Below are 72089 nucleotides of genomic sequence, written 5' to 3' on the forward strand. Positions count from 1 at the left end.
GCGGCTCGTCTCTCACTCAACATTCTCTGCATAACCGGGTTTCCCACGGCCATCACGTCTAGCAAATCCTCAAGAGAGTCTAAACGAACCTGCTGGCTATCCATTCGAGCCTTCATCTGAGTAGTCTCTTCATCCCGTCTCGAAGTGTATGACGAAGTTGCCTGGCAACTTCGTCAACAGAGCCTATACCGACTATACGTCCCTTCTTTTTAGGAGCCACCTATAAAATCAAAACATATATTAATATAGTTAATTATGTTAAACTATTTAAAATAATGTAAACAAAAATTTTAAGTTGTACCTCTTCGAAGATTCTGTCGACCTCTTCGGTGGACAATGTGACTGGTAATCCATCGGGAGACTCCTGGGTTAGTTGCGTCTCCCGTTCTTCAATCCGACCAGCCACTGTTTGGAAGAGTTTCTCAGATGCAGGATCCACAAAAACTCCGTCGGATGTGGCGTGAGTCATCTTGAATAGGTCAGACAGAGAAAGTAAGACTCCCGTCTTCTCGAACTACAAAAAAAAATTAAATTAAATATTATAAATTATATTAATTGAATATTTTAAAATATATATTTAAAACAAAACTTACAGCTTCTAGACGGACTCCTGCATGAGGTTTTTGTCTGGTTCTGTGAAGCATGGGCAAATGACCATCTTTATCCTTCGTCATTCGAGAAGCCGAGCACGAATTGGCCTTTTTGATCGAAGAGGGGTGCTCCCAATAGGCGATGAGGCCATCCCACACATCCGTCGTGAGCTCAGTGGGCTTTCCCTCATACCCGTAGATCTCCCACTTGTCCTTCCAATCAGAGACTGTGTCGCAGAGGCGTATCTTTGCCTTTGCAACGAATTCCGCCTTCACCCTCTCGGTGATTCCGAAAGACCAATGCCACTTTTGCTGAAACATAAAATTTTTAAAAAAATTACAATTAATAATAAATATTAAAAATATATATATATATTTAAAAGTGAAAATTTAATTAAATTTAAAAATCTTACCGCAAAACATTTAAACCACGTGATCTTAACGTGATTTGGTGTCTTGCTCCAGTTCGGGTATGCCCCGTCATAGTAACCCTTAATCGTCGCCGAAACGCTCCGGCTAACACGGTTGTTAGCCCCAAACCTGAAAAAAAACAATTTAACCGTTAGAAAATAAAAATTAATTAAATTTTAAAGTAATAAAAATTAATAACTTACCAATAAGTTCCTCGGGGTCTATCGGGGTCTAGAACATCCAAACCCTCCCGTACAGGCTGGGCAAGCAAATCCTCCACCGTATATCTCGCGAAGGGAGCATATGAAGGCACACGCAAATCCGGATGAACGGCACCTTCTGGGACAGGCTCAGGTGCAGCCGCTGGAGGAGGAGGTGGAGGCATCTGCGGTGGAAGAGGGGGACTCGAAAAAACTCTCTGAGAAGTCTGAGAGTCTGGAACTGCATCGGAAGACGATAGACCGGAAGAAGATGTACCAGAACCATCGCCAAACAACTGGGCATAAGTAGGTGCTGCTGGTTTCCTTCTAGGAGCCATCTAAAAAAAATTTAAATAAATTTAATCAATTATGACGACATAATAAAAAAATTATTCCGTTACCTAACTAATCACCTAAACTATAGTATTCCGTCATCTAACTAATCACCTAAACTAATTATCTAAATAATCACCTAAACTAATTACCTAACTAATTAATAACCTAAACTAACTTAAAAAAAAAAAAGGAGGAAAGAGAATGTACCTTAGAGGGAGAGAAGAGGAGTTTGGGAGAAATGAACGAGGCAGCCTCGTCTCGGCGTCTCAATATATAGAAAAGGATTCGTCGTAAACGCGACGTAATATTACGACGAAGTTACCAGGCCCGCGTTTTTTCATTTATGACGAAGTTACCAGGCCCGCGTTTTTCGATTTACGACAAAATTACGTCGAAACGTCGGTTTACGACGAATTTACCAGGCCCGCGTTTACGACGAAGTTACCAGGCCCGCGTTTTTCTATTTACGACGAAATTACGTGGAATAGATAACCATTTACGACGATTTTACAACGCGTAACCCTAAACACCGAGAATGAAATCCCTAAACCCCAAAGTCACATATCATCTAACATCATATCTCTTCTCTACTACTTTGTGCTCTTTCTCCAACTTAAACTCTAAAACCCTAAAACTCCAAATAATCTTTTTAAAACTAACACAAATACATATTATATAAAACAACATTTGTTACACATACATTAGGATGGTAAAAAAACAATATTTCTTTAAACATACGTTACAATAGAGAAATACAACATCAGAGACTGATATTCCGTGTTTTTAACGGTTTTAAACTCGTTTTGGAGCAATTAAATGGTCGGTTTTAATTAATGTTTTGGTCTATTTGATGCGTTTTGGTGTTCTTAAGTGTAATATGCAGGTTACTAGATAGCTTGCAAGAAAAGAACGCATTCGGGATTTATTCAGAAGCAAGATGGACCGAACAATGGACCGAATGAGAAGTATTGATCGCACAGGACATAGATCGACCGATCCATTGTCTGTGGATCGACCGATCCAGAGCTAAGAAGAAAAGCCGTGAATTGTAGCGACATGCGTAGCGACCAAAACTTGTCGCTACGATTTCATGCACTAGATCGACCGATCCGGTCAATGTGGATCGACCGATCCCACGCTCTACGGGCTCCACACGCACCAACGAGCTTTTCACTCCTTTTTACCCACTCCCCTCAATAATGGAAAAGAGAACTCTCGACTTTTGGGACTCAGAAAAGACCAGAGACGACCAAGAAGGAGATTTACAAGTTCTTGAGAGAGATTTGAGAGTTTTGTAACTTGTTTTGTGTGATTTGTGAAGATTTGTAAAGGAGTTCATCTCAAAACCATTTGGAGAAGATCTTCTGAACCTTTACTCTGTTTTAATACAATCTTATCATGTTTTCTTCATCAAAATCGTGTTGTTCTTGCTTAGTTATGTGTGAGTAGTCATCTAGTTGGGTTTAGGGGTTCTCATAGGGGATTTCTTGATGTTTTGATTCATAAAACGTGTGTAGACTAAGGGATTACGTTTTGGTTCTTCATCTAATGGATTTCTTACTGCTTGAACTGAATTGATCACTTAGTTCATGATATCAGATTGTTTGATGCACCGAAAGTGATTGTTTGAACTTCCGAAAATACTTTAGATGAGCAAAGTGTCCTTAACCCTCGGAAGTTGATGTTATTGCGCTTTGTGAACATATTGAACCTGTTCTTAATGCTTGTTTAGAAATTGAAACTCAGCGGAAGTTAGTGTGGAGATTTCTATAACATAGAGAATTAGCGCTACGGAAGTAGGTTAATTCTAATATCGTGTTTGAGTTCTAGACGGTTCTTAATATATCCCTGTGTCTGCCATTAATTGTATCTTGATTAAAAAGAAATCCCTGAGAATTCCCAATGCCCAACGTTTGTTTTAAAATAGTTTTCAAATCGTTTAAATCATCTTTTTACAGCTTGTTTATGTTTTGTGACACTAAAGAAAATTAAATAAAAAACATCAAAAATATATCTTCGTTCGCTGTAGCTATTAACTTGTCTGCAACTCTACGTGTGATCATCGGTCCCTGTGGATTCGATCCCGCATTACTACTGCGTACTTTACTGTGCACTTGCAGTTAGATAATCGGGTTAAAACTCGACACATCAAGTTTTTGGCGCCGTTGCCGGGGACCATTTGGTCACCCTAGAGTTAATGATCAGTTTAAGACTATAGCATTTTTATTTTGTCTAATGTTTCTGTCTTTCTCTTTCTGTTTGTGTTTTCAGGTGAATGAGCGGATTTCATACTAGAAGCAAAGGATCATCGAATTTAATACCTTTGGAGTTAGAGCTCGGCCGCCTAGAGAGACAAGTGAAAAAGAAAAGACTTGAGTCCGCTGAAGAGGTTGAAATGGCTGAACACCAAGAAGACCAGTTTCAGGACAACCCGCAAAATCCAATTCCTGTAGATGAACGAGAAGGCAACAATGCTGGTGATAATCAGCAGGCTGGTGTAGCTGCAAGACAACAGGCTGGAGACTATGGCATGCCTAGGATGACGCTTGCACATTATGATACACCAGATGCATTCTATGCCGATCGTTCTGGGATTCGCCCACCTCCCATTGAGAGAAGAGACTTTGAGATCAAGACTGGTCTCATTAATTTGGTGGAGAAAAATCCGTTTCATGGAAACCCGTCTGAGGACCCGATGTATCACTTGGAGCATTTTGAGCGAGTCTGTGACACCAGCAGACATAATGGAGTTCCTCAAGGCGCTTTGAAATGCAGGTTGTTCCCGTTTTCCTTAGCTGATAAAGCTATCAGATGGTTAAAGTCCATCCCTCCAGGATCTCTTACTACATGGGAAGAGACAAGAGCTGCTTTTCTACAGCATTTCTTCACCAAGTCAAGGTCCACATATCTGAGAAGCAGAATTGGAAGCTTTCAGCAGCTTGATTCAGAAAGCTTTCATGAGGCTTGGGAGCGTTTCAAGGAGTACACACAGGACTGCCCTCACCATGGTTACACTGATGTGAGCTTGCTGAACATTTTCTATAATGGAGTTCATGAAGAGAGTCAAGATGCCATGGACACAGCAAGTAATGGTGATTTCATGACCAAGACTGTTGAAGAAGCTTACACCTTGCTGAACAACCTGTCATCCAGCAAAGCAAACCGCAAGTCAAGGTTTGACACCAGCCAGAAGGGTGTTGGTTATGAATCCAAGAAGATAGATGAGCTGAATGCCAAGATTGAGATGCTTCTCAAGAGAGATCAGAAATCTGTGAAATTTGTGGAGGAGCAAGGCTATCGTTCCTCACAAGAAACTGTTGGTGATGATTCAGATGATATGCAAGCTGATGTGAACTACATTGGTGGTCAAGGAAACTACAACAGAGGCTACAATCAGAACCTTGGATGGAGTCAAAATCAGCAAAATAATCTGTCTTACCGGAGCAACAATGTGGAGAATCCACAACATCAGTCCTACCCTCAGGCAGGAAACAGGCAGAACCAGAATCAGAACCAGAGTGTGTTCAACCAAGGATATCAGAACAGAAATCAATATCAGGGGAACAACTCGGGCAACTCAGGATTTCAGCAAAGGCAGCAGTACAACAACTACCAGAATCAAGGGAATGCCTCTTCGTCACAGTCTTCTCAGGATAACGAAATTAAGAAGATGCTGCAAATGGTGCTAGAAGGTCAGAAGAATAGCACTGCAGAGATAAACACCAAGGTGGATAACATGTATGGAGAGCTTAATGGGAAGTTTGAAGCTTTGAACACCCATTTGAAAGTTTTGGAAAAGCAAGTTGCTCAAACCGCCTCCAGCAGCAGAACAGCACCTGGATTTCTACCAGGGAAGTCAGAGACGAATCCCAAGGAGTTTGTGAATGCTGTAACACTTAGGAGTGGAAAAACGATTGAGGGATCGAATAAGAAAAAGATCGACCGATCTCAGGAACAGATCGACCGATCCAAGGGGACGGAGATCGACCGATCCGGTCCATGTGGATCGACCGATCCCGTGTCAACGAAGCCAAATTCCTCTGAACCTGAAGAGGTGTATGTGGCGCCTCCTGCTTATGTTCCTAAGGCTCCATACCCATCCAGACCAAGGCAGAAGATCAAAGAACGTGAGTACGAGAAGCTAAAGAACCTTGTTGGGGAGTTACATGTGAGATTGCCATTCGTTGAAGCGGTGAAGATGGTACCTTCTCTTAAAAGGTACATGAAGGAGATTCTTACCGATAAGATGAGCCTAGAGCGTGGTGTGTTGATGCTCAATGAGGAATGTAGCGCAGTTCTACAAAATGTCATGCCTAAAAAGCGTGAAGATCCCGGAGCATTTGTTCTACCATGCCGCATTGGATCACTTACCTTTGAGAGGAGTCTCTGCGATCTGGGTTCAGGAGTGAGCCTAATGCCTTTCTCTGTCTCTGAGAGGCTAGGCATGACGAACTACAAACCTACAAGGATCTCCTTGGTCCTTGCTGACCGATCAGTGCGAAGACCAGTCGGTGTACTAGAAAACATCCCTGTTGGTGTTGGAAAGGGATATGTGCTTACCGATTTTGTAGTTCTGGAGCTGGAAGAGGAACCTAAAGATCCTCTCATTTTGGGCAGACCGTTTTTAGCTACTGCTGGAGCCATGATTGATGTACAGAATGGGCATATAGACTTACGTCTAGGAGACATGGCGATGAGATACAATGTGGAGAAGGTGCTGAAAAATCCGACTATTGATGGACAGACTTTCTGGGTTGATACATTGACTGAACTGGTGGAGGAAATGGATGAAGAGTTGCACACTGATGATCCTCTACAAGTCGCATTGACCCAAAGGGAGAGTGAGTTCGGGTTCATGAACCAAGAAGTGGTTGGATTTTCTGAGATTTTGGATTCAGCCTCACCGATTGAGAAGCATGTCGCCTATGTCAGCCTTGAAGACTCAGGCACCGATAAAACCGTCAAACCGTCATCCTCCCAACCAGATTGGAGTGAGGAGAATGCTCCAAAGGTGGAACTTAAAGCCCTCCCAGCTGGGCTGAGGTATGCATTCTTGGGACCGAATTCCACATATCCTGTTATTATTTGTGCTAACCTGAATAATGTGGAGACCGCTTTGCTTCTTTCAAAATTGCGAAAGTATAGAAAAGCATTGGGGTACTCTTTGGATGATATTACAGGTATTTCTCCAGATCTTTGCATGCACAAGATTCACTTGGAGGATGAGTCAAAGACGTCCATAGAGCACCAGCGAAGACTGAATCCCAAACTGATGGAAGTTGTGAAAAAGGAGATTCTAAAGCTGTTGAGTGCAGGGGTGATCTACCCAATTTCAGACAGCACTTGGGTGAGCCCGGTTCATGTGGTTCCTAAGAAGGGTGGCATCACTGTCATCACAAATGAGAAGGCTGAGCTGATTCCTACCAGAACAGTCACAGGGCATAGGATGTGCATTGACTACAGGAAGCTAAACTCAGCCACAAGGAAGGACCACTTCCCACTTCCTTTCATTGACCAGATGCTGGAAAGACTAGCCAACCACCCCTACTACTGTTTTCTCGATGGCTACTCCGGGTTCTTTCAGATACCCATTCATCCAGAGGACCAAGAGAAGACAACATTCACCTGTCCATACGGTACTTTTGCCTACAGGAGAATGCCCTTCGGATTGTGCAATGCTCCTGCCACTTTCCAGAGATGCATGATGTCGATCTTTACTGATCTTATTGAGGACATTATGGAGGTTTTTATGGACGATTTCTCAGTCTACGGTTCTTCATTTACCGACTGCCTTGCTAATCTGTGCAAGGTGCTGGAAAGATGTGAGGAGAAGAACTTGGTGCTAAATTGGGAGAAGTGCCATTTCATGGTGAAAGATGGCATTGTTTTGGGTCACAGGATATCAGAGCAGGGTATCGAGGTTGACAAAGCAAAGATTGAAGTTATGACCAGCCTACAGCCTCCTAGGACAGTGAGGGATATTCGGAGTTTTCTGGGACATGCCGGTTTCTACAGGAGGTTTATCAAAGACTTCTCTATGATAGCGAGGCCACTCACCCGTCTGCTGTGCAAAGAAGCGAAGTTTGTTTTTGATGCTGACTGCCTCGCTGCGTTTCAGATTCTCAAGAAGTCTCTAGTCAGTGCTCCCATTGTGCAGCCACCAGATTGGGACTTGCCATTTGAAATAATGTGTGACGCAAGTGATTACGCGATTGGAGCTGTTTTGGGGCAGAGAAAAGACAAGAAACTCCATGTGATCTATTATGCCAGCCGAACGCTTGATGATGCTCAAATCAAGTATGCTACCACTGAGAAGGAGTTGCTGGCAGTAGTTTATGCTTTCGAGAAGTTCAGGTCCTATTTGGTGGGCTCGAAAGTAATTGTGCACACAGATCATGCAGCCTTGAAGTACCTGATGACGAAAAAAGATGCTAAACCGAGACTCTTAAGGTGGATCTTACTGCTACAGGAGTTTGATATTGAGATCAGAGACAAGAGAGGAGCAGAAAATGGAGTGGCAGATCATCTTTCCCGAATGAGAGTGGAAGCTGAAACACCACTGGATGATACATTACCCGAGGAGAATGTCTATGTGATCACCTTGCTGGAGGATGAGTATTTGGATCAGGCTGATTGCTGTGTCATGAGACAAATTCAGGATGATCTCCCATGGTTTGCAGACTTTGCAAACTACCTATGTGCTGGAATTGAACCACCGAACCTGAAGGGGTATGAGAGGAAGAAGTTCATGAGAGATGTGAACCACTACTACTGGGATGATCCCTTCCTCTACAAGAGATGCTCAGATGGTTTATTCAGGAGATGTGTTCTGGAGAATGAGATGCAAGGGATTCTTTTCCACTGCCACAGTTCAGAATACGCAGGCCATTTTGCAACATTCAAGACGGTTTCTAAGGTCCTGCAGGCTGGTTACTGGTGGCCTACACTTTTCAGAGACGCCCATGAGTTTGTCTCAAAGTGTGATGCATGTCAGCGGAAGGGCAACATCAGTAAGAGAAATGAGATGCCCCAAAATTTCATCCTTGAAGTTGAAGTTTTTGATGTATGGGGAATTGATTTTATGGGCCCTTTCCCATCTTCTTATGGAAATGAGTACATCCTGGTTGCGGTTGATTATGTCTCCAAGTGGGTGGAAGCAGTAGCCAGCAAGACAAATGACTCTAGTGTTGTCAAGAAAATGTTCAAGACAGTCATTTTTCCAAGATTCGGGATCCCGAGAGTGGTTATTAGTGATGGAGGCTCTCACTTCATCAACAAGACGTTCGATAAACTGCTGAAGAAACATGGAGTAAAGCATAAGGTAGCTACACCTTATCATCCTCAGACAAGTGGGCAGGTTGAAATATCGAACCGAGAAATCAAGGGGATTTTGGAGAAGGCTGTAGGCAAAACAAGGAAAGACTGGGCTGTGAAGCTTGATGACGCCTTATGGGCGTATAGAACCGCCTACAAGACTCCCTTGGGCACCACTCCTTTTAATCTGGTCTATGGAAAGTCTTGTCACCTACCTGTGGAATTGGAGTACAGTGGTTTTTGGGCAACGAAGTTGATGAACTTCGACATTAAAACCGCTGCAGAAAGGAGGATGGTTCAGTTGAACGAGCTGGACGAGATTCGGTTGAACGCCTATGAGAACACCAAAATCTACAAGGAAAGAACTAAGGCGTGGCATGACAGAAAGATAATCCCGAGAGACTTCGCTGCTGGAGACAAAGTCCTTCTGTTCAACTCTAGACTCAAGCTATTTCCTGGAAAGCTTAAGTCTCGTTGGTCCGGACCTTTCACCATCACAGAGGTTAGACCTTATGGAGCTGTTGTCTTGGAAGAGAATGGGAGGAAGTTCACAGTCAATGGGCAGAGGCTAAAACCTTACTTCACAGATGCAAAACCCGAAGAAGGAACCAACATTCCTTTATCGGAACCTGATCTCGCCTAAGGACAACAAAATAGTCAGGCTCGCGACTTTAAACAAGCGCTGAGTGGGAGGCAACCCACATGGTTTGATTTTCTTTCTCTTTTGTGATTATGTTTTCTTGTGTGAATTGATTTTTGGTTGTGTTTTTAGATGATTTTCAGGCATGTATCACGATCAGGCAGAGATCGATCGATCCTAAAGAAACATAACGGTCGATCTCAGGATAAGATCGGTCGATCCATACGCGTAGGATCGGTCGATCTAAGGTAAGTATTGTCCGGTTTGATTTCACTTAATTTAAACCGGAAAACACCCACAAAACACCCAACTCGCTAAAATATCAATCAAAACACATATCATTTCATCTTCCTCTCCTCTCAAACTCTCTCAAACCTCTCAAGAACACCAAATTCGATTTCCATCATCTCTCATCCGATTTTTGTAATTCTTGGTGCTAAACTCATTAGTTTTTCAAGCTCTATCCGTTTCTACCATCAGTTTTCATCAAGACACAGGTATGACTCTTTAATTTTGGAATCTAAAATCGCCCTAGGGTTTGATGTTGGGGAATCTCCGAATTCTAAATGGAATGGCATCTAGGATGGTTTATTTGTGATGATTATACTCATGGGTTACCTTGATTGCCAATTTCGTGGGTTGAATTGAGATTTTAGAGAAATAATTTCCAATGGTCATAATGTTGATAAAAGTTCAAATTAAAACTGAAATTCTAATTGTTTGAATGAAATGCTTGAATATTCATGATGATTAACACTTTGCAGCATGATTTCTTTAAGCAATTATGAATTTGGAACTGAAAAATAAAAATTTTAATTTTGGAGTTTAATTGAAAAACGAAAATTGGAATGGAGTGTGATGTGTTATCTTGAGTTTTGAGAAGAGATGTGTGCTAAATTTTTACATGTTTAGGGGATTGATCAGAATTGATTTTATAAGAGTGTTTTTCTATTTGTCTCTTACTTGGGTTTTGATGAATTAATTTTGCAGATAATGCCTAAGAGACAGAAGAAGCAGGGTGAGCGTGGGAGTTCCTCGGTACAGACTGCTAGGCTCAGCACAAAGGGCAATTTCCGAAAGACGGATAGGTCTCATCCTGCGAATCGAGAGATAACCCAGCAGTGGGATATACATGATGATGATTTCTACGAGCAGATGAGGGGAGTGGAAATATGTCCGTCGCGCTTCGCTCACAGAGACACTACAGATGCATTGGGGATAACCGAGGATATTGAAGCCTTGTTCGAGAAGATTGGCCTGGGGACATCTTCGATCTTCACTGTGATTGCTATGCTGATTTGACCAGGCAGTTCCTCGCATCAGCCCGCCTCTACCATCCTGACGAGGACAACCCGGTAGCTGATAAGGCAATGTTCTCCTTCATTGTGAACAGGCAGTTCCACTCCATGACCATCTTTCAGCTGTGCGACGTCTTTGGGTTCGGGAAAGGACGTCAATCTTGTGTTCCTGACTTCCCGGAACACAATGATTTCTGGAAATTCATCGCTTCAGGAAACTTCATCTCTCGAGAGGCCAAGCAAGCTAGAATTCGTAGCCCTGTTCTGCGATATGCAGTGAGAGTGATCAGCAGTGTTATCTATGGAAAGACAGAACCCGCTGCAGTGACAAAAGATGAGCTAGCTCTTCTGTTCATCGGGGCTGGACACCTATGGCCTCAGGGCGCAGACATTACCTATGTTAGCGGGAAGGACATAAACATAGGAGCTGTGATCGCGGAGAAGCTTGCGTACTTCAAAGTTTCAGACACGAAGAGATGTGGGTTTGGAGCGGTTATCACACGGATCTTAAGGCAATGTGGAGTGTTTCTTCCACCTTTGACAGAGTGGTGGATAAGAAGGGGATGCATCAGAACTTTTTCGACATGAGAGCACTCATTAGCAGCCACTACCTCACCGGCCCTTGGCGAGGTAGCATCGACAAGTCAGCCCCTCATATCTACCAGTTCCATGACCCACAAGGGAGAGAGCAATTTGTCAAACTACCCTATACCGCCATCACCGAGCTGACTGATCCAGGTGCTCTCATATTTCTACCACCGCCTGCATTTCTCTGCGCCAGACCCGCGACACTGAAGAAGAAAGGAGTCGCATCATCATCGACACACCAGCAGGCACCACATGATGATATAGAGGAGGAGCCTGAAGATGAGGAAAGTCTTTTCCCCACGGATTTCACTCCGTATATGCTGCCACCAGCACCTCCCGCTACTGCATCCGCTGCTGAGATCAACGCTTGGTCCATCAAGAGCCATCAAACCAACAACTCCATACTGCTGAAGATGTGGAAGGGAATCTGCAACATTAAGAAGGGATGCGCATCACAGCCAGCTGTTTCTGGAGATAGCGATGACGACTCAGGCGCTCACGACACCGCTGCTGGACCTGAGGCAGCGGAGGACTCTGATGATGATGGAGCATTGGAGAGGCGCTCGAAGAGGCGCACTGACCGCAACGCCTGATCGGTAATCTCTCTTGGAATTATTTTCACACCGAGACGGTGTGAAGTAAGTCTGGGGGAGGATGCTACTTATGTACCATATTGCTATTATTTCTTTTATTTTCTTAGTTTATCGGATTTGCTTGTGTTTTAAAAACTCTCTACGTATTTTTATCAGACCCTGTGATGATTATTAGACTATTTCCTTGTGTGTTGTGCATTACATTTCATATTGGCCATTTTTCAGGACTGTTAGCGCAGACAAACCGAGGAACCACTTGACCAAACAACCTCTCCTTAAATCTTTTATCAAGTCTCGGTGAATTGTAATCGACTCAACTATTTTTGACCATTAATGAATTTAATTTCTTTTGACCAGGAATCAACATCAGGAAACGGTACACCATATACACATTCAGGATTTTCTTTACCACATTTTACCACTCTTTAATAATCCTGAATGGCCAGACTCATCAATAGTTTGGTACCACACCTACACCTTACCCTTTTATTTCATCTCCATGCATTCTTACACACTGATCATATGTGCATACATGTGCAAAAACAATGGAGAGATTAGGGTAGACATGGTTCATCCGACTGCTTAGGTAGGATCGGAACATTTAGGTGGTTAGACACGGACCTGTGTGTCTAGAGGTGTAAATAGAAAAATTGGGTGTTGTAAGTGTGTGATTGCATCGCAGTGTATATATTCGATTTCGGTTTGTATAAGTTTTCGTTAAAAAAAAAAAAAAAAAAAAAAAAAAAAAGAGTTCATGTTTATATCTCATTCAGTAGATTTGATTTAGACATTTTATTTTTATTTTGTGTACCAGAGATGATGCGTTGTTTAAATTTGGGGTTAGAGTTTGAGATTTGATGGGTTTTGATCATTTGAGACTTGAGCAGTTCGAAAACGTGGTTATCAATATACTCGGTTTCTCCAGCGATTTTGCATAATGTTTTGCATTTTTTTGTTATCGCTGATACCCACAAACACTTGAGCCTCACCTAATTAAACACTAAAACAGCCTCCCAAACACCGAGCCCGTTATACCTGATGGAGATATCTTTGGTGGAAAGGTCACGCCCTTTTTAATGAATGTAAAGAGTTGATTACTTGAAACTGAGACTTGCAGGTCTGAAATATGGAAAGGTTTGCGCGGTCTTGGTGGGGATTTGGAATGAATGCCTTGACAGTCTCTGATTTAAGTGGTTAGCGAAATCACAAGGTAAGGTCTACTGAGGGTTAGTGAGCTCCCAAATTTTAATCCTCTTTACTTGAGGACAAGCAAAGATTCAAGTCTAGGGGAGTTGATATTCCGTGTTTTTAACGGTTTTAAACTCGTTTTGGAGCAATTAAATGGTCGGTTTTAATTAATGTTTTGGTCTATTTGATGCGTTTTGGTGTTCTTAAGTGTAATATGCAGGTTACTAGATAGCTTGCAAGAAAAGAACGCATTCGGGATTTATTCAGAAGCAAGATGGACCGAACAATGGACCGAATGAGAAGTATTGATCGCACAGGACATAGATCGACCGATCCATTGTCTGTGGATCGACCGATCCAGAGCTAAGAAGAAAAGCCGTGAATTGTAGCGACATGCGTAGCGACCAGAACTTGTCGCTACGGTTTCATGCACTAGATCGACCGATCCGGTCAATGTGGATCGACCGATCCCACGCTCTACGGGCTCCACACGCACCAACGAGCTTTTCACTCCTTTTTACCCACTCCCCTCAATAATGGAAAAGAGAACTCGACTTTTGGGACACAGAAAAGACCAGAGACGACCAAGAAGGAGATTTACAAGTTCTTGAGAGAGATTTGAGAGTTTTGTAACTTGTTTTGTGTGATTTGTGAAGATTTGTAAAGGAGTTCATCTCAAAACCATTTGGAGAAGATCTTCTGAACCTTTACTCTGTTTTAATACAATCTTATCATGTTTTCTTCATCAAAATCGTGTTGTTCTTGCTTAGTTATGTGTGAGTAGTCATCTAGTTGGGTTTAGGGGTTCTCATAGGGGATTTCTTGATGTTTTGATTCATAAAACGTGTGTAGACTAAGGGATTACGTTTTGGTTCTTCATCTAATGGATTTCTTACTGCTTGAACTGAATTGATCACTTAGTTCATGATATCAGATTGTTTGATGCACCGAAAGTGATTGTTTGAACTTCCGAAAATACTTTAGATGAGCAAAGTGTCCTTAACCCTCGGAAGTTGATGTTATTGCGCTTTGTGAACATATTGAACCTGTTCTTAATGCTTGTTTAGAAATTGAAACTCAGCGGAAGTTAGTGTGGAGATTTCTATAACATAGAGAATTAGCGCTACGGAAGTAGGTTAATTCTAATATCGTGTTTGAGTTCTAGACGGTTCTTAATATATCCCTGTGTCTGCCATTAATTGTATCTTGATTAAAAAGAAATCCCTGAGAATTCCCAATGCCCAACGTTTGTTTTAAAATAGTTTTCAAATCGTTTAAATCATCTTTTTACAGCTTGTTTATGTTTTGTGACACTAAAGAAAATTAAATAAAAAAACATCAAAAATATATCTTCGTTCGCTGTAGCTATTAACTTGTCTGCAACTCTACGTGTGATCATCGGTCCCTGTGGATTCGATCCCGCATTACTATTGCGTACTTTACTGTGCACTTGCAGTTAGATAATCGGGTTAAAACTCGACACATCAGAGACATATATTACATCACTCTAAATCGTTTTCGTTTTCATCAATATTACATCACTCTAAATCGTTTTCGTTCTCATCACTATCATTACAATCATCATCGTCGCTTCTCTCGAACTCGTCTTCACGTGCTTCATCTGTCGCATCTTCGGGAATATCTTCATATTGAAAGTTTTGCGGGTAGATCAAAAGGATTTCATCAGTTGGTTGTTCTGGTACCTCAACTTCATTGATAGCGTCTTCTTCTTGCAAGGGCGGTTCTTCTCCAGCGACAATGCGTCCACGAGGTGTAATTTTGATAGCAGCTAACCAGTTTATCCCGGAAGTTCGAAGCCGAGGATAAGGAAGGAAGCTAACTTGCTCGGCTTGTGAAGCTAAAATGAAAGGCTCAAATTTGTTGTATCTTCTCCCAAAATTGACATCCACAACACCAAATTTGTTATACCGAATCCCTCGGTTCACAATAGGATCGAACCATTCACATTTGAAGAGGACACATTTTAGCTTCAATAACCCCGGAAATTCCACTTCAATAATCTCCTGCAAGATCCCGTAAAAGTCTGTTTCACCTTTCACACATATTCCGTAGTTACTCGTTGCCCGATGTCTCCCATACTCGTATGTGTGAAAGGTAAATCCTCGTGTGAAATACATAGGTGATGTGGTGACCTTTGCAACTGGACCTTGAACCAATTCGTGAAACCATACGGGATAATAAGGATCATCATAATCAACCTGCAAAAAGCAGTTATTCTTAATTAATATTGAAGTATCAAAACACTTACTTAATTAATCAATGTATGAGATATATTACGTACCTGTGATTTTAACCACTTGACAAAGTGCTTATCTTTACGTGTGTCCACATCAGTTGCAGATATTCCTGGTATTGCTTCTTCAACTTGAGATACAAACATGCTGCAAATTAAACAAATAATCAGGTCATACATAATTAACTTCAATTCATATAATTAACATTCACAAAAATATTTACCTTTCAAAGTAACGGGTCACTGCATCCTCGCAGTTGAGCAGAATATAAATGTGGGCACTATGTTTATCCTCTTCACATGACCACCATACTTCTTTCGTTTTACCACCAAACCGTGCAATTTCGCAGAAAATGTCAGGAACACCATCAATTGGATATGATGTCGGTACTCCACCATCATCATATCTTCTAGGAACTCTTTTCCTCGTACGAACAGTTGGAGCAAAGTAGTATGATGTGAAGTTAGATGTTTCGGCTGTCAAACTCCCCGCAACTATTGAACCTTCCACCTTTGCAAAATTTCTTGCTTTCCCCTTCAAATGTTTCATCTGTTGCTCATACGGATACATCCATCCGTTGTGAACAGGTCCACGAAGCAATGCTTCATACGGTAGGTGTACAACTAGATGCTCCATGACGTCAAAAAATGAAGGAGGAAATATCTTCTCCAGGTTGCACAATATGATCGGAATGTTATGATGAAGTTGTTCGATGACTTCTTCCTTGAACGTACATGTGCTGAGATCTCTGAAAAAAGCGCTGATGGCTGTATATTGCAAAAGTAATCAAATTAATAACATTTCATAACATATGTATATATATTATAAATTTATAATTACCTGCAAGTGCTTCGTGGACATTTGCTGGAAGGAGCTCGGCAAAAGCAAATGGAAGTAGTCGTTGCATAAACACATGACAATCATGACTCTTCATTCCGGAGAACTTTTGACCTCGTTCAACACATCTTGACAGATTTGAAACATAACCATCAGGAAACTTAACTTCTGATGCAACCCAGTCAAACAAGGTTGTTTTGGTTTCTGATGACAACCGGAAGATGGGAACAGGAACGTTTCCATTGCTCTTAATATGTAACTCACTTCTTGAGCAAATATCAGGTAAGTCCATCCTTGACTTTTTGTTATCTTTTGTCTTCCCAGGGACGTTAAGTAATGTATTCATGATGCTCTAAAAAAAGTTCTTCTCAATATGCATGACATCCAGATTGTGGCGTAAGAGAAGATCCTTCCAATAGGGTAGCTTCCAAAATATACTCTTCTTATGCCAATTGTGAGACACACCATACCCATCAGGCATATTTCCAGGAACATGCCAATTTCCTCCAACTTTAACTGTTTCCTGAGCTCCGTAATAATCAATGTCTGCTTCGATCTGCTGGCCGGTGAGATATGGAGGAGGACCGTCTCTGACAATTTTTTTGTGCCGAAACAATGTCTTATTTCTTCTGTACGGATGGGCAAGTGGAAGAAAGCGACGATGACAGTCAAACCAACAACTCTTCCTACCATTCTTCAGTTGAAAAGCATCCGTCAATCCAAGACAATATGGACAAGATAATCTTCCATGTGTTGTCAAGCCAGACAACATCCCATAAGCAGGGAAATCACTTATCGTCCACAGCAGAACTGCTCGCATCGTAAAATTGTTTTTCAAGGAACAATCGTACGTCCTCGCCCCTTTTGACCACAATTGCTTTAGCTCTTCTATCAACGGTTGAAGAAAAACATCAAGAGACCGTTTTGGATGCTTCGGCCCAGGGATTAATATGGTCAAAAATAGAAATTCTTGTTCCATGCACATATCCGGCGGTAAATTGTACGGTGTAAGAATGACTGGCCACAAAGAATATTGTCTACCAGACATTCCAAATGGACTAAATCCATCGGTGCATAACCCAAGATAGACATTCCGAATATTTGTAGCAAAATCTGCGTGTACCTTGTTGAAATGTTTCCACGCTCTTGCGTCTGATGGATGTGCAACCTCACCATCTCTCTGGACATGTTCCGCATGCCACCTCATCAACGCAGCAGTCCTCTCAGATTGATATAATCTTTTCAATCTGTCTGTAATTCGTAGGTACCACATCCTTTGGTACGGTACCCTATTCCTCCCACGGGCTTGCGGTTTGAATCGTAGTTTTTTGCAGAATCGACACTCTTCTAACTTGTCATCTTCTTTCTAGTAGATCATGCAGTTGTCGATGCAAACATCAATCATCTCCGAAGGCAACCCAAGACTATAAACCAATTTCTGAATCTCATAATAAGATTCAGCAGACACGTTGTCTTCTGGCAAATACTCTTTAAACAACTCCGCCCATGCATCCATGCAATTCTCAGGTAAATTATGATCCGTTTTAATATTCAGCATCCTAGCTGCTAGAGACAATTTAGAGAGACCTTCTCTACAACCAGTGTAGATTGGTTGATTTGCAGCATCTAGCATTTCATAAAACCTTTTTGCATCCAAATCAGGTTCTTCTACATTTCCAGTTCCATCAGCTATTGTTGTAGTTGTTTCTAAAAATGCATCACTAATCATATCTTGAATCCTATCATGATCTACCATCTGCTCATGATCTTGATGATAATTATATTCATTATGCAAATGATTCGGTTCTTCACTATGATGACCATCCTCAAAATTATTATTACTACTACTAGCTTCATTTCCCCCATAACCCTCTCCATGTTGATACCAAATGTAGTACTGTGGTGTAAATCCTCTGTTTACTAAATGCTTCCATACAGTTTCACTACGTGCAAATTTTGAATCTTGCATTTCCGACAGGGGCAGAACATCTTACCGCTTTCCTGTGTGATCGGTATACAGCCCGCTTGGTGCATGAATGTCTCTAGCCCGCTCAGAAATGTGTTCGTCACCCTCCCGTCGGAATCTTTGTGCAAATACATCCAACTCCGTAACTCGTAAATACTACCGCCACCGGCCATTTTTTTCTTAGATTTTTTTTTGAAATCTTTTTTTTTCGGATTTTTTTCGGATTTTTTTTTCTCCCGTTTGTGTGTTGTGAGGAAGAGAGTTGTGGGAAATGACATATATATAGAGAAATTTTCGAGTTGGGTAGTTGAAATATAACAACCATTTTACAAGGAATATTTTACATGGATTTTACATGGTTTTAACATATTATTTACAACGACTTTACGACGAAATTAGGTAAGTTAAAGCACATTGAATACACGTTTTCACCTAAATATAACGGTAACATGTTTCGTTGTAATGTCGATGTAATGATTACGACGTATTTCTCATTCCACGTACATTCGTCGTAAACTTACATAGAGTTTACGACGAAAACTATTCGTCGTAAATTTACATGGCGTTTACGACGAAAGTTGGATTCCTCGTAACTGCGTTGTAAACACCATGTAAATTTACGACGAAATATTTTCGTCGTAAATGTTCGTTGTTATGGGCACGTTTTCTTGTAGTGGGAGGAGAATTTTGGTGGGTTAAGACCTGTTACTGAAAAACATGGGATGAGTCGTGGGTAACAAAATATCTATCAAAGCCTGAAAAGATTCTTGGCTTAGCTTCTCACAGAAATCATATCCAATGAGATCAGCACCAGAAGATGAATGTGATGTTGTTGTGGCGGACCTATTTTTCCAGATTTTGTCTTCTTGAACAAGAACAAAGTTAAAGAATGTTTCTCAGAGAAGCAAACACAATATTAAGCATTAAACCTAGTCAATGTGTGGATCCGAATAGATTTTTTGGCATGGTACAAAATCAAGAGACTAGACTGCTAAGTATGGCTATATGGTGGCAGTCAATTCTAGCTTTGATCATAACAATAACCAGCAACTCCCATCTTCTTACTGGTCCAAGAGTGTTTTGAATATTTATATGGTGTCCAAAGTTAAACTTTTCATGAAATGATGTCAATCAAGACTGCAAATGCTGTGGTAATCTTTAAGTTATAACTCATCTATTTTTTCAATATCCGTTTGCGCAACATGTTTGGGAGGCACCCTTTTTGTGCATGGAGTTGAGACTAGAGAAATTTTATATTTAAGCTCTATATTGATGAATCTCTATGATAAAACTTGCCTCCCACCTTCTACGATTGTGTCTGGACAATTGTTTCCATGGATTCTTTGGTGATTTAGACATCTCTCAATAGCATGGTGTTTAATGTGAAAATAAGTGGAGTAGAGGAGGTATTGTTCAAAAACGTTTAAGCAGCAAGAGAGTGGTTGGGCGGAAAACCGATGAAAACTCGATTGACTAGAAGAATAGAAATCTTGAGACAAGAGTGCCTAGATACTACCGCAATCAAATCAGATGCGGCCTGGCACAGAGATTCACAATTTGCATGTTTAGATGGACTTTGAAAAAGCATAGTACTCAGCTCAAGTTCTCAACAAGCTTCCCATATTTTCGTACGCCGTTAGTCACAGAGGGATTGGCACTTTGTGAGGTGGTGGACAAGGCCAAGGAGATGGGTCGGCAACTTTCAATGTGAATCAGACTCTCAATAGATAATCAACTCGATTAACACAGATAGTGTATCCTTGAAATTGTATGATATTGTGGTGGACTTATATCATTTTTATTTGTTTCGAATCAATCTTGTTTAATTGGATCCCCCAAGAAAACAATAGAGCGACCTACTTTTTTGAAAAGTTGGTCGTATCCTTGCTTCAGCTATATTACATGTGTAACTATTTTTAGATTTTACTACTTAAATGTATAAATGCATGTGGATTACAAAAATCTTACAAGAATAAAATGTTGTATATCTAAGTCAAATAAAATTGTCAAATGAAAAGACAATGTGACAATTGCACATATAAATTGACATAAACTTTTGTAAGAGATAATTTTCAAGTATTTTACTTCTCAAAATATATGCATATATAATTCAATCACATAATATATGTTGCTGATTTGAAAATCTAGATAAATTAAATAAAATATACAAAATAAGCTTTTTTAAGAATAATTTTAAATAAAATAGTAAGAAATACTAAGTACTTTATACATTTTAAATCTAGATAAATTAAATAAATTACGTTCGTTTAAAAACATTTTTGTGAGTTATTTTTATATATATTTTATAATATAAAGTTCATGTCCAATCATAGTATTATATTTTAAAAACATCCTTTGACTTAGATACATAACACTTATTATTATAAAGTTCATGTTGAATCTTCATAACTTCTAAACTCTATTGCCTTTTATGATTTATCAATTGATATTTCAAGAATTACAAGTTCTTTTCATATTATATCACAAGTCTCTTTATCTTAGATTCATATCACTTTTCCATTATAAATTTTTATTTTATCATAACAGTTTGAAAACTACAATATCATATATATGTTTATCAAGTGAATATTTCATCGCAGTCTTTAGACTCACATTTTTTATTTTTGCAATTATTTTTGATAATTCTCTTATCCATGATATCACCAATATTGGATAATCTTCTTTAATTTGATTATATATTATACTTGTATTCACTAAACTGAAATCAACAATCTCTAATTTTCATCGATGGGTGTCCTTGAAATAATCATCATGTCGTTTTCCTATTCTCTTTCATACAATAAATGTAGAGAGTATTTATATTTTCCTATTTTGTTCTATAACCTTACTTTCAAAGGTAATTTAGTGGATTACCCACAAATGCTCAAATTGGAGATTTACCCGGGTTCGAATCCCGCTGGCTACCGTCGATTAAAATAGGGTGAAAAAGACGGCCCTCCAGGATGCCTTCTGCGGAGGTGTACTTAGGCGCTAGTCGGATTCCCTCCGGGATGTCCGGATTACCTGTATTATCAAAAAAAATTTTTTTGGAGATTTACACTCTGAGTGACAGCCGAGGCCCAAGACACACAATTTTTTTGACATTGGACGAAAGCACCCTTCTTCGTCTGGCACAACGTTCGGTTCGTTGCAGAGTTGTAGAGAAGTCAGAGTGCTATTATTTCATTCCTCTAACGCTTTCTTCCCTGTGGTATTTTCTTTCTTCTAATATTCTCTTTCCTCCAGCCTCATTTTTTTTCTTTTACTTCTTCTTTTTTTTTTACATGTTGCTTCTTTTTCGTTTTACACAAAGGCAAACATGTAGCTTATTTTTCATTTTTTCTTTCTTCATTTTTTTTCACCTGCATTTTTCTACCGTAAAACACTTAATTTCTTTCTTCTTCTTCTCCATGATACAATTTTCATTTTCAAATTTATTCAGTTTGATTGACAAATCGAAACTTCCATATAAACTCATCCTAAAAGTCTAACCTCTTTTAACTCTAATTTTAGAGAAATGATGGCCAAAACGATTCATCAAAAGTTTGGGGCTCAAAAAATATTGCTAAAAGATCCAAATATTGAGAAAAAAAGATTCAAATCTCGAAAAATGGTGGCCAAAAACGAGATACAGAAGAGAAGATCATCAAAATTTTGGGGCTCTAAAATTAGAGTTACAAGATAACATACATAATAATAAATGTTTAATTTTGGCATCAAAATCATATATCAGATAACAAATCAAGTATCAGATAACAACTCCCTTATCAACTAACAAACCATGTACCCAAAAAAATGTATCATATTACAGGTCATGCATCCAAACCATGTAACATCTAAGAAACCATGTAATAATTACATGTTTTGTTAACAAGTTATAATTATTTTTCTAATGTTAAAAGAATCAATAACATACATACTAGTGAATAATAGATCTTTAGTCATACATCGTTTATCAGCAAACAAAATATGTATCAGATAATAACTAACTTATCAATTAACAAACCGTGTACCCAAAATATTGTATCATCTAACATGTCATATATCCAAACTATGTAACATCTAAGAAACCATGTAACAGCTATATGTTTTGTTAACAAATTAATTATTTGTTTGATGTTAAAAGAATCAATAGCATACATACTAGCGAATAATAAATCTTTACTCTTACGTCGTGTATCAGCTAATAAAATATGTATCAAATAATAAATCAAATATCATCTAATAAAACATGTCCCTAACAATGTATCAGCTAACAAATTATGTATATAACCATTTGACAACTTTCAACCATTTACAATTTGGGGTACATGTCTGTAACAACTATAAAAACATGTATCCCCAATATTGAAATAAGGCATAAATTTTGTTGAAATCTAAATAATATCAAATAATCGATATAATAATGACTAACATAGAAGTTATCCACATCGGAAAACAACTTCAAGAACTCAGCCGTTAAAGTATTTTTCTTCGTCATTCTCGTTTTACATAGAGCTTTGAACAAAAAATAACATCACGAACTCACTCGTCTCCTCTCTGTCTTCAGCTTCACTCTTTAACAGCGTCCCAATACTAGGAAGCGACTTCATCAACTGCTTCGACCCTAGACCTGGCGCAACTTTCACCTAGTTCTAATCAAGTTTGGTAAAAATCTTTTTCACGGCGGGTAGATCAAGAACATAATATGAAAAAGTAGTGCAAGAAAGATTTCAAACAAATCTGAGATGCCGTTCTCCTCCATTTATTTCGACTATAAAGATGTTTTGATTTAAAAACAAAAAAAAAAAAAAAAACCAATAGAAATTAAAATAGTGTACCTTGTATTTTAATTTCACCACCGACTTAGGAAATCAACATTGCAGTGTCTTTAAAATCGCCAGAAAATGCCAATCGGTAAGGAGATTTAAAGCTACATATTAAATAGATGGTGAAAAATAAAAGTGAAATGGATGTAGAACGATAGAGTTTTGTATAATAACTAGAGAGGATGTGTTTCGTAAGTGAAGGGAAAAGAAATAAAATCAGAAGAGAAAGATGATAAACAAGTAGGAGAGATGATGAGAGAGCGGTCTAGTAGAGAATAGGTAGGAGAGATAACTGACACAGCTACATGCATGCTGCAACGAACAGTAAAAGAAGGTGAAATTTCATACAGTTTTACAAAGTTACAGACAAGCTGGAGATGTAGGAGCAGGGAAAAAATCGAAATAGAAATTAGTTTCTAAAAGTGGAGGTAGTCTATTAATTATGATGGCACATGAAGGCAAAGAAGCCAATAATCAATACTTTCAAACTCTTTTACTATCTCTTCTTTCTCATTCCTTACATCAATAAAAGATTTCTTTGCTATCAGTTCTTTGTGCATTTTGTGGTTCTTTTAAAGCTTTTTGACGGCATTGGGGCTGGTTTCATATTTTAAATTCTGTTTTTTTTTGTAAAATATCTTTAGGAGGTGTTATTGGTTTATATATTTTGACTGATTTAGAAATCCATGTAGTATTTATAAATTCAAGTAAAATATACAAATTTTTAAACTTTTTCGGATTAGTATTTACAAATCCAGAGGTTTTCCCTCGGATTTGAGTCTTTGTATTTTTAACAAAAAAATCCAAAAAAATTCATTCAAATCCATTATAAAATCAAATTTATTAGTAAATCCGTACGATTGAATAGCACTTGATATAGAATTTATGAATCATTAAACCAATAACACATAATTTTAATACATATTTGAAAATCATAGAACCAATAACACTAGATTTAGATCGAATAATCAAATCCATTAAAATACAACAACTAATAACCTCCCCCCCCCCCCACTTAGTATACGTTGATATGATTTGTGGGTTATTTCCATGATTTTTCTATGAATGCTTTTTTATTTCAACTATTCTTCTTAATTAACCTTGTATTATTATTCAGTTATTATCATTTTTTGTTAAACAAGTGTATCTTACTTCAATGTTATCTATTTTCTCCATCAAATACTTAATCTCTTGTGCTTTCACCTTTATTTGGCAAGATAAAATCTATATCTTCTATTCGAAATGGAAAATCTCATATTCTCCAGATGAATAAACATATTTTTCCTAGTAAATGTATTACAAGTTCAATTATATTCATTCGTTCTTATGAAATTTTTTAAAATTTAAAAATTAGTAATTTGAGTACCAGCTTTGAAATGGCGTAATCCAATATAATGATATAACTTCTTCTCATAAGTACATCACTCGAGATCTTTGAGATGACAATACAATATAATGATCTAACTGCTCGAAATAGTAACCAGAAAATCCTTGGTAAATATGTATGTGAAATCTTCACTAAGATAAATTTGTAGAACACTTAGATTATCATTCTTCTAAATGTTTTCTGATAACTAATCATAATCGTTCTCTTTAATTTTTGATGTCATTATTGTATGAAAATGGCTTTAGAATGGTGGTACAGTTTTTATTTTTATAGTTATAATACCCCCGTAGTTGTCTATAATTTGCATGTTCGTTATCTTGTTAAAATTTTAGAAAAAACTAGTGGTATAAACACCATAGAAAAGAAAGAGAGTACAATCACCCAAATTATCATATTCCTCTCCATGGAAGCAAAATTTTCATATTATGCATTCCAATCATGTGTATCATCTATAGAAGTTGAGTGCAGTAACAAATAATCTTGTTTAGTTTTTTATAATATTTAGGGTTAGTGTACTTTTGGTTCATTGGTTCTTTTTTGACATAAAAGATTTTTTTTGTTTATTTTGACTTGAGACCAAATCTCTTCACATACAGTTTTCTAAACATATGTACTATACATACATGTACATATGACTTATTGATGTCTTTTTATAAAACAAAAATACTATTATGACTTTCTTTTTTTCATATGAAATCATATTTTATAATTAAGAAAGAGATCAATATTTCTACTTATTATTTTAAATATGATATCTTAAGAACAAACCTATATGATAATTTTAAAATAAATTAAATTAATTTTTTGATATATTTTTTTCGTACTCGGCGCAAAAAATATTTTTGATATATGACTCCCTTCATAATTAGTTTCATTTTCAACTTTATTTTGCACAAAAGCTCAATTATTTTTCTCTGGTTAGAGAATGCTGATGCAGATTTTATCTCTTTTTAAGAGATTTTAACTATTTGTATATTGCTTATTTCTAATTTGACACTAAACTATGTTTATAATTTTGTTTTCACATTCCACATATTTACTGCTACTCATGAAAACATATTACCAAAGTCAATTTTCTTATGTTTTTTTTCTTCCACACATGACATGACTTATTGAAATATTTTCATTTTCACATGTACATGAATTTTTTTCTTTGTCATGTTTAATATTTCATTTACGGATCATTCAAAATCCTTTGTTTATTCAGTTTGGCCACCTTTTCATTTATGAAGATCCTTATATACTTGGAACTAACACAGGAATCATAGTTAATGTGTGCCTTAGACTAATTAGCAATTTGATGTAGTCATTCGGAGACAATCAATTTTTATTGGAGCATTTACAACTAGTCTATAACTTTATCACTAGATTTGGGGTCCATAAATGCAATGAGTTATTGTTTTATTGAGTTACTAGTGGTTTGTCCGCGCTTCGCGCGGAAATTTTACTGTTTGTATAATTTTATTATGAATTTTTGTTGTTATATATTATTACCTCCGTTCCCGAAAGTAAGATGTTTTAGATTTTTTTCTTGTTCCACAAAGATAGATTTTCCATATTGTTAAGGTACTTTTTTATACTTTTGAGGAACATTAATTGAGAATATTTGAATTGATTAAATTTCATTGATGGAAAGTTATTGGAAAGTGTATAATAAAGTAAAAAATAAATTAAATTATAAACATTTATTAAATTCTTAATAAGCGTGCATACTCTATAAAATCTTACTTTCAGGAACAGAGGGAGTATTATTTTTATTGAGAATAGAGTTGCTAATTGTGTTATGCCAAAGAGTTGAATTATATTGTTTAATAACATGTGATTGAATTGTTCATATCATATCATGAAATGTAGTTTAGTTTAGTCAATGATTTATTTATATACTAATAAAAGTAGACAGATAATAATTTTTATTTATTTTTTATGTAAACGGTGTGGCTTCAAATGAAAACAAACATGTACGTGTAGGATAGATGGTGTGATGAGTTGATAAGTAATAAGATGCTTCAAATGAATTTGTTTTCTATTTGATTAAAATATAGCATAGCTTCGTTGCGAACCATTTCTGATGTTTTGCTAGTTATCTTTTGGTCTACAGCAGTGTTTTTAAAAAGAAAACAACAGGTGAGTAAGTGTAGGGTCGATGGTGTGGTGAGTTGATTTTTTTAGAAATGAGAACTCACCTCTTGATTGCGTGAATGTTAATTAGCTTGTCGTAAGTGCTTGCTCATTTGGCGGGCTAACTTGGCCTTACTTTTGGGGATTATTTCCATTGGTGTGCCGATGCTGGTAACTTTGGTGTCATGTAACCATGGCCAGCTTCACACACCGGCTGCGTTGGCGTTACATTTTTTACAAATTTTACAAATCAATTTCATGAAAAACAAAACTTCCAATGTTTAACACACCTTGTTCTTGTTTAGCTATGCAGGATGGAGACGTGTTGTTGTTAGACGATCCCCTCACTACTCTTATATTTCTCTAGCAATGGATTTGTATTTTATAAGCTACTCTGGCTTGTAAAATATTTTTTTATGATTTGTGGGCATGTTTAGTCATTTTATTAATGGGTTGATGATGGCAGACGTATAATGATTTAAATGATGAGATACTTGTGAAAGACTAATGATTCGCTATGATACCTTGTCATTCAATATCACTTCGGTGTTAAATCTAGCTGCCCTTATGAACTGTAAATATTGAGGCCACTTCGCTCATGAAAAAGTACTAAAACATGAGGCAAAAAACTGCACAACAATGAATGAATAACTCATTCGGCTAGCAATCATTAGCTGAGCATACTTGTACTTACTGAAACGTCAAACATAACCACCTGAAAGAAAATGTGCGAATGCTCTTCCTCGTGAGACTTCTCCATCGACATTAAAGGCATGTTTTGCACACCGTTCACTTTCCTTCAAGAAATGGAGTACGAAAAGATAAACACAACGACACTCTGGAGATAAGGTTCTAGCAGTAAGCAGAAAAAGAGAAGAGGTGTTGTTGGAGAGAGTGGAAAGTTAAAAAGCAGGCATCAACGTTTTGTAGTGTTGGACCAACATGTACTGGATACCTACATACCAACAAAATTAAAGATCACAAGTCCATTCATATATAACAACCTCAAGCCCCAAGAAAAGGTTCGCATGAAACATACCATGGCAGTGACTAAACGCACCATCCAATACAACTGGTTAGTTCATGCGCTGTAAGTTTTGATAGCTCTATTGAAAAGTGGGACGCAGTCCCGTCGTGCTTAAGGCCTCGATTTGTTTTAAAAAAAAAATCGGATTAAGATAAAACTTGGAAGAACTGGTACGATCACTGAAATGGCTAGACTGGTAAGTTTTTAGGATGTGCGAACAGATTCCATCATCTTGATTGACAGTTGTGATGAACTCATTAATGAAAGGGTGGGAGCTTAAACCCAACAATCCAGATTTTGCAAGCAAATGGCAGATGATCTCTGGATCAGAGGGATCGAATTTCACACCTTGAGGCAAGCCTGGCCAGTCATCAACTTCCTGGAAAAAGTACAAAACTCGTGTTGACAAATACATTGTACACATAAATGTAACATCAAGAGAATTGACATGAAAATAAAGTGAAGAAATAGCAAACCGTACGTAACTGTTGTCAATGACGTGATGACAGTTGGGACAAAGTTTTGTAGGATTGCCGTTCCACACGACTTGGTGCGGGTCATTCTGACTCGATGCACTCGTTATTTTGGTTGCAGTGCTGTTACTATAAACCAGCCATGATCGTCTGCAAGAAAAAGACAGTAATTCATAGTCACAACTATGGGGGAAATTATGTTATCAAAACTCATGGTTATAATGAAAGAGCAGAAAATATCTTTATCCCGGGAGTACCATTTCCAATATAGACATAAAAACTAAACTAAATGAGAAACATTAGTCTGCAGAATACTTATGTCTCTAGAACAAAGAGGTTATGGAGTCTGATTCATCACCCCACCGTAACAAACCTTGAATAACTACTTGGAGAAAGTGCAAAGACAGATTAAAGATGAAACCTTTTAGATCTCTCAGGGTCAACGACCCAAAGCTCAGCGAGTTTGTCAGGAACCATGGCTTTCTTAGCCTCTATTGATTACAAAGTCGAAGGGCCATCAACAAAGAGGTGGCGGCCGTGTCTAGGTCTTGAATTCTTAGACTCGGAAAACAGGTTCTCAGACTTAGTAGCAGATGGTCCAGACCAAGATTTTATCTGTAGTGACATAAGCAAAGAATAAAGAGCGTACTTTGATACGAATACTATAAAAACATTGGATCTTAATTTTACAGCTCTTGCTTCTGAATATGTGGGTCTCCAACATAAATACACATAACTCTCTCTTAGTCTGTTTACATGTCCATGCCTTCAGACTCAAGTAGGGTTCAGGGAAAAATAGAGAATCTCTAACTGTTTCGGAAGTATTGTGCAACTCTACTGAAGCTCCACTTGCCATCTGTGCATTCCTATGAATTAGAATACAAAAAGTCTGGTTACAAAAGGAAATGATCATCCGAACAGTTGAGCTGTAGAGATTTTCTCCTAATCGTTGTGCTAGATATGAAAGGACAAGATCTTAAGTTCCAAACCAAATCAGGATGCTGCAAAAGACTTGAAAGTTAACAAATTTTGTATGAAACGAAGTGCTAGATAATAATAAAGCCTTACTATCAGAAACACTAACACACGGCAAGTAACATATGTACAAAGACATCTAGAACCAGAGAAAGAAGCAAAGGTACATAGCATTTAACGGTCAAAAACAATAGGAAAGAAAGAGCAAAATCTCACTTACCAGCATATTTCCATATGGGAGATGTAAAATGAGTATATAGAAAATGATGGAAGCCCATAATGAAGATATTCTGGAGGACAAAGATCCCCCCACTACAGAAGTACACAGCCCGAGTAGTAATAAATTTTAATGGTTAGATATGGTAGTCCTGCTAAAATCACCAGCAACTTAACAAATTTAATTATCATGGAGTGCTCTCCAACATCAAAAGCCATAAATCTTAAAGTAGTAATTGGAATAAGGAACCGGCACACCTTTTTCATCAATGAGAAGCATATCAACATCCATTAGGTCGTCCCCTTTCAGTACATTTCGGGTCTCCTAAAATCGACGCAGTCTGGTCTGAATGGTCTGGCTGCATCCGCATGTCTTAAACTCGCAAAAATAAATAGAGAAGTCGCCATGATCGAGGGTTTTCTGTGAGATAGAACATGAGCTCTGATTTGGAGAATTCGCCATGATCGAAGGATCTCTCGGGAGGTGTGTTTATATACTGAATGAAGACGTTGAAGGTTGAATTAAAACGCCATTGAAGAGGAGTTAGTAGGTATTTGTCATTTCTTGGCATTACTACGAAGCAAAACGTTACCCTTGCAAGTTACAAAAAAAAAAAAAAACGTTACCCTCGACTGTGAAGGGGAAGTGTTGTTTACGCGACGATACATCATCTCCGATGGTAGGTTTAGAAAGGTAAGCAACCTACAAATTTGAAAGTGGGCCCTAACTACATAGTCCAGTTTTGCAATATTTTAGAAAATTTTAAGCAAGTAATAGGCCTGATATGTGCACTTGTTATTCTCACAGCCCATTCAACATAACTCGAGAACAGCTTTTGAAGAATAAAGAGAGGCGTCCAGGTGGCACAAAATGCTCCTCTCTCCATGCTGACGTGGGTTAACGAGGAGAGGAACAAGTCTGTTTTATTGTATAAGATATAAATGAATGCCTAATTTTACATTGTTTTAGACTCAGGATCAATGATAATTGATTTTTTTTTCGTCTGATCATTTTCTTTTCCTAATGTTGGAAAACTAACTCATTAAAATATTAGTCTATAAATCGAGTCTTAATAAATATCCTTTGGATGGCTCTAGGTATTTAATCATATCAAAGATTTATACCCAATAAACATATTCAACCTCATTTGTCGACCCATCTTACAACTATGTGGTGAAGAAACATAATATACATTGCACATAAAAAGAATCTAACAATACATTTTGTCTTGACCCAAAACCAAATATAATTGAGGATATGGTAACTATTAGGGCATCCGCAATGGGAATTCTTAAGCGTGAGTTCTTAGGGAAAAAATAATTAAATAATCAGTGGATCCTATCAAAAGCTAAGGATTCAATCTTTAAAATTTTTAAATAATGACTCTTTCTTAGTGAATCCTTGCACTATTTGCGGTCCCTACGACTACGTGGCGCCCCGTGAATGGTTTTTTTTTTTTTTTTTTTTTTTAAAAAAAAATCCAAAATATCTAAGATTAATCCGAAATGCCTTTGTCACTAAGAACTCCAATGACTCTCACCGTTGCGCATGGTCTTAGTTACTCATTGGTTTGAGGAAAAGTAATTATGTTGCAATCCGTGTATAAACATAATTTAAAAGTTGTTCAACATTTATCATAATGAAAATGAAATAATTGAAAAGACGTGAATTCATCGGGATTGAAAATGAAATAATCGAAATAATTGAAAAGACGTGATAAGCCCACCAGCATCTCTTTGTAACAATGCCAATAAATTTTTTTTTTTTTTTTTGTAATAGGTGAAAACCATATTGTCAATGTATCTTCTGAGAAAACAGCTTTTTGGAAAATTAACCAGATGAAACGTCGCCAGGACTACACCTGTCACCAGGACTACACCGACTTGAAATTCCTTGGCTCCGCTGTAAACAAGTTTGTTGATCAATCCATTTGACACCAAGAACCACTTGCATGCTCCTTTCTCTGTTTCTACCATCCAGTTCAATATAATGCTTTGATAAACTGCCAGATATGAAACACTGAAAGAGATTTAGAAGATTAGTGCGCAGAACGTTATAAATTTTTCTTGTATGGAAAAACTCTAAACTGACAAATTCTGAGCTGAGATAAACAAAGCTAAACCCAAAATCTGAGTTAAATCAAACCTAAAAGATATTTTTAAAATGGTAATCTTCCTTTTGGTTGAACGAACACGTATGAACCAGATGGATAAAAACTGATTGTGAAACATTACAATAGTTAGAGATGATAAGAAGAAGAAGGGTAAGGACATAAAATTTTGATCGAAAAGTAGATCTGAGGTCGAAAGTGAAATCCGAACTACTCACAAGTTTATTATCCGTAACGGAAAATGAGATCCATATTTTCCGAGAAAATCAAAAGTTGAAAATACCACTTTCTCTCTCTATCTCAAGGATTGAAGTGTGTTAAAAAAATGTTTTTTTTAGAAACATACGCGAGATACCTTTAAAAAAAATAATAATGTTGATGCTTTTAGTTTTTTTTCTTCCTGTTTTTTTCATTGATCAGTATTTAATTTGATGCTTCGGATCAAAGATCAAGAAATAAATGGATCATCTCTTTCCGACAACAACTCTGATGTTCTTTCTCTCCCGTGTGAGCTAGCTAGCTCTCTGTCATAAAAAAATCTCTCCTGCTCCACTCGATCTTCTTCCTTCCTTCCGAAAAAACGGAATCTTTGAAAGAGATTTTAACTAAAACAAAACTCGCCCTTTCTCTCTCAACCAAAACTGACCGGCAACTCTGTTTTCCTCCGGTAGCGGTGTCAGAGCCGTTGCCGGTGGCCCCTCTCCCCCTTATCTCGTTTTTTTTTGCCTCTTAAGCTCCTCAAATCTCTTTGTCCGATATGCTAAGACTCTAAGAGTCGATCCACCATCAGATCTTCAGATCCGGGACGCTGGTGATGGCTCTGTCAGGTGGTCGGCTTCCTCCGGAGTGGCGGTGAGGCTAAGGTGGTCAGGATGTGGCGAGGTCGGCTTTTACGGTGGTTTGATTCAGATTGACGTTTTTCCTCTTTGCTCGATCTGGATCTAGCCGGAGCTTGCTGGCGCGTGCTTCTCTGAATCGGCTCCCTTGACACAGATCTGTTCGGATCATTGTCTGTGTGGTGCGGTGGTGTCGGCTCTGTCTCCTCCGCCTTGGTGTCTCGGTGCAGGAGGAGTCTTTCTACTCCGCTCAGTTCGGACTTTGACGGTAGTTTACCTTCAAGGCGTGCGTCGGTCTCGCTTCCTCCGGCAGTGTCGTTTGAAGTATCCGACGGTGCGTGTAAAGTAGCAGGCTTGGTGGCGCGTGGAGTTGTCTGCGCTTTGGCGTCACTTCTTGGTACTTTGCTCCGGTCTTCGCCTTTCAGTTCATGGCCTTGTTTGGTGGTTTCTCTTCTCTGGGAGTGCACGCCCTAGGTGAAGAGCTCTTGGGTATTGTTCTTCATGGTTAGTGTGGCCAACGTCGCACCGTTGGCTACGGTTTTGAGTGAAGAACCTCCCTCTTGTTCTAAGAGGTGGAGTGCGAGGACATTAGTGGTGCTTCGTGAGTCTCCGGAGTCTTCATCTCTGTCCGTGGCGACGCACTTGGAGTGTTGTTCTTCCCATTATCGGAATTTGTCCTTGCAAGCTTCGGTAGTATGCCTTCTTTCTTCTTACTGCAGGTACAGGTACCGCTTCGACGAGAAAAGGCAGCTATAGTTCAACCGGTCTTGTTAGGTGTTGAGTGCTCACGCCATGGCGTCCAGTCCGGTTTTTTCAGGTATGAACTCTCGGGTCTATTCACTCAACTATGCGCTTAGTGTCAGCTGAGATTGCGAGCGTGAGGAGATCATCAAGATCCAGCTAATCTGTTGATGGCATAAGATGAACCGGCAACCAAGGAAACTTGGTGAACGCCACCCTCGAATGCTTTCTATCAACGGTTGAGAACGGGGATTGATAGTCCAAGGATAACTGAACTATTTAGCGGAATGCGCCGGTTTAGAGGTGGTCGAGCAAAGCTAAAGATGTTTAGTCAGATGTAGATCATTTTGTTCAAATCATGTTTGTAATCAAAGTTTGAATTCCCGTTGCCAGTTGAATCTTTTTTTTCTGTATTAAGTTTTGATGTTTAGTTTAATTTCCGTAGTTTTCTTTGTAATTTCTGTCACAACTTGGTATAATATTTAACATTTAACCGAAAAAGAAGAAGAAATAAATGTTATAAAAATAATGATTCCGTCGTCAAATCCAAAGCCCAATGGACCTTCTAAAAAGCCTATGAAATAAAAACACAAGATTCCACCGATTAAGAAAGGAAGCCTCCTTCGCCGGATAAAAAAACATGGCTCCGACGAAGAGAGGAAAGAAGAGCAATTCGGCCGCATCAACGACGGTAAAACCCACCGCCGATAACACTTCGAGCTTTCCGGCATGTTTGCGCCTCCTTACGCCTTCCTCCGTCGCCATCACCATCCACGCGAAGCCTGGTTCCAAATCTGCCTCCATCACCGGTAATTTTGCTTTCTTTTGTGCAAAGCGATTTTGAGACATTTACTGATTTGGTTAACTCGGTTTGGTCTGGAGATGTGAGCGACGAAGCGGTGGGCGTTCAGATCGATGCTCCGGCAAGGGATGGTGAGGCTAACGCTGCACTTCTCGAGTACATGAGCTCTGTAAATCTCTCTCTCGTTTCTTCTTCGCATAAAAAGTTTTCAGCTTTCGTTATATAGCTGAATCATGGATTAGTCACTACTCACATAGTTTAATTTTGTGATGTAATTGTTTGGGGTTTCTCAGTCACGTTCTTATTCTGACATGTTATGTGAAACAGGTGTTGGGGGTGAAAAGAAGACAAGTTTCATTGGGTTCAGGATCCAAGTGTCGAGATAAAGTTTTGATTGTCGAGGATATGACCCAACAAAGAGTCTTCCAAGCTCTGTCCGAAGCATCAAAACCTACTTAAAAGTCTCCCCAAGACTGTAACTTTGTGGAGGAAACGAAGCACTAGAAGTTTAAGTGGTTGATGAAGATTTTTTCAGACTTGTAATAGAGAGATCATTGGTCAGGTATACTATGGTTATATCTTTAGACTATTGCTTGTTATTACCAAGTTGTGTTTAGTCTATACTCCTAATTGATCTGAAGCCATAGAGTGAACTTTTTAACTTGGGATTTAGGATGGCTTCTCTATGTCTTTGTTCATCCTTACTTATCTTTACTTCATTGAAGTGAAAGTTGTGTACATTAGTAGGCTATCTGGTATTTTGTTGAATACAAAGAAAGCTATTAGCTTTAAGAATACTAAAAACGACGTTTTTGGCAATTACCGAGTATGATTACATTTTTATTTGACCAAAACTAAGTCAGTCGAGTACGGAAGAAACCGTATGAACTGGGAATCGTGAGAACGACAAACCTGAAGAATCTTTACTCAACTAAACAATACCTTATATTCTCTGTCACACATCACCAATCTTTTTTTTTTCCTGTAACATCCTATTTACCTGCATTCGGATAATAACCATAGTCATGCTCATTGCTTATATAACATATACTTCTCTCTACCACGTCTATTGCTTTGATTTTAGAGAAGGGGGGCTCAGGGCCAGGGTCAGGTAAAGATTCCCAATTCTGATCTTAGTATCGAAACCCTCTGACCAATGCGTAGATTCATCTGCCCTGCAACCTCCCATTACATATATTTTTCCATAGAGGACGGCCACAACTGCAGTCATTCTACCTAACATCATTGTAGGGGTTTCACGCTAGAAGAAAACCTCCATTGCACGGAGCCGGCATGACGCATGATAGGAGCATAGTATTCTGAACCAACCCTAATGATAAACAATGGTATATCTTCCGGAGAATATGAGAAATAGAAAGGTGTTAGAGATCAGAGAGATTTTCGGGTAGTAGGATGTCGATATGTGGGCTAAGTAGTTCATAGTGATTTAATCTGAAATCGAAGAAAATGATTGACTTGCTTGACAAAAGTGTCTTTCTGCGGTGGTTTACCTTCGGAAATGATAGCAAAATTCTTCTTTTTTTTTTAACACTGGTATTTTATAATGTGAAGTTTAGAAAGAACAAACTGCCTCCCTAACAACACATACCTCATTAACAGAGAATTGGGAGGAATATGTTACCAAAATTAAAAGAAGAAAAAAACAGAAAATAAAGAACACCAGTAGGTGCCCAAACAAAGCATAAACAAAGGAAACATGCTAGAGGCTCGTCAACCAGTCATGGAGACTCCATTGACAGCCTCTGTTCGGATAGTGGATTAGTAGCTAGTGGGGACCCAAGTCGCAAGATAAGATTGGTAGCGATGAACCCGCGTAACGCTGATAGCAATGCTCGTAGCAACACCATTTTTATCGAGAGATATATGCTCTAAACTCTAATCATCAGATGAGCTTAGCTCCTTTCTCCGGCATGAAAGAAGGAAGCTTTATGTAGCATGTTTGCCATCAAAGATCCAAGATTAGGGGACAAACTATTAAAGCATAAACGAACTTTTCAAACAGCTTGGTTCTTCTAATATCCACAGTAGCAGCTTGAGAAGAAACCAGCTGGAGATCCGTATCTATAAGATCAATTCCACCAATTTTGAACTACGATGGCCTAACAGTAGCATTAGTTTGTTAAGCTAAGAAGAAGAAAAAAAACCTGCTTCGAAAAAATTGCGGTAGAAGCAAATCGACACAAACCGTTGCTCCATAAGGATCCGGAAATAATGACAAAACCGTCGCTCCCCCAGGAGCACAACACCTTCACTAGGTAAATCATACAGAGCTGAAGCCAAACCAATTCCACCCTTGTAGTTGATCGAAGAGAAGCCATCATCCAAGAGATTTAAAGAAGCCAGAAGCTAGAAACAAGACAGTTCAAAAAAGAACCACACAATACTGAACTAACCTGTAGCTTGAGAAAAATCAAAGCAGAGTAGCTAAACCCATGGGATCGAAGAGAATCCCTTACCCAAACCGGACTCATTCAAAAGGAGGAATAAAGCGCCGCATAGAACCGCTTCAACCATTGAAGCAAATGGAACAGGAGCGAGGTTGATTGACGACAACGAGGATCCAAAGAGACATGCCTGAGCAAAGCTTCAACAAATCCGATGGAAGAATTAACACCCTAGATCAGAGCCGACTTAGTACTGCACCGCGCACCAGAAAGAAGATCCGGATCTGTTCAAACCAACAAACGCATCACTGGGTCTTCGACGGAAACAAACCATCACTCACCATCTCATAACCGCCGAAACACCTCAGATCGAACAGAAGAACCTACTATAAGACAGTAACTACCCTCTCACGGCACCGACGAGGCTCGCCGGATGCCGGAGAGGGCCAATCGGAAATCTCTTTTTTTTTTCTCTCTCAGGCGGCTGCTAGGGTTAGGGATGCTGCTGATAGCAAAATTCTTGTAGATGAAAGAAACCATTTAAACACACACATACATAAAATAACTTATACATTAAAAGCTACATAAATAAAAAAACATGATAAATTAATAATTTCATCTGTTCCAAACCTGATTCAAAATATGATATAATTCAATAAGGTAATGAGATCATAATTCTTTTTTAGAAAATTTCTTGTAAATATATAATCCCTTTAAAATCATAAATTAATAATTTATATATACATAGTTTATCTAAGTATAAATAAAGTATTTTGTTGTTTTTTAATATTGTCAGTAAATTTTATTTTTACCTTTTCTTGAAATTTCATAATATTTGATATTATTTAATAAAATTATCTCTATAACACACATTTAAATTGTATGATATATATATATATATATCATATATATTAATAATATAATAAAATTGATATGAAAGATAAATTTATAAAATTTAATGAACATAAAAAGTGAAATCAACCATTTTTCTTATCATAAAAATGTATTCCAAAAATAGAATATAAAAAGAAATTTTTATAAATTAATAACTCTATAAATTAATATAATACTATAGTTTCAACATTATTAATTTATTGAGTTTCTACTGTAATTGTAAAAGTAATGTGACATAAATATATACTATTTTCTATATTTTTAAACTAGTTAGTTGAAATCTAATACTTAAAGAAAAATAGCTATAAAATATAACAAATTTGATTGGTAAAAAAAAATTGATGACAAAAATAGTTTAATCAATATATATGTATAAATGAGTCAAATTAAAATGGTGAAATATGCTTGAAATAATTGTTAATTAGTTTATTTTGACTAAAAAAATATTTAGCACAAGAATTTTAATCAATGTATTATGAAAATTTTAAGAATAAATATGTTATACTATATACATCATCTAGAATTAAATAATATATTACTTGTAATTCTAACTTTCTAGAGACTTTTAACTAAAAGGAGAAAATCAAATAAAAATTTATATTGATGCATTTTTTATATTTAACATTTTGTATTAATATCATGCATATACTATTCAGTGTATGACCAATAAAAAAATAAATAAAATCGGGGAAATATATATTAATTTTAACAGAAAATAATATATATTATAGTTTTAAAATATGTTGTAAATATAATACTCTTACCTATTGATTAACATATTCTCAAATAATAAATAAACCATGTGTTGTGCCCGCATATACAGGCATAACCATCTTAAAAAATTTAGACATACATTATTTATTTGAAATCATCACATATTTCTATTATATTGCCTCCAACTATACGTTAGGTGAAATCTCCCAAAAATCTTCATCAATGACGTTAATTTTAGGGGTTCTTTCAAAAATGACTCAAAATTTCAAGTCAACCCTAAAAATAACCTATGCTTTTTTTGAAACTTTGTTTTGTCCTATTCACCCTAGAAGTTCTAGTTATTCACGAAAATGTCATTGCTTTTTTTTTTCGAAAATAATGCTTTTACCTTACCATCCTTATCTTCCACCAAATATTTACAACTTTGCCATTGACATCAATACGTCAACCACCATGAACTACCAAATTGAGAGTGTTAATGCCCTAAAGTTTCGATTTTTTTCTCATCCTTTCTCATTTCCTATCCACACAAACCACATATCTTACACTTTCTCTCAAAATTCATAAAAAAAACTGAAGATTTTGATTACAAATTATGTAAGATTCATAAGCTCAAAATTCTTGGTGATTAACGAGTAGGTAGCTGTTGTGGTGAAGTTCTGGGTGATTGGAGAAACCACGCAAGTTATCTCACGAGTTCAAGGCATGAAATCGCGAACTACATTTTATTTTTCAGATCTGTTCGACGAAGAAGACTTCTTTAGAAGTCTTCTGGTCAATGCATAGGTTACTTTTGCAATTGACCTTTTGTGTGTTTTAATAGAAGACTTCCTTAGAAGTCTTCTGAATTTCCTTTGTAAACAAAAAAATTCGAAATTCCCAGAGAAAACTTCTTTAGAAGTCTTCTCGGATAAACATGTTACTTTTAAATTTGACCGAAGTTGGTCAGAAATTTGACTTTTTGTAGAAGATTTCTAAGGAAGTCTTCCTCGAGAAAACTTCTATAGAAGTCTTCTGAAAGTCTTCCCTAAGTCTTCTCAATGCCGGAAGATGTCTGCGTGAGTTACTTTTGCAATTGAAAAATAATAGTAAAACATTTAATTTATAAGTCTTCTCGAGTTTAATTCTGGGTTTTGGTCAAACATTTGCTCGCGAGAGAAGACTTCTAGAGAAATCATCCGACGGAAGACTTCTAAAGAAGTCTTCTCTCGAAAAGTCAAATATAGTCAATTGCAAAAGTAACCCAGCAGACTTCTTGCGACGTTGAGAAGACTTCCGGAAGACTTAGAGAAGACTTCTTTTGAAGTATTCTCTAGGTAGACTTCCCTAGAAGTCTTCTACAATAAGTCAAAATTCTGATTAACTTCGGTCAAATTCAAAAGTAACCTATTTATCCGAGAAAACTTCTCTGGGAATTTCGAAAAAATTTCAATTTCAAAAGTAAGCCAATATTTACAAAAGAAGACTTGCGAAGATGTCTTCTGTAGAGTAGACTTCTTAAGAAGTTTTCCTTCGTAAATTTGCAATTGCAAAAATGACCTAAATAGAAGACTTCTTTTGAAGTCTACCCAGAGTAGACTTCTTTTGAAGTCTTCCATAGATGACTTCAAAAGAAGTCTTCTACGTAAATCTTTATTAAACTTCAAATTTATCAAAAATTAAAATGAATTTTTAATATCTTCTTGCTAATTCATGTTTATTAGTCAATATTGGGACTACTGAGTCGAAATTATAACTTAATTGGTGATAATGATGAAGTTACAAACATTGATGTTTAATAATGTTTCTACCTAAACAGAGAAGTCTTCTGTAAATCTTCCTCATAGAAGACTTGTAGAAGACTTCATAAGAAGTCTTCTCCGATGATTTTGTTTTATTGAGTTGATGTTCTCTGTTTGTGTTGTCTTCCTCATAAGATACAATTTTTAACTTCCATGAGATTTAAAATTTCAACTTTCACTTAAAATTCAATTTTGATCTTTTGTGAATTTGACTAAGGTTTCTTGAGAAGTCTTCTCTCTTAGTTTTAGCAAATTTTACTAAGTTTTTGTGTTGTTGTATATTGTTATGTGTGGGTAGAATGATTAAAATATTTTTTTGGTATGTTGCATCAATAGGTTTAATGAAGTCAAGTACATTTGGCAAAACTTGAACGTATTTACCTTTCTTTTGACTAACATCTCTTAAAGTTTACAAAATAATTCAAAACTAAAATATTACACATACAAATCATAAAAAGACGATAAACAAAATTATTACACAACTAGATATTATTCCTCAACATAGATAAGCTTGGACTCCACTTCACATCATCTCTTTGTATCACTTTGGGCAGAAGACTTTGGAAGACTTTCTGAAGACTTCGTGGGAAGTCTTCTAGCATAAAATACATTAGAAGATTTCCCAAGAAGTCTTTCGAGAGTCTTCTGAGAGTCTTCCTATAATTATACCAGAAGTCTTCCAAAATTTGTCTCAGATCTGAAAAATCTGCATATTCAAAAGCATTCAAATGACTTCAAAATAGAGAAGACTTCAAAAAATAAATTTTTAGATAATAAACAAAACAGTCACATTAGGTTGGATCTATAATTTTTTAGAATCTAATATATAAAACACACAAAATACATATCAAAAATTTATACCACTTTAGGCAGAAGACTTCGAAGACTTCCTGAAGACTTTGTGGGAAGTCTTCTAGCTTATAATGCATTAGAAAACTTTCTAAGAAGGCTTCTGAGAAATCTTCCGAGAGTCTTCTGAGAAGTCTTTCAAAGTCTCTCAGATTTGGAAAAATCTGCAAATTCAAAACCATTCAAATGACTTCTAAACAGAGAAAAACCTCAAAAATGAAAATTTTATGCTTACAAAATAAACAAAACAGTCACACTATGTTGAATCTATAGCTTTTTAGAATCTAACATATAAACACACACATAAATTCATATCCAAAATTTAGAGATTTACCTTTGAAAGAGTGAAAGATGAGAACCATGTAATGAAAAACCTACAAAAAGAAGATAAATTAGTGAGAAGACATAGAAAAAAAAGAGAAATGGATATAAAGTTTGGTGTTTTGATGTTCAAAGAGATTAGAGAGACGTTGGAGAGTTTTAGAGTGAGAAACATTACATTTTTGTTACAGTCATTTGAGAGGAAGAAAGATAATGTGTATATATTTTTTATATATGGAGACAAAAATTCCAATTAGGTTAAATATTTTTGACCCTAAAGACTTCTGGAAGACTTATGGAAGACTCCTGGAAGACTTATGGAAGACCCCTGGAAGACTTTTAGAAGACTCCTGGAAGACTTTTGGAAGACTTTGATTTAGGCGAGAAAACTAAATTATTCCAAAATTTAGGCGGGAACCATAAATTCTACTAAAATTTAGGCGGGATGTGTCTGAAGTCTTCTCTTTAATTCTTCTGTGAGTCTTCCACACCCTAAAATCAATTAACTATGCAAAAAACAACTTTCTTAAACTTAAAAAAAAAACTTAGAAAGTGTTTAAATCAAGTTATTAGATAGTTACTAAACATATATTGGTCAATTTGAAAAAGAAACAAAATGAAGGTAAGATTTCAGAATCTAACCCTAAAGATACATACAATAGTATAACATATGTTACCAAACCCTAAACCAATGACTCATGAGCCAATATACATTCATTCATCTATGTTGAAAATAATTCAATTTCAGATGAACTAAATTTACATCATTGAGAAATGTTTATTATTACATGATTTCAAATTTTAACCCATTAAAATATTTTTTATAAAATTTTAAATTATTTTTAAGATCTAACCCATGAGAAGACTTATGGAAGACTCCTGGAAGACTTATGGAAGACTCCTGAAAAACTTATGGAAGACTTTGATTTAGGCGGGAAACCTAAATTATTCCAAAATTTAGGCGGGAACCATAAATTCTACTAAAATTTAGGCGAGATGTGTCTGAAGACTTCTTTTTAAGTCTTCTATGAGTCTTCCAGATCCTAAAATCAATTAACTATGCAAAAAACACTTTCTTAAACTTAAAAAAAAAACTTAGAAAGTGTTTAAATCAAGTTATTAGATAGTTACTAAACATATATGGATCAATTTGAAAAAGAAAAAAATGAAGGTAAGATTTCAGAATCTAACCCTAAAGATACATACAATACTATAACATATGTTACCAAACCCTAAACCAATGACTCATGAGCCAATATACATTCACTCATCTATGTCGAAAATAATTCAATTTCAGATGAACTAAATTTACATCATTGAGAAATGTTTATTATTACATGATTTCAATTTTTTACCCATCAAAATATTTTTTATAAAATTATAAAATTATTTTTAAGATCTACTGAATGAAAAGACTTACAAAGAAGTCATCGTAGAGAAGACATACAAAGAAGTCATCGTAGAGAAGACTTACAAAGAAGTCTTCTCTAACAGAGGTTTATAATGGTAAAACTGAATACAGTTTTTTTGTTTGTTCATAAGGGGGCTGTTGTAATTTCACTAGGCTTTTGGGTTACTTTTGCATTTGATTGAATTTGGGGTACACTTTTGTATTCAAAATCAAGTTTTGAGTCATTTTTGGCAAATCCCCCTTAATTTTATCACCATCTTTTACTCATAATGAAAGTATATGATAAAATATATATTTTTTTATAAACATTTTTATACTAAAAATGATAATGATTATTTTAACAACTACAATTGGTTAATAATTCTATTTTATTTATATTAACTTGATAAATATATAAATATATATACATATATCCGTTTTTATTAATTTTGGATAATAAGATATTAATTAATATTTTAGATAATGATAATAAATAGTTAATTTTCTTTTACTTGATTATTATTTATGCAAGTTTACCTTTTATTTTAAGTGATTTTTATTACTGTATATAAATAAATATAATTATTTAATTATTAAATATAATAAATAAAGATAATATCTATACTCTTATTTGCGAAATGGTTTTTCGTATTTTTGTTCTCAGCTTAATAGTTAGATATCGTTTATACCCTTAAGGAATAAAATATATAAATTAGTCACAAAATAAAAATAAATTGTAACTATTTATTAGATAAATGATTTAAATTAACAATTATAAGAATTATCCAAAATATAAAATATATTTTAATATAAAAAGATAATTCATATATATACTGTGTTGTTGTCTGAAATTTAAAAATTAGAAAAAATGGAAAATACATAACTAAATATTAATGAAGTAAAATTATTAATTTTATAATTGAAAAGAGATTATTGAGTGATTTTTAAGTTTTATTTCTATATCATGAATATAGTATACAAAGAAATTTCAAAGTTTATGATACGTAAGAATTAAATAATAATTTATCAGTAAGTGATAACATGCACCTTGTGCGGGGTGAATTTATAAAAACAATTATATCTGGTGATTATAAATTCTACTATACATTTTTCTGCATTTTAATAATAGTTAACAAATAAAGACATGCCGAATAATAACCCTTTATAAGTATCTTGTGCGGAATGAACGTTGTATATACAATATACAAATTATTTTATAAACTATTACTTATTTTACGTTCTTTTACATTATGTAATAACAAATTATAAATATATATTGAATAATTGAGAAACATTAATTATTAGGTATATAATTAAACTGGTGCAAACACATAAATCGAACAAATCACTTTTATTTATTTACTATCATTTTATGGTAAGTAAATCTAAATAACCACCTTTATCTATTTTGTATATAATTTAATTTAAATGATACTAACATAGATATATAGTATATTTTAATATGGTTATCTATTAAATGAGACTTCATAATCATATGTTTTATGATCATTCATATCTTCTTATAATAAAATTTTTAAATCATTGATAACAAATTTTTCAATGTGAGACTTTTAATAATTTTATAATTCATCAATTTTCTTGAAAATTCATTGCAAATTTTGAAATTAAAATATTTTTTCTATTTTTGTTATAACAGAAAAGTTAAACCATAGATCATAAATTTTTTAACATAAGAATTTTAACACTTTTAGTAGTTTATAGTCATTTTCAAAATTAAAAATATAACATATATGAAAAATCTAAATTTAAATTTTATATTTAATTTGATTATTTAATTTATCAAATCTTTATTATTAAAACAATTAATTATTATACGAAAAAATAATGGAGGAGACACAAATTGTTATCAAATCTTTATTATTAAAATCATTAATTGTCAAATATATATATATTAGTCATATTTGGTAATTCTTTACCTTTTCTTTAAGGAAATAAAGGAAAATAGTAATTTTACACTTTTAATTAATTTTATGATTAGTTTAATGAAGAGTATAATATATATTTAGATGGACCAACATATTTTTCTAGGAATTCTGAAAACCATTATGGTGATGCCACGTGGCTACACTCATACAAGCGAATGTGGTATTTGCCCATAGCTGACAGATTAAAGGGGTTATACCAATCTGAGAGGACGACGATGTCGATGAGATGACATGTAGAACATTCAACCAATGGAGATATATCGCACCCATCTGATGCAGAAGCTTGGAAACACTTCACATCGAAATATCCAGAATTTGCTAATGAGACACGTAATGTCTATCTCGGCTTGTGCATAGATGGATTCAATCCATTTGGAAAATCAGGTCGGAATTATTCTTTATGGCCAGTCATCTTGACTCCATATAATCTTCCACCTAATTTATGCATGAAACAAGAATTCTTATTTTTGTCAATCCTTGTCCCTGGTCCGAGCATCCAAGTCGGTCGCTAGACATCTTTCTACAACCACTAATTCAAGAGCTGAATGAGTTGTGGTGTAATGGAGTCTGTACATTTGATGTCTCTCGACAGGAAAATTTTGTTATGTGTGCGGTACTTATGTGGACCATAAGTGATTTTCCCGCTTATAGGATGTTATCTGGGAGGACCACGCATGGAAGGTTGTCTTGTCCATATTGTCAATACGACACGGATGCATTTCAATTGAAAAACGGAAGGAAGTCTTGTTGGTTTACTGTCATCGTCGATTTTTACCCAAAAAGCATCCGTATCGTCGGAGCAAGACTTTGTTTATAAAAGATACAGTGGTTAGATCAGACCCCCCTCTCGAGGACACACATAAGAGAAAGTCTGATGGCGTTATCATTGATCCTAGGACCATTCAAATTTTAGACGAAGTTAAGAAGAAGGCAGACGAGCAGCTATCTCAGATGGAATGCCAGGATGGATTTGAGCCAGTCCAACCTAGAGAATTGTCAAAGGCTGAGATGGATGCTCTTTTCAAATCAGTACTTATGTCGATAACTTTTATCTATAATATATGAGTACTATCATAATGGCTAATACAATATGTTTTGCCTCATAGGTCGTCCCGCTTAAGAGGGGACGTAGGTATGGTATGGGTTCAGTTGTGGAGACCGGATCTTTGTCTTTTGCTCCAAACCCGGTGATTACAAGTCTCCAAACCGAGTTTCATGCAACAAAGCAGATCGTGACACAACAGAAAACAGAGTTCGAAGCCCAAATTGCAGCGATGAAAGCCGAAAACGAGGAGCGCTTCAAAGCTATGGAGATGCGTTTTCTTCAACGAAGTTAACCAAAGGCTTTAGATTGTTTGTCTTTTGGTATTTGCAATGTTAAACATTGGAGTATTTTGTTTATTTTTTGGTATTTACAATGTTAAACATTGCAGTATTATTTTGTTTTTTTTTTTGGTACTTACAATGTTAAAACATTGAAATATATAAATATTAACTAACTTTTGTCTTTCTTTCAAATTTATTTTAATTTTAGTTTAATTTCATTCAAATTAAAATTAATATTATTGAAATCAAATTTCTGACATTAGAATGTTTTTAATTTGTATGTCATTAATTCTGGACATTTTTACGTGAGGGTAAATAACAACACACTATGTGTCGTTATATTGTTCTTATGCAAATACATATAAATGACATTAAATGTGTCACTAATTTGTGACATAATCTTTGTCGTTAATCTGCTCTTATACAAAGGACATATTACTGACGTTACCAGTTGTCTTTAGTTTAGGACATCGAAAGTGTCGCTAATTAACGACATCATAAACGTCGTTGATTAGCATCAACAGAAAATTAATACCCGGGCTTGATAGTCCAGTGGTACTTGGGCTTCCGCCTTGAGCTCGGCTGGAGGTCTGGGGTTCGAGCTAAGATAGAGGACTCTTGAGCGAGGAAGCGTGCCCAGGGCCCTAACCGGTACAGGCGCAGGCTGGCGTCGGGCCTAGGTGGTGGACTGACCGAAGACTGGTCAACACCTGGTTAAACAAAAAAAAAAAAAAAAAAACAGAAAATTAATGTCTGTAAATATGTGGTAATTAAGGACAACAGATCGTCGCTAAGTAGGGACACAACAGGTACATATAAAAATATGTCCCTAATTAACGTCGATTTGACGACGGAAAAAATTTACGACACGCGATTAGTGACACTTTTACCGTTGATGCAAAACCGACGTTAATTACGTTTAACGACAACCTAGCGACGGTTTTGGTGGTCTTTAACTTGGTGTTTTCTTGTAATGTTAGTTATTCATTAAACGTAGAATCTCTAATTACTCTAGAAAAAACATAACAAAACACCACAGCAAAATAATACGGGCACACACCAAAACAAAACTATCAACAACGGACAACTCAATTAGGTTAAAAGCACACAAAATATCTGAACAAACATAATTCAAAGTAACGACAACCAAACAAACATAATTTAAATTTTACGAATAACAACCTAACAAAATAGTACACATACTACAACAAAACCTGATTAAAGTGGAATACTATACATCACTTTAATCACTCAACCTTCTCTTGATTGGAGCAAGTTTGCTTGAGGAGATTGGACGACCTCTTCTACGTTTTTTACGCTCTTTAATTTAATAATTTGGGATCTTCTTCTTCCTATTCTTGTTCCTGGGCAAACCGAATCCCTAAGTCCAAAATTCAAATAACAAAATAGTAATGCTACAAACTAAAGAAAACTCAGTAAAAAAACATAAGAAAAAACAATTATATTTATCTATGACAATAGAATCCCTCTTTTATCTCCATAGCCACTGAAAAATAACAGGATATAAGGTTCAATATGAACAAAACCAGAAAGAATCACATAAGATATCAGAAGCAATAGGAAGTCAGCCAATGTCATATAAACTAAACTAAAATCTAAACAGATGGGAGATGAATAGGGTTTATATTAAAATGAACCTTAGCCTTTCAGATAACCTAAATAAAAAAAATATTTAGACGATGGAGAAGTTTCAAACTGGTGTGAGCAAAAAGATAATAATTGGTTAAATATATATTATAACCTAGCAACATTATTGAACATATGTGTTTAAAATTTCTTGAACGTGTTAGTTGATATATTATATATTATGTTGTTAATATGAAATTCCATTTAAATTATATATGAATTATATATAACTATTTATTAAGGATAACATAGACGTTAACCGCTCTAACTTTTAACGTGAAAAATTGAATGCGAAAAATCACTTCTCAAATAATAGTATAGATATAGATAGATAATTTTTTTTTAAGTTACAAATACAAATTAATCAATCTATACTCTTGTTTGGGAAGTAATTTTTCGCAACAGAACTCTCACGTTAAAAATTAGACCGGTTAAAGTCTCTACTACTCTTTATAAGATAATTCTTATATATTGTATTGTTATCTTGAAATAATATTGGAGGAATTTCATGTTTACCACTTTCATGGTACTATTATTCATTATTATCATCACTAAATGGACTTTTTCAAAAATATCTTCTTCATTAAGTGGCAAAAGACTCTTATACCTTTGTTTTCTATATATAAAATAAATAATTATTTAAATAAAAATAATAAAAAAATAATTCATTTTTGTGTTTCCGAATTATACTTTTTCAAATTTTTTTCTTTCAAAAATTATGTTTGAAACTATTCCAAAATTTTTGTAAGTATGTATTTATATACTTATTAGAATCCTAAATTTCATATTCCAAAAACCCTATCCCACCCCTCAACTCTAAACCCTAATTCTAGATTAGTTAACCCTAGAGGTATAAATGTATTTGACCCTTCAAGTGAGGGTACAAGTGGTTAGTATAAACATGAAAAATGGTAATATGAATGTGGTATTTGTGGCAATTTCCAATAACATTTTCTGTTATAAAAGTTAAAAAAATTACGATATAAAACAATTAATAATTAAATATTAACCAAGACATATATTTGTATAAATATATTTTCAAAAAATATTTCTAATATGTGAATGTTTTTATAATTTCAACACAATAATAAGTATATATATTTCAATGAAAAACTTTGTCATATATAAATAATTTAAAGTTAGTTTAACTTTTTAAAGACATAAGTAATTATTTATCAGGCTGATTTTTGACTTAACAAAACATAAACTAATAAATATTTATAAGAATACGGGCAAAACACCTAATATAAGATTAAATCACTAAAATTAAAGGAAAAGACAAAAATATCACTAAATCAAGTTTTTGTTCCCAAACTAGCACTCAAGGTCAAAAGTCACAAAAATAGCACTTAATGTTTTATCAAAAGTCACAAACTTAGGGTTTAGAGTTAAAGGGTGGGGTTCAGGATTTAGGGTTTAGGGTTTAGAGTTTAGGGTTTAGGGTTTAGAGTTTAGGGTTTAGGGTTTAGGGTTTAGAGTTTAGGGTTTAGGGTTTAGGTTTTAGAGTTTATGGTTTAGGGTTTAGAGTTTAGGGTTTAGGGTTTAGAGTTGAGAAATGAGGTTTTGGGGATAAGATTTCAAATTTTGAAAAATAAAAAAATTAAAATTTTCAAAGGATAAACCTAGAAAAGTGCTATTTTGGTCATTTTTGTTTTTGAGTGCTATTTTTGTGATATAAACTTAGAAAGGTGCTATTTTGGAGATTTGCCCTAAAACATATTAAAAATTATTGTAAAAACCAAGAAACTATATTTTATTTATTTATAGTTCCTTATAACGTGCATATTATTTTCTGTTAGTATATTTTTAATATCTGAAGTGGAATAGGAGAACTTGCAGTAGAATAAAATTATAGGATAATTTTTTTAAGTTTTTGTCACAAAAATAATTTTTAATGAGGAAAATAACCAAAATTTTTTTATTTAAGGAAAAAAAAAATACATTTATACCCTAGGGTTAACTAATATAGACTTAGGGATTAGAGTTACGGGATGGAGTTTTGATGATAGTGTTTGAAATTTAAAAAAATAAAAAAAATATATTAAAATTTTCAAAATAAAAAAAGTTATTTTAATCATTTTCTTTATTGAGGACTAATTTTGTGACAAAAAATTAAAAATGGCTATTCTAGAGAATTGTCCAACTCAATATAATACTTTTGTTGGGAAGCCTAACTGAAATCAAATCATTAACTCAAACAATGGGAAGGAGAAGGGATTGCCGGAGTTGGAAGAGACGGCGGGAGATCAGATGCCTTCAATCCGGGGAAACCGTACAAGGATCCGGTGGCAATGATGGAGATGAGAGAACACATTGTACGTGAGAGTGGATTTATATCGAGAAGGCTAAGATCATGCGCGAGAAGGTCAAATAATGCTACCGCATGAAGGCGTTAAGCACTACCAAGAAGTATCTCGACGCTACTCTGGGCGTCGGATGGGGCAAAGATCACCGTCCTTTTTCTCTTCATAGTAAGCTTTTTTCATGACGTTCTTTGTCGGGTGAATAAAAAATATATGTAAGAAGTAAGATATAGTGTAACCAAAGTTAACAAAAGTCAAGATGGCCGAGTTGGTCTAAGGCGCCAGCTTCAGAGTAGGGGTGGGCGCAAGGCGGGTACTTGTTTTTTTACGTATATTTGATACTTGGCTTACCTTGAACGAGTAATGAGTTTTTGGACTTGTACTTGACTTGTTAGAAACGAGTACTTGTTATTTCGAATACTTGTCCAAAAATATGTTACTTGCAAGTTATTTGGATTGTTCGATTACTTGGTACTTACAAGTACTTATTAATTACTTGGATATATTTTCAAGTTTCTAAGAATTACTTGATAGATAATATTCTATGAAAGAAAGTTATGAAAGTTTGTTTTATTTACTCGACTTGGTAAAAAATACGAGAGTTATTTTAAATAAAATATTTGTACCTAATATAAAAAAAGGAACTTAATACATATATGGACAATTCTCCATAATGGCACTTTTGAAGTTTTTGTCACCAAAATAGCATCAGAAGGAGAAAGTCACAAAAATGACATTCATTAATTGGCAAAATGTCTCTGATACCCTTGTTTTAAAATTAATTAAACAAACAGAAAAAAAAAAATCAGAACGGCATCTCTCTCACGCGACGCGACGACGATTCTTCTTCTCGATCTCTTCGACGCGACGCGACGGCGGCGACACTCTCCGATTTCGTTTTATCATTTCCGGTGATCATCTCACGAAGATTCGACTCTCCAAGGTATGATTCCTCTTCTTAGGGTTTCCTATTTGGGGATTTCGATTTGTTGTTTGAATATTTGATGTTCCGAGTTCTTTTTGTTGATAATTTGTTCCGATTTGATATTGCTTCAAAGCTGAATGGTGTGTGTTGTTCTTCGTTTTGTTATAGTTCTAAATGGAACCAAGCTTTGTTAATCTAAAATTTTTAGAATTTCATAGTTAAGAACACGCACAAAAATTGTAGCTTTTTCTTATGCTTTAATCATTATTATCAATGGTTTATGAAGAAAAAGTACAATTTTACTTTGTGCTTTAATGGTATGTTGCAGATTCAAGCTTCTTTGTGAGTGATCTCGTTGTCTACTGCTTCTTGCTTGTGTATAGGCTTGGTGAAATCCGAGAGTTCACGAGTGTGTGTTTTTAGTTCGTGTTGCTTTTGAATTTGGGTCTGAGGTCTGAGGTATTGATAGAGTTATACATATTTAGGATTGCCTTCTTAATTTTTCTTGTTTTACTATCAAAAATGCCTTATATCCTTCCTAGCTCGTGTTGCTTTTGAATTTGGGACTGAGGTATTGATAGAGTTGCATTGATAATGGATAGGATTGTGAAAGTATGTGTGTGTGTTTCTTTTTCTCAAATCAGGAAGGGTTTGTATTGTTTCAGGAAAGTATTCCAGAAAAGTTTGAAATTTTTTTTTCCCCTTGTTTACGCAGGATAGAAACAAATGGGAGATTCATTACCTCTCGCACTAACTCTGCCTGAGCTCAAGTACCCTATTGGTTCAGAGCCAAAGGAAAAAAAAGTGTCAATAAACCAACATTCAACCTCGATGTATATCTCCATTGTTGAGAGTATTCTAACAGCAGATGAGATTGAGAGAGTACGAGGGTTTTTGGGACCTGTAATGAGGCTCAGTGGGAGGAGTGAAATGAAATTATCAGGAAAGACTGTCTACGGTATTCTCACAAGAAGCATCGTTACTGTCAAAAAGAATGAAGCTTGGTTCCATTTCGCTGGTCAGCCAATGAAGTTCTCTATAAGAGAATTTCATATGGTGACCGGTTTGAAATGTAATGGTGATGTAGAAGGACCACGAGGGGAATATGAGTGGGACTTGCTAAAGGGGCGTACTCATAAGTTAAGCGACGTGTTGAACCAGCTCAAAAAGACAAGAGTAGATGCTTCTGATGAGAGAGTTTGCCTCGCAATGCTCCTCCTGGTAGAGAGCATATTGCTGCCGAAGAACAACAAAGGGACTTTCCCTTTGGAGTATGTCAACAAAGCAAAGGATATGATGTATCCATGGGGAAGAGACGCTTACCTGGTGCTCCTGAGGTCAATTCAAAAAGCTGTCGCAAACCACCTGGAGGATACTTCAAAATTCGAGTTGCAAGGTTATCCTCTAGTATTCCATCTTTGGATACTAGAGTCCATTCCCTTGCTACGAGATAAGTTCAGTAATTGGGCACCGACTGTTGATGTTCCTGGACCGATTTACTTGTGTGAGAAATACACTGAGCTAGAAAATCCATCACTTGAACGGGTTTTACAGATTGAAGCTCATAAAAAGGCAAGCTTTTACAGTGACCTTGTTTTGATATCTTTCTCTGTTTATTTCGCTTCTTCTTTTTAAAAACTTATTCTCATTGGTTTCTCTTTTTTTATGCTTTCAGCTGAAGGTCACATGCATCCTACCTCCTATTCCTCATGATCCAGAAGATGATGTCTCCATGGAAGACGAACATAGTGACGAGTTGGAATCTGTGAAAGATATATCCAAGAAAGGGTACAAGTTTAAAGCCGATGATTGGAAAAATAGGTCTGTAGACACATTGGACACATTGGATGCTCTTATTCATATGACGATTCATATGACGGAAAATGTGGAGACTAGCCAAGCTTCTGCTTCGATTGAGGATGACTCAGAAAATACCAAACTGAACAAGATCATCGAGTTAATGATGGAGAATGCCAAGAGCATGAAGGATCGAATGTCCTTACTGGAAGCAGAGAACATGGAGCTTAGAGCCCGTGTGTCAGAGTTGGAAGGAAACCAGAATGTTGCTCCACACACTCAGACTCCAGTTTTTCCCACTAATGTGACACAACAGGTAAATTCTCAAAAAATCTTGTTTTACATTTGGACTTTTCAAGTAATTTTTGGAAAATCTTGTACTGTTCTTGAATGCCCTCCTAATTTTTGACACACAGCGATCCAGTGGGACACCTTTATCTCCAATGTCTCAACAGCCTGAGACCCCTTCCCTTCAGACTCAAGAATTCTCTCCTAATTTGCCACGAGAGGTATATGCTCAAGATATTGTTTTGCATTTTGAGTTTTGAAGTAATATTTGGAAGCTTTTAAACACACTTGGGATGACTTTTCCTGATTTTTTGCAGACTGGGAAAGAGCCATTTATATGAGACCCCTTCCCTTCAGACTCAAGAATTCTCTCCTAATTTGCCACGAGAGGTATATGCTCAAGATATTGTTTTACATTTTGAGTTTTGAAGTAATGTTTGGAAGCTTTTGTGCACACTTGTGATGACCTTTCCTGATTTTTTGAAGACTGGGAGAGAGCCATTTAATGAGACCCCTTCCCTTCAGACTCAAGAATTCTCTCCTAATTTGCCACGAGAGGTATATGCTCAAGATATTGTTTTACATTTTGAGTTTTGAAGTAATGTTTGGAAGCTTTTGTGCACATTTGGGATGACCTTTCCTGAATTTTGCAGAGTGGGAGAGAGCCATTGAATGAGACAACTTTCCTTCAGACTCAAGAATTCTCTCCTAATTTGACACTAGAGGTATATGCTCAAAAATATTGATTTATACTTGGAGTATAAAAGTAGCTTTGTAAGATTTTGTACATATAAAGGCATTACTGATTTTCTTGCAGAATGACCCAGATCGATCATATGAGACGCCATCCAATGCTAATGAAAAAGAAAATCTTAGCGATGAAGTAAGATTTTTTTCTAAAATTATAGTTGATGGTATTTTGGTAGAGAAACTAATGAGAAAATGTTTTTCCCAGGATGCTACAGAGCCTGCGACTGTGATCATTGAGACTCAAGTTTGTACTCCAGTTCTAACGCAACAGGTACATACTCAAAAAAATCTTGGACTTTTCAATTAATTTTTGGAAGCTTTTGTACTTGTTCATGATCCAAATCCTGTTTTTCTCTGCTTTGCAGGTGGGAACAGAGGCAACGAATGAGACACCTGTCTCTCCAATAGCTCCACAGAGTATTGAGACTCCAGTTTTTACTCCAATTCAGACGCAGCAGGTACATGCTCAAAAAAATCTTGGACTTTTACATTAATTTTGGGAAGCTTTTGTACTTGTTCATTATCCCATTCCTGAATTTTTTTTTTGTTTTGCAGATGGTAACAGAGGGAACGTATGACTCTACAGAGCCTTTGACTGAAATAATTTCAGCAACCAATAAACAGGTAAGCATAAAAACTCTTTCATAGATTCAACTTAAACTTTGTTGAAGTTGATATCTGTGTTTGTTCATGATCCAAATCCTGTTTTTCTCTGATTTGCAGGTGGGAACAGAGGCAACGAATGAGAGACCTGTCTCTCCAATAGCTCCACAGAGTATTGAGACTCCATTTTTTACTCCAATTCAGACGCAACAGGTACATGCTCAAAAAAAATCTTGGACTTTTACATTAATTTTTGGAAGCTTTTGTAGTTGTTCATGATCCCATTCCTGACTTTTTTTTTGTTTTGCAGATGGTAACAGAGGGAACGTATGACTCTACAGAGCCTTTGACTGAAATCATTTCAGCAACCAATAAAGAGCCTTCGACTGAAATAATTTCAGCAATCAATAAACAGGTAAGCAGAAAAACTCTTTCATAGCTTCAACTTAAACTTTAAATCGTAGAAACTCATTCATAACTACCTCTTTTATTTTATTACAGGAGGATACACATGTTGTGCATAACACACCTTCCTCTCCAGTCTCTTCACTAATTTCATGAGTTATTGAAGAAACACATCATCTTCAGACAAGTGCATCTTCACCACTTTCTACTCTCTTTGAAAACGGGGCAGATGTTGAGATTGCAACTAGCGTTGACGCTACATGTCGAATCTGGTATCCTGGAAATGTATTTGCTATAAATCTGTGTGATGGGGTAGAGAAGGTGGCAGTAACACTGTTTGCGGACCAAAAGAGAGTTACTGTAACAGCAGACAAAATCCGCCCTAAGCCACCCGCTGATGACAGAGAAAAGAAGTTTGAGATGATGGATAATGTTGAGGCATTTTACAGTAAAGGCTGGAGCAGTGGACAAGTCAGAATGATTCTGGGTGAGAACACATTTTCTGTTTATCTGAATAGCTCGATGGAAACACTTGAATTCAAAGCTTCAGATTTGAGAATTCATAGAGAATGGCTAGATGGAGTGTGGAAGATGGCAGATGAGGTAATTTATATATCTTAGATAAGTTGAACTATAGTTCTCTATGCATATTTAGGATTGCCATCCTGATTTTGTTGTACTTGCACATACTCCATTGCATGAAGCCAATCCAGATCAGACGGCTTCCAGACAAAATGAAGCCAATCTAGATCAGACGCAGCAGGTAGATGCTCAAAAACATATTGGACTTTTCAATTAATTTTTAGAAACCCTTGTACGTGTTCATGTTCCCATTCCTGACTTCAGGATACTAAGGAGCCTATGAATGAGACCATTTCACAAAAAATTTCGGACACACAGCGCCTTACTCGAGCTCGCGCAAAAATTTTAAGAGAGCAAAATAAGGTATTACTCATTGATGTTATACCTATTTAGGATTGCCTTCCTAATTTTTCTTGTTTTACTATAAAAAAATGACTTATATCCTTGAATAAAAATCATCACAGAACGAAGAACCCAGAGTTCAAACTCACTTTGATGTCGGTGCTAATGTGGAGATTGCATCAAAAGATGATGATGAAGACATATATGTGAAATGGTATCCAGGAATTGTGTTGAAGACAGATATTCGAAATGGGGTTGGGATGTTGAAGGTCGAGTACTCAACACGGTTTTGTGACAAAGAGAAAAAGACAAAGAAACTTCAGGAAAGTGTGTCCATTCACAGTATCCGTCCTCAACCACCACCTGGAGATACAAAAGGTTTTGAACTGATGGATAAGGTGGAGGCGTACCACAATGACGGCTGGTGCAGTGGAGAAGTTCATATAATTTTAAGTAATGACATATATTCTGTCCGTTTCAACAGTTCTACTGAATTCATTAAGTTCAACCTTTCTGATCTGCGCATACTTAAAGAATGGGTAGATGGTGTTTGGAAGATGGAAAAAGAGGTAAACCAAATGCCTAAGATCCACTTAGATTGAAGTTCACTTCAATATTCTGATATATCGGTTTTGTTTCTCAGATAGAAGTACATCAGACTCAGAGTGTGAAGCCAAGACAAGACGATCATGCAAAAAGGTATGAAATATTTATACATCATATTAGTAAGGCTTTCATGAATAAAAGATAAAATGATCCTGAATTTTGGTCTTTCTAAGATACTTTGTATTTGTTTTTAATTAAAGGGGAAGCCTGTTGTTGGTATGAAGAGGAAAGCAACTGCTTATCCAGTAGATCATGCAAAAAAGGTATGAAATATTTATACATCATATTAGGAAGGCTTTCATAAATAAAAGATAAAATGATACTGAATTTTTATCTTTCTAAGATACTTTGTATTTGTTTTTAATTAAAGGGGAAGCCTGTTGTTGGTATGAAGAGGAAAGCAACTGCTCAACCAGTAGATCGTCTTGCTTTTCTTCAACGAGAAAAGAAGAGGCCAATAGTACCTAGAAACCCTCCTATGCATGTAACACCTGAGGTTATCCTTCCTATTGATCCATTTGTGACACCTGAATTTCCTCTGTTTTCAAGGCTTGGATATTGGATGCAGCTATGTGGCATACATTATGTGTAAGCAAATTCTGTCCTTGTATAAAATATTCGTAATTTATTTTGACAGAGATTTGATTGATACTTTTAACTTTTGTCAAGTACAGGCCTCTCTATATCAATGGAAACAAAATAGAGAAAAATTTCTTTGAATACCTTGACAATGCAGAAAACAATCTCAAAGAAAAGGTAATTAATTTAAAATATGTTTCATATCCTACAACTATTCTTTGTGCATATGAATAGGAAGAGATTAGGTTGAGCTATACTAGATGTTCTTGTTATTGCAATTGTGGATTTTGTCAAAAAAGAAAGTTGGTTTCGGTGGTTACATAGCGTGATGTTATTCTTGTTTATTCAATTTGTCAAAATTCCACTGTGTCTATGAAATCTTCTAACTATATTATTACTTTGGCAACACGTAGATGTTGCATTTACAATGCTAAATCAAAAGAGAATTGAGCAATCTTCTTGGTTCAGCGAGCAAGGTATCCCAAAAGCTTGCTTTGTACCATTCCAGTTCTTAGAAACGGTTGGATACTGTTATGAAAATCTCCCGAAGCCAGATAAAAAAAGAATAAACATCTTAAAGGGTTGGGTAGGCGAAGTTGTGAGAGGTTTAATACGTCCAAATAAGATGTGGATGCAAGATGTTGACATTGTCTATGGTGTCGTTCATGAAAGACTTGTGGATCACTTCATCGGGGTGGAGATACATCTGATGGAGAACACAATCACAATCTTTCATTGTGGCGTTCACAAGGTTAAAGAAAACCCTCTAATCCAAAAACTGGCAGGTAAATGTTTGTGTCTGTTGAATGTCTTCTTTCTTAGGATTTTGTTATGTTCTGATGTGTTAGGATTGTTTCTCTGTTGTTTAAGCGCTCTGTTCTTGTTTATATATGAGAAAATAGAGTTATCATTGAAATGAGTAAGCATAGGATATCATTTGTCAAAATCAGGATGGCTTTCCAGAAACGAATATGAAAACATTTTTTTGTGTTCTGACAGTGTTGATTCCTGCCATAAAGTTGGAAATGATGAATGAAGAGATAAACTTCAACGATATCGTCCCGTTTCAAGTTAAGAAGGCAGAAGGGCTCCCGAAGACAAAACTTCCTTTCAATTGTGGTCTCTTTGTTGTCAAGATGCTAGAATGCAGGTCATTAGGATTGAAGAAAATGTCCAGTATAAATGATGATACTGCGATGGATTTACGAAGCAAGCTATGTTGTGAGATGTTCGATCAGTTTATGGATAAAGATTTCCAGGAAGGTTGCAGAAGGTGATCATTCAGTTTCTGTTAGATGTTTGTGTCTGTTTAATGTCTTTTTTCATAGGATTGTGCTCTGTTCTGATGTGTTAGGATGGTTGCTCTGTTGTTTAAGCAGTCTGTTCTTGTTTCTCTATGTGAATCTATTGTTAAAAGTTTAAATTGTTGATGGCTTTCCAGAATGGCTTTACGAGAGATTAAGCTGAATATGAGTGTGAATGAATTGAAAATAGAGTTATCATTGAAATGAGTAAGCATAGGATATCATTTTGTCAAATTCAGGATGGCTTTCCAGAACCGTTTAAAAAAAAGGATTCCAATGGGAATCGAACCCATGACAAGTGTATAAGTTTCGAAAGATAGGTGGTTTAGCCGCTAGGCCGAGGAGAATCATCTGGTAGATTTTTTCACATAAACATATTTAACCGTACAAATTGTGATTAACAAAATTTGGAGAAAAAAAATAAAAATATACACATCTCCCAGGGTTTGAACCTGAAATGTTTGGGAGGAAAGGCGGAATAAGGTCTACCACTAGACCAAGTGTGTTTCAATCATTAGGTGATGCAAGTAATGAAATATATTTCTTTTATCTGTATTCAACTATAATTTAAAAAAATTATCTGATTCCGAGGGGAGTCGACCCCAGTCGAGACAAATGTTTCAAATTTGGAAAGATAGGTGGTTTAGCCGCTAGGCTTAGGTGAATCATCTGATATATGTGTCCACATAAATGAATTTAACCGCATTTTGTGTCAAATTCAGGATGGCTTTCCAGAAACGAATATGAAACCGAGATTAGCCAGATATAAGACCACTAATCCTCTACATTTTAATCAGTGTTTTTGTTTTGTTTTGACTGAAACACAACACAAAAGAAGATGATAACATGAGATTACTCATAATGTGGTTTCTTAAAATAAATCATAATGTGGTTTCTTAAAACAAATCATAATGTGGTTTCTTAAAACATAAGCTTTAAAACATAAAAAAAGAGAAGATCATAACATGAGATTACTCATCCAACAACCACTTTTCCTCAAGCTTACACCAATCAGGAACTTTGACCTTCACATCAGCAAGCATTCCATCCGCTTCCATGAGTTCTTCTTTGAGTTTTTCCAACTCAGCAGTGAAGTCAAATTTTCCTTTAGCCTTGATAATCTCTTCAAGCAACTCGATTTGGGAAGCAATGGAATTTGCTTTGCTGGCTGCCTGATGCCATTCAATTTCAGATAGCCTGTGTTCGTTGGACAAACGAAGAAGAGCCCTGTAACGTTCCACAGTTTCCGCCTTTCCTTTGTTGAAACCATCGGAAGCATCAGATCCGTAAACCTCCTTTATGGGACGCTTCATCATCTTCTTTGACCCTTCCATTGAAACTTGATGAATGAGAAAAGAATAAACACAGAAGAAATGAAAGTCAGTAAAAGAGAGATCTGATATCTTCCCTTGTATATATAGAACGAAAAGTAAACCTTCGATTACTATAAAATGGTTTAGAAAGCAACCTTTCGATTATTGAACGGTTACTGAGATAAATGATGTCTGTTTTAGAAAGGAACCGTTAAAAAAAAATCTGATTCCAAGGGGAATCGAACCCAGGTCGAGACAAGTGTATAAGTTTCGAAAGATAGGTGGTTTAGCCGCTAGGCCGAGGAGAATCATCTGGTAGATTTTTCCACATAAACATATTTAACCGTACAAATTGTGATTAGCAAAATTTGGAGAAAAAAAAAAAATATACACATCTCCCAGGATTCGAACCTGAAATGTCTGGGAGGAAAGGCGGAATAAGGTATACCACTAGACCAAGTGTGTTTCAATCGTTAGGTGAAGTAAGTAACAGAATATATTGCTTTTATCTGTATTCAACTATAATTTAAAAAAAAAATCTGATTCCAAGGGGTATCGAAACCAGGTCGGGACAAGTGTTTCAGATTTTGAAAGATAGGTGGTGTAGCCGCTAGGTTGAGGTGAATCATCTGATATATGTGTCCACATAGACGAATTTAACCGCAAACTTTATATTATAAACTTTGGAAAGAACCTCTGAGTTTCAGAATGAGATTCCAGAATAGTTGAATATTACTGTGTTTCTTTCTAGCAAAGAAATTTGAACTAAAATTGAAATGAGATCAAAAGATAAGATTGTATAGTACAAAAAATAAGGAAATTTCAAATTGTGATTTGGAGTTTTGGAGAGTAATGCATTAAAACCTAGGTTGTATATTACAAAAATTGGAAGACATCATACTTATTCAGAATAGGGTTCCAAAAAGGCAAATGTATATATCGTCTGGTCCATATCATGTAACCATCAAATAACCAACATCCATGAATGATCAATAAAAATGTAAAAAACATGGAAATGAAAAAGAATAGAGCAACGATGAATAAAGATCTTCATCCTATAGGCCTCTTGCATGTGATCTTGTTGTGTCCTCCTGTGCCACATCTGCTGCACTTGTGGGACTGAGATTTAGATCCAGGAACACCAAACTCGCCAACGGATCTCTTTCTCTTTGTAGGAGGACGTCCACTTCTCTTTTTGGTAGCTGGAGGTGGGCAAGACAGTTCGTCAATATTCGCTGGATAGGTGGACGTTGACAACTCTCCACCAGGGTGTATGCTTTCGGCATAGGCTTTAGCCCACGTTTCTGTCAAGTGAGAAGTATCGACGTAACGGTTTTCATCTCTCTTAATATACTTAGCAGCAGCAATTGCATGAATGCAGGGGATCTTGTCAATGTCGAAAACATTACAAGTGCAATGCCGTTTCTCCAAATCAACAACATACTTCATAGTTTCATCCTTCACCTCAAACTCGTTTTGATCAACTTGATACACATTCAGCACCATTGCAGCCCCAAACCTGGATACCAACTTCTGCACAATTTTTGGAGTAACCAGGTGCTTATGTTTCGCAGCCGCTTCGCGTCGCTCAAAAAACAAAGTGGTGAGTGTCAATCTGATCGTCTCAAGGAGAGAGATCAGTGGCAACTCACGAGGCAGCTTCAACATAGAATTAAGAGACTCTGCAATGTTGGTAGTCATGATATTGTACCTGTTCGCAGGCGCAAAGCATCGTGCCCACTTCCTAAAATCCGAATCTTCTAGATACTTGGCCAATTCAGGACATTTATCCTCTATGTCCTTGAAGATTAACCTGAACTCGTGACACATGTAAGCATCAGCAGCGCTTTCCACCAGAGGTAGCAGACCAGTCTTCGAATATGTAGGAGTGATGTTGCGGAGCAGATGGATCCTGCAGATTCCATGGTGAGATAAGGGATAAACATCCTCCAACGCTGAAGCAATGGAGTTAGCCCTGTCTGATACAAAAACAAGATCCGAAGCGTCCGGGATCATCTGGCTCAAACCTCTAAAGAACCATTTCCAAGAGGCGCCATTTTCTGCGTCGACCACTGCAAAGGCCAGAGGATATAGATGATAATCCCCATCTTGAGCACAAGCTGCCAATAAAGTCCCATTGAATTTTCCCTTCAGAAATGTACCATCTACTGCAATAACTTTCCTCATCAATGAGAATCCCCTTATCGATGGACCAAAAGCCACAAATGCATACTTGAACTTTCCAGCAGCATCCACTTGTTGATAAGTTAACGAACCAGGGTTTGTCTCTGTGACTTTGTACAACCACCTAGACAAATTGTAATAGCTGTCTTCAGGAGTCCCTCTAACCAAGAACTGAGCTTCTTCTTTCACTCTCCAAGCTTGTTTGTAATTGATGTGAACGCCATGCAGGATCCTGACCTGTTCAATGATCTGTTTCGGTTTGAGACCTTCCTTCTTTTCTCCATAATTGCTGCAAATCAAAGAACCCAACAACTTTGCAGATGCTTGTCTGTGGTTGGCATTCCTGTGTGTTGTATCGCATGTATGCTCATGAACATACTTTTTAACAACGAAAAAGTCTGAAAGAGGTAGCTTAGTAGCACGCATCCTCCACGTGCAATTGTCATCAACACAACTCAATAACACTCTTGACTTGTTAGAAGAGACAGTCTTGTACTCAAACTTCCACTCTAAAGCCCATTTCTTCATCCTCAACATCAACTCTCCCTTGGTCTTAAAATATCTATTCACCTTAATATCACCAGCTCCTCTCGTTGTTGGTGAAAGTCCAATATGGACAGGACTAAAATCCGGAAGAGAATTCAGAGGAACTGTAGAAACACCTTCATAAAGAAGACGCTGCAAAATCAAGATGTTCTGGAAGGATTAGTACTTGGTTAGGAAGCCTATCCTGAACAGTCTAAAAAAGAAGAAAATCATACAAACACAAACAGAAAAAAAAAAAAAAAAGGAAATTAGAGACGATGTACTTGTTTTTCTCTCTGCACAGTAGAACAAAACACTGGAATGGCATTCAATGGAACATGAACAGGAGAAGCAAATGTATCACTAGTTTGCCTGTTACAGCTTGCTGGATCAGTAAGAACCTACAAAGGTCAAGTTGTTTTGGAATGCTTAGTACTTGATTAGGAAGCCTATCCTGAACAGTCAAAAATATCATACTAACATAAACAACCCAAAAACAAAAATAGAAACGATGTACCTGTATTTCTCTCTGGACAGTAGAAACAGGCGAAGCAAATGTATCAGAAGCTTGATTGTTACAGCTAGCTGAATCAGCATTAACCTGCAAAAGTCAAGTCGTTCTGAAAGGCTTAATACGTCATTAGGAAAGGTATCTTGAATAATTTAGTTGAAAAAATCATACAAACCTTAACTCACAACCGACAGGTTCCATCAAATGATCTACTCTTCCCAATAAAGCTTCTGAGATGGCGAGTGTTTGCAACGGAGATGGGAGGGAAACCTTCAACAGTGCTTTTGATGTCAAGCGACATCCCATAACTCAAACCAATAACTTCCTCTTTAAAATCTTCAGAGACAATCTTCATCAAATCTTCAAATTGAAGATCTTTTTCTATGGAAATGAAAGATGCATTCCTGTTCAAATCGACATGAAACTCCCACTGGAATGCATCTTTTGACCTCCATTGTCCACAGACGCAAAGAACTTCCATAATGCTACAAAACAAAATAAATCAAAAAATTCTCACATACCGAAGACTGAAACGATTCCTTTGCAGCCAAAGTAAGCGAAATCTCCAATTCTAGCTGTTTTGATACAACGAAATAATCTGATTCCTTTGCAGCCAAAGTGAATCTTAGCAGCATTTCCTTTAATACCTTTACGGCGGATGGCGGCGGATTCCTTTGATTACCGCAGCAACGGATCTGAGTGACGGCGGAGATGATGACGCCGACTCGCCGAGGATGAACGACGCCGATGCTGGAGAAGTGGAGATGATGACGAAAGAAATGATCGACTCCGATCCGAGAAGCCGCAGCAACAGAGCTGAGTGACGGCGGAGATGATGACGCCGACTCGCCGAGGATGACCGACGCTGGAGAAGTGAAGATGATGACGGAAGAGATGATCTGTTCCGATCCGAGAAGCCGTCGCCTCTTGAGAGAGATGAAGATCTCCAGTTTTCAGAAAAAAATGTAAACAAAAAATAAAAGAAGGGGTATTATGATAAATGAACCTTTTAATGAAACCTAGTTTTGTGATTTTGGGTCTTGAATGCTATTTTGGAGACAGAAACTTAGATTGGTGTCATTTTGGGCATTTTCTCTACATATATTTCGATAAGAAAGTATTGTTTATTTCTTACAACAAAAAAATATCTGTGTAGGACATTGGTTTTTATAGTTTAGTTTTCATTTTTCAGTTGTTAAACAAGTAACGAGTAATATCAAGGCAAATCGTAACTTTTTTGTGATGCTTGTTACTTGCCTTCTATTTGCAAGTAGTAAAATTCAACGACTTAGTACTTGACTTGGTAACGACGAGTACTTGAAAAAATGAGGCTAGTACGGGTTAAGTAACGGGTATAAGGCAAGTAACGAGTATTCGTGCCCAGCCCTACTTCAGAGGGTGTGGGTTCAAATCCCACTCTTGACACATTTTAGTTTTTTATCCACCTTTTATTATAAACTAGTAATAATTGAGTTGACTTCTTCTGTAAACCAGGTCCCAAGCCAGAGGCTGTTGTCAAAGTTATGGTTTGTATCGCTGTTAGCAGTTTAATCAAATAGCTTATTGATGTCAATCTGCTTGGCATCAGAGAGAGTCAGAGAGCTTAAACTTTATTCTGAATTTTCATATTGGTGATTTAAGAGATGAGACATGTTTAAACATGAAGTGATAAATCTTGTTGTGACTCAGTTGTAGAACCTATTGGGGACAGACGGTTGATTTACAGATACCAATCTGTTTTGCAGTCGTGTCCTTTTCTACTTTGCAACAAGAGTTAAACCTAGTCACGGATTATCATTGATGAGGTAAAGAGATGGGACAAGTTTTGGACTGGATTGGGTATATAAGCATTTAGGTTTTGATTAATGACATAGAAAACAAAATTTTCACTATGGTTATGGCTTATACGTAGATTCTCTCAGTTCAATTTTTATTTTTTTTGTTTCTCTAGTTCAATTTTAATTTGGATATTGATGATGTTATTTGGTTTTAAAAGGTTTCTTCTTGCTCCAATGGAATAGGTGAGGTGACTGATGAGAGCTTTGAGGCTAATGGCTCTTAGAAGGTCATTAGATGAATTGTTCTTTATTTTCATAAGTCATCTTTACTAATCTCGGACTAACTTCTTCGAATTACTTAAGTTATGCCTCATTATCAAATAAAGTTCATGTTTTTTCTGTTGTACATTAGAGTCCGTGTGTTCAAAATAATGATTCTCAAAGTACCTTTTAGTAAGCAGTATCTTCTTTTTCTTACTTTGATTTATGTGGCATGATAGTTACAAGTCTTTACGTTTGCAGTTTTATCTTATTGTGTGACCTGTACTTACTACACAAAAGAGTCGATTACTTTCACAAAGAGTAATTGTAATAATTAGTCCACAAAACATCTTTTGTATTGCCTTCAATCGAAAAGCTTTAAAACAAGTCATTAGAGTTTTTCTCCGTGTTCTCTTAGTTAAGCTTTAAAACAATTCATTAAAACTTCCTCAATATCTTGTAGTACAAAAACTTTGATGATATATGTTATCATATGTTAAATGGTGATAAAGACCTGTACAGGACCACAGACAATGAGTCAGAAAACAAAAGACAAACAAACAAAAAGATAAAACTTAAAGAATTGGTAAGAACCCATAAAATACCCAAGAACATAATCCAATTCTGACCAATAAGATCGCACATATGTGGATCAACTTCGGCGTGTGAAGCCAAGTCATCAGTACAGTGTCTTTTCCCTTTGTACAACCCAACAAAAATAGGTATGGCCACACACTTCAATAATACACCAAGTCTTTTACCTCCTCAATCACACTAGCTTTAACCATAACCCCTCTATATATTAACTACTTTCAAGATTAACCTACTCAGTATAAGTATGTTAATTAAGATTCAAAAATATTAAGATGTATTAGAACAAGACCAAAGAAAGCCATGTCTCGTTTACTGACATAAGTAAGTACAAAGATGTAGTTAAGCTAAAAGTCATGTCTCCTTACTGACATAAGAAAAAACTGTCAAAAAAGAAAAATCTTTCAAAAGGAGATGTCTTTGTCTATTCCCAGCGAAAATATTATTATATAAACTTAAGAAGACTCCTTTGTCAGTGCCCATTATTCTTCATGCTTCTTAGCCTTTGTCTTCATCACTGTCCCCTTTTTCTTGCTTTTAAGATCTTTTTGTTGTTCGGTCTTGACAAGTCACACGAATATAAGTATGAAACAGCTACTGTGTGTGTTTTCACTCTATAAAGCGTAGCGTATTTTTTTGTCAAGTCTCTACTTCTGATTTGATTTCTTCTCTTAACTCTTTGTCACGTCTTGCGCAGAAATTATGATTCCAGAGCGTCAAGAAGATGTCAAGCGGCCACGAGACTGTGAACTGTGTCTCAACAAACACGCGGTTTGGTATTGTGCATCCGATGATGCTTTCTTGTGCCATGTTTGTGATGAATCAGTGCATCGTGCAAACCAAGTGGCGACAAAACACGACAGAGTTTGCCTTATAACAAATGAGATATCTAATGGCGTGCTTCAAGGAACGGCACGAAAGCCGGTTTGGCACAGCTGGTTCAGAAGAAAACCAAGAACACCTAGAGTCCGTTGCGAGAGAAAGCCACAAGGGAAGGTAGATGATGAGAGAAGAAGAGAAGGCCCTCATGTTCCCGAGATTGGAGGCGAAACCAATGAAGAAGATGAGAATCTAACTTCTCTTGTGCCAGAGTTTCAGGGATTTATAGAGATGGGATTCTTCTTGAGCAACCATGATGGTTCTGAAGAAACAATGAGACAATTCAACGTTGACCATGAAACTGATGAAATGGAAGATCTATGTTACATTGAAGAAGAAGGTAAAACCAATGGAGATAAAGCATGTCATGAACAATCTTTGACGATCTGCAAGAATGAGTACGACATTAATCCCACCCTGGTTACAACAAAGACAGAAGAAAATGCAAAGCAGAGGAACATGTTACTTAGACTTAATTACGAAAACGTTATAGCGGCATGGGATAAGCAAGAATCTCCAACAACAGCAACGTGGAACCAAAATGAGTTTAACAACACAAGTAACTTCCAGCTAGTTCCTCCAGTAAACTTTTTCTAATCTCATTTTGCTTTGTTATGAGTTATTACAAAAATGTTATCATAGTTTCAAAATATCAAATCAACCCCCAAAACTACAAAATGAAATTATAAATATTTCGATGGCAGGGGATAGAGGAGAAGAATGTAAGCAACAGAAGTGAGAGAGAAGCAAGAGTATGGAGGTACAGAGATAAACGCAAGAATCGTTTGTTTGAGAAGGAGATAAGGTACGAAGTTAGAAAGGTTAACGCAGACAAAAGGCCGAGGATGAAAGGTCGATTTGTCCGGAGATCTTTAACCAACGACTCCTAGGAATGGATTCTCAGATTCTTCTTTGTCCGAGTTCTTGTCATATAATATCAAAGTAGAATAAACAAGAATTCAGATACAAATATCTTCAAGAATTGTTTGACAAAAGAATAATTAGCAAATGATTTGACAGGAGTTAACCAATTCTAGTCACACATTATCAAACAAAGTAAAATAAACAAGTAATTATGTACTAATTTTCGAGAATTATTTGACAAGAAAGGTTTTTTTTTTTTTTTTGGAACGACGACGAGAAAGGTTTAAAAAGTAGATTTTAACTAGTAAAAGGATTTCTTGTAGGCAAAAGTAAACACATTTTCAAGGGATATATTTTCAACTCATTTTTTAGCCAAGAATGACTAATGCAATAATAAACTGATAATATCGCCGCCAAGACAGAAAAAGCCTCGAAATATACTCAGAAGTCAGAATATCATATATGTTATAAATACTAGGTGGCTCTCATGTATATATATAAGGGGGAGTTATTCGGAGATGAATTTGTGTAGAGTTTGTGAATTTTGAGAGTTGATAGATTTAAAAAAGTTACGTGGATTGTGAAAATTTATGTATATTGACTTATGAAATTTGATCATAATTTTTTTAGATTGATATAGATTTTCATGAATTTTTATTTCCTCTTTTCTATCATTTTTTGTAAAATAAATATAGAATATATTTATTTTCTAAATCATATAGTATGATTATTTATTTTTTGCTTTCAAATTAAAAAAAAAATAATACTGATACATACAAAATTGAACAATTTTCTTAAATAGCCATTTTAAAAGATTTTGTCACAAAAAGAACATTTAAAAAAAGAAAATGACCGAAAGAAGTTTCATTAAAAATATAAAAGACTATTTTACCCCTTACGGTATATATGTATAAGTAATAAAAAATAAAAAATATAAAGTTTTTTTTATATATATTTTTAAAAATTCGAACATTTTATAATTTTTATATGATTTCTATTTTATAAAAAAATATTTTTTTTTCAAATTTTATTTTTGAAATTCAAATTTAGTTTTGTGAAACTATTTTAAAAAACAAATATTTTAAAATTATTAAGATTTGTAAATGTAATTATTATTATTTATATTAAAAAATGTAATATTTTTAAAAATAATTATATATTCAAAAATGTAAAAGTATATTAATGTAATAAATTATAGTTTTGAGCATATAATTTGGATTTAAGATGCAATAGATATTTGGTAAGAATAATTATTTTGTTTTCTAATATTTTTATCACAAGGATTTTGAAAACCACATGGATACATATGATATTTTGAAAGTTAAGTCTTATGAGTAAAAATGAATAGAATTCATCTTCCAATAACACTAGATTTATGTAGAATTAGAGAATCAATAATAACTAAACTTTTTGAATAACAAGAGATTTGAATGGATTTTGTAAATTCTTAGACCAATAATAATGGATTCTACTAAGATTTTTGAAATCCAAGAACCAATAACAATGGATTCTTATATATAAATTATCATAATTTTTTAATATTTCGTTTTCAATTTTATAAGTTTTAATTCATTTTAACGTAATTTATTTGTAAAAAGTTGAAGAAGATATTTTTTATATATATATATAGACATAATTTTTATAAAGTTAAAGAAGATATTCTTTATGTGTGTGTGTGATTTTTGTTCATAGAAAATATTGGTTTGGTTATTTCGGTGTGAAATATTATTTTGCTTGTATTTCTCTCAATTAGATCATACTTGTTTCATGATTCTAAATAGGTTAAAATCAGATCAATGTTTTTCCTTGTATTTAGTTTGATTTGGTATTTTGATTTATAATATACTAGGTAATTACCCGCGCTCTTGCGCGGAGTAAGATTCATATAACAATAATTATATTTTTAATTATAAACTAAGAAGTTGAAAATATAAATTAACTTTTACGATAACTACTTTAACATAAAAATTAGTATGTGAGAAATTATAACTCTATCATAAATTTAATACGTTTTTAAAATTTACTTTTAAATGATAAATATTTTTAAATTTATGATAAGAAAAATAAACTAACTTTCCTAAACCATTTATAAATGTTTAAAAATTATTTATAAAAATTTATAAACTCAACATACTTCCTAAATGCTAAATCCTAATCAATATGTTATCTAATCTATTAATTTAGAGTCCTAATTTTTATCTACTATTTTTTTTTTGTCAACAAACGGCTATTCTATTACTCAAACATGAGGTGGTCTGGGTAACCAAACCGAAATAGAACAACCAATAAAACAAAGAGATCTATGAAAAGATCGAGCATTCCTAGCTAAAGAATCAGCAATTTCATTCTGTGTTCTTGACACGTAGGTGATCTTGAAATCCGAATAACACATGAGGATAATTTGAATGGCTTCCAGCTCCGTTGAAAAGTTTGGCCAGGCTTGGGGTTCCTTTATCATGGCTATCAGGTCCTTGCAATCTGTTCCAAAGTGTTGGCAGTTTGAATGTTGAAGTATGCTTTCCAGTGCCCATTTCAATGCTTCCAATTCCGAGTGTAGTGCTGTCTCCCGCCTCCTTAAGTTCTGTATTCCCATAAGTTGAATCTTTTCCGTGTTATCCTTCAATACCCATCCAATTCCACTGAAAAGATCTGTGGATGTCCAAGAGCCATCTACCATACACATATTATTCAAGCTTAAGGCTTGTACCACTTCAGTGTTTGGTGCCTGTGGGGGATTAGGTATAGACTCCTTAGCATTATACCAAGCCTGACATTCACTCTATGCGTACCTGACCAGTTCCAAAGGGTCCCTGTCAATCCCCCTGAATAGCTTATCATTCCTCGCCTTCCATATGTACCAGATTATCCATGGGTAAGGGTCTCTATCATCTTCTGGCCTTCTAATTGTATTTTTCCTTCAGAAAAGGTAGTCAATATTGGCGTACATACTCGATATGGGGAAAGTTTGGGGGTTTGACGGCGTAGATGATAGTTCCCATGCTTGTAACGCTGGTGGACATTCAAAGATCGCGTGGGTTACATTTTCCTCTGTCTCTCCACATCTTGGGCAGTAATTATCACACCGCAGATTGCGACATATTAAGTTCCTTGTTACTGCTACCTGTCCCGAAATTAATTGCCATATAAGATGGCAAATTTTCTGAGGTGCGTTCACTTTCCAAGCAAAGGCTTGAAGTTCAGTGATGCTAGGTTGTGTAACTTCAGTTTCCTCCTCCGCATTCAATATATTTGTAGCAACCCAATACCCAGACTTAACCGTGTATTGGCCGTTTTTAGTGTAACTCCAGCAAAAGGAATCCCTGCGATGCGTTGGGCTTATGGCCAAACTCATAATCAGCTGTATATCCTCTTGCTCAACATACTGTGCCAGTATCCTAGCGTCCCATTACTTTTGTTCCGAGTTCATAAGGCTACTTACAAGCATTTTTGGATTTACGACTCGTACCCTAGGACGGGCCGGCCTAGCTGGCGTCGAAGGAATCCACGGATCCTGCCATACATTGATTTCATATCCTGAGTGCACTTTACTCCTAATATCCAAAAGCAAAAGCTTCTTCGCTGCTGAAATACTCGTCCACACGTAGGATGGGTTATCCACCGCAGCAATTCGCAAGGGCGAACTGAGGCAGTAATATTTCCCTTTAAGGACTCTCGCTACTAATGAATCCGGATACTGAACAAGGCGCCAGAGTTGTTTCGCTAGCAGTGTTAAATTAAATTCATGGATCATGCGGAATCCCACTCCACCCTCCTCTCTAGGAGCACACATCTTTTCCCATTTAGCCCAGTGAATCCCTCTTTTTGGCGGGTTTGAACTCCACCAAAACTGTGCAATGGCACTTGCAAGGTTCTCACAAATCTCCAAAGGGAGTAAGAAGCTTGACATTACGTATGTGGGAAGAGCTAAGAGAATAGATTTGATCAGAACTTCCTTTCCTCCTTTCGATAGCCATCTACCTGTCCAACCGTTCACTCGATGTAATAGTTTTTCTTTTAGGAAAGCGAAAAGCCTGCACTTGGATCCGCTAATATCCTCTGGTATTCCCATGTACTTTCCTATTCCCGCTTCACTCTGATTCCCGAGAGTGTCTTTGATTTGTTGTCTATCATTCACCGCGATCCTCTTACCAAAGAGTAATGAGGACTTCTCAAAATTAATGCATTGGCCTGACGCTTTTCCATACTTCCTGACTACTTTCATAACTTCTTCACATTCACGGGGCTCCGCCTTACAGAAGAAAAGGCTATCATCAGCAAAGAGAATGTGTGATACCGAGGGGCTAGCGCGTGCGACGCGCATCCCCGTTATCTTCCCTTGATTCTCTGCTTGATTAAGAAGGCTAACGAGCGCTTCCGTGCATAGAATAAATATGAAAGGATACAAAGGATCTCCTTGACGTAAACCTCTCCCTGGAACAATATTTCCCCTTGGTTCTCCATTCATCAGGACTTTATACTTAACCGAGGTGATGCATCGCATAATCCAGCCAATCCAAATCTCTGAGAAACCCATCTTCCGCATAACCGCCTCGATGAAAGACCATTCCATTCTATCATATGCTTTACTCATATCTGTTTTGATGGCCATTCTCTTGACTTTCCCAGCTGGTTTAGTTCTCAGCGCATGGAACATCTCCTGAGCTATCATTATATTGTCAGTTATCTGTCTACCCGCAACAAAGGCTGACTGGGTTTCAGATATTCTTTGAGGAAGAACCTTCTTTAATCTTTGGCATAAGACCTTAGATATAATCTTATAGCTGACATTGCACAGGCTGATCGGTCTGAACTTAGACATTTCATTGGGCTTCTCCGTTTTAGGAATTAAGCAGATATTGTATCATTTAGCCCCTGAGCCATTGTTCCGTCGAAAAGAAATTGATTAACCATACGAGTTAAATCCTCTTTGACAATATCCCAAAATTTCTGATAGAATAGAGCTGTCATCCCATCTGGCCCTGGTGCTTTCTCTGGGTGCATGGCGAACAACGCTAATTTAACTTCCCATTCAGTAGCTGGAGCTGTAAGATCCTCATTTATTGGCCCAGTTATCGCTGTGGAGACATTTTCCAGCGCCTCTGCTATATCCTCCGGATTTGCAGACTCGAAAATTTGTCTGAAGTAACTAGTAGCAATGACTACTAATCCTTCCTCGTCCTCCACCACATTTCCATTATCATCTAAAAGTTGTGTGATCCTATTTCTCGCCCTTCTTTGTCTCACCAACGCATGGAAGTATTTTGAATTTCCATCACCTTCCCTTAACCAAAGAACCCGGCTCTTCTGTCTCCAAAACATTTCTTCCGCCTTAAGGGCGTTAGATAATTCCTTCAGAGCCGCTGCTATTTCCTGAGTAGTAGCATCATCATTCGAGTAGAGATCTTCCACCTTTTCCTTAAGCTCTTCCACTAGCTTTTCTGAATTCACATTATTCTGTCTCCTCCATTGACTCAAAGCTTTACGACAACTAGCAATATGATCCATTATGTTCGCATCGGGTGGAAGATCCTCTGATTTCCAGCCCTCAAGGATTACTTGGCGTAGTTCCGCATTGTCCAACCATCGCTTATCAAATTTAAATTTCTTTTTCTTTCTCACTGGTTTAGATAGAATATCTGCTAGGATCGGACGATGGTCCGACCCCCAGAGCCTGAGATACTTACTAGCTGTATGTGGGAATTTCTCATGCCAATCT

At 36.2% G+C, this 72089-nt stretch overlaps 4 protein-coding genes, 3 long non-coding RNA genes and 1 other non-coding gene across 19 annotated transcripts; 2 read left to right on the plus strand and 6 right to left on the minus strand.

Annotated features, from left to right (window-relative positions):
- Positions 1 to 4442: 4442 nt before the first annotated feature.
- On the minus strand, positions 4443 to 4549 carry LOC125588094. Its single transcript, XR_007324491.1, has one exon. It is a non-coding gene; the product is annotated as a small nucleolar RNA R71 (small nucleolar RNA).
- A 22479-nt stretch (positions 4550 to 27028) lies between these two features.
- On the minus strand, positions 27029 to 30615 carry LOC106451720. 7 transcript variants are annotated; one of them, XR_002657102.2, is made up of 6 exons: positions 29848 to 30615; positions 29225 to 29717; positions 28451 to 28895; positions 28043 to 28179; positions 27569 to 27935; positions 27029 to 27484 (listed from the first exon to the last, which is right to left on the minus strand). It is a non-coding gene; the product is annotated as an uncharacterized LOC106451720 (long non-coding RNA). The 7 variants fall into 7 exon arrangements; XR_002657107.2 differs by lacking the exon at positions 29848 to 30615 and having other exon boundaries at positions 29225 to 29372; positions 29479 to 29841; XR_002657106.2 differs by lacking the exon at positions 29848 to 30615 and having other exon boundaries at positions 29225 to 29391; positions 29479 to 29841.
- Positions 30616 to 30805: 190 nt separating this feature from the next.
- On the minus strand, positions 30806 to 33494 carry LOC125587750. Its single transcript, XR_007324092.1, has 2 exons — positions 31550 to 33494; positions 30806 to 31240 (listed from the first exon to the last, which is right to left on the minus strand). It is a non-coding gene; the product is annotated as an uncharacterized LOC125587750 (long non-coding RNA).
- On the plus strand, positions 33453 to 34529 carry LOC106451721 (UPF0235 protein C15orf40 homolog). The gene is made up of 3 exons (XM_013893689.3): positions 33453 to 33717; positions 33791 to 33879; positions 34038 to 34529. Exons 1-3 carry the CDS (start codon positions 33549 to 33551, stop codon positions 34167 to 34169), a joined length of 390 nt encoding a protein of 129 aa, XP_013749143.1. The 5' UTR covers positions 33453 to 33548; the 3' UTR covers positions 34170 to 34529.
- Positions 34530 to 35230: 701 nt separating this feature from the next.
- On the minus strand, positions 35231 to 36987 carry LOC106455041. Of its 2 annotated transcripts, XR_001290121.3 has the most exons (3): positions 36125 to 36974; positions 35876 to 36023; positions 35231 to 35792 (listed from the first exon to the last, which is right to left on the minus strand). It is a non-coding gene; the product is annotated as an uncharacterized LOC106455041 (long non-coding RNA). The 2 variants fall into 2 exon arrangements; XR_007324091.1 differs by having other exon boundaries at positions 35876 to 36987.
- A 22843-nt stretch (positions 36988 to 59830) lies between these two features.
- On the minus strand, positions 59831 to 64827 carry LOC106453809. Its single transcript, XM_013896014.2, has 5 exons — positions 64801 to 64827; positions 62522 to 62944; positions 62007 to 62090; positions 61862 to 61943; positions 59831 to 61626 (listed from the first exon to the last, which is right to left on the minus strand). Exons 1-5 carry the CDS (start codon positions 64825 to 64827, stop codon positions 59831 to 59833), a joined length of 2412 nt encoding a protein of 803 aa, XP_013751468.2.
- Positions 64828 to 65083: 256 nt separating this feature from the next.
- On the plus strand, positions 65084 to 66479 carry LOC106451722 (zinc finger protein CONSTANS-LIKE 8). 5 transcript variants are annotated; one of them, XM_048758816.1, is made up of 3 exons: positions 65084 to 65231; positions 65328 to 66091; positions 66214 to 66479. In XM_048758816.1, the coding sequence occupies exons 2-3, from the start codon at positions 65333 to 65335 to the stop codon at positions 66397 to 66399; spliced, it is 945 nt and encodes a 314-aa protein (XP_048614773.1). In that variant the 5' UTR covers positions 65084 to 65231; positions 65328 to 65332; the 3' UTR covers positions 66400 to 66479. The 5 variants fall into 5 exon arrangements, with proteins under 5 accessions (XP_048614773.1, XP_048614775.1, XP_013749145.1 ...); XM_048758818.1 differs by having other exon boundaries at positions 65328 to 66068; XM_013893691.3 differs by having other exon boundaries at positions 65098 to 65213.
- A 3300-nt stretch (positions 66480 to 69779) lies between these two features.
- Positions 69780 to 70595, minus strand: LOC106453811 (uncharacterized mitochondrial protein AtMg00310-like). The gene has a single exon (XM_013896015.1). The coding sequence runs from the start codon at positions 70593 to 70595 to the stop codon at positions 69780 to 69782; it is 816 nt and encodes a 271-aa protein (XP_013751469.1).
- Positions 70596 to 72089: the final 1494 nt, after the last annotated feature.

This window comes from Brassica napus, chromosome C5 (genome assembly GCF_020379485.1).
Source record: "Brassica napus cultivar Da-Ae chromosome C5, Da-Ae, whole genome shotgun sequence".
Lineage (NCBI taxonomy): Eukaryota > Viridiplantae > Streptophyta > Magnoliopsida > Brassicales > Brassicaceae > Brassica > Brassica napus.

Bases quoted from the DNA above. Each gene is read 5' to 3' on its own strand.
- LOC106451721 (XM_013893689.3), top strand. From the start codon at position 33,549: ATGGCTCCGACGAAGAGAGGAAAGAAGAGCAATTCGGCCGCATCAACG. The intron at 33,718-33,790 runs GTAATTTTGCTT...TTTGGTCTGGAG, and splicing joins CAAATCTGCCTCCATCACCG to ATGTGAGCGACGAAGCGGTG. The intron at 33,880-34,037 runs GTAAATCTCTCT...TATGTGAAACAG, and splicing joins TTCTCGAGTACATGAGCTCT to GTGTTGGGGGTGAAAAGAAG.
- LOC106453809 (XM_013896014.2), bottom strand. From the start codon at position 64,827: ATGGTTAAAGCTAGTGTGATTGAGGAG. The intron at 62,091-62,521 runs GTATGTGAGAAT...TGACTTTTGCAG, and splicing joins AGGAATCGTTTCAGTCTTCG to GTTAATGCTGATTCAGCTAG. The intron at 61,944-62,006 runs GTACATCGTTTC...TTGACTGTTCAG, and splicing joins CTGTCCAGAGAGAAATACAG to GATAGGCTTCCTAATCAAGT.
- LOC106451722 (XM_048758816.1), top strand. From the start codon at position 65,333: ATGATTCCAGAGCGTCAAGAAGATGTCAAGCGGCCACGAGACTGTGAA. The intron at 66,092-66,213 runs GTAAACTTTTTC...TTTCGATGGCAG, and splicing joins ACTTCCAGCTAGTTCCTCCA to GGGATAGAGGAGAAGAATGT.
- LOC106453811 (XM_013896015.1), bottom strand. From the start codon at position 70,595: ATGAAAGTAGTCAGGAAGTATGGAAAAGCGTCAGGCCAATGCATTAAT.